The sequence below is a fragment of the Phyllobates terribilis genome, unplaced genomic scaffold, assembly GCF_046119375.1.
Source record: "Phyllobates terribilis strain yellow unplaced genomic scaffold, ASM4611937v1 Scaffold_3__8_contigs__length_932513732, whole genome shotgun sequence".
NCBI classification, from domain to species: domain Eukaryota; kingdom Metazoa; phylum Chordata; class Amphibia; order Anura; family Dendrobatidae; genus Phyllobates; species Phyllobates terribilis.
Genome location: NW_027362763.1, coordinates 318,459,262 through 318,528,501, shown reverse-complemented (window position 1 = coordinate 318,528,501; position 69,240 = coordinate 318,459,262). Strand labels below are relative to the sequence as shown.

At 44.8% G+C, this 69,240-nt stretch overlaps 2 protein-coding genes across 2 annotated transcripts; one reads left to right on the top strand and one right to left on the bottom strand.

Moving 5' to 3' along the window:
- Positions 1–10,340: 10,340 nt before the first annotated feature.
- Positions 10,341–35,924, bottom strand: LSG1 (large 60S subunit nuclear export GTPase 1). Its single transcript, XM_073675049.1, has 14 exons — positions 35,768–35,924; positions 34,322–34,448; positions 32,090–32,210; positions 31,878–31,964; positions 31,705–31,791; positions 31,387–31,447; positions 22,822–22,998; positions 20,838–21,185; positions 17,393–17,494; positions 12,614–12,757; positions 12,020–12,143; positions 11,839–11,918; positions 11,540–11,713; positions 10,341–10,726 (listed from the first exon to the last, which is right to left on the bottom strand). The coding sequence occupies exons 1-14, from the start codon at positions 35,858–35,860 to the stop codon at positions 10,547–10,549; spliced, it is 1,905 nt and encodes a 634-aa protein (XP_073531150.1). The 5' UTR covers positions 35,861–35,924; the 3' UTR covers positions 10,341–10,546.
- Positions 35,925–61,530: 25,606 nt separating this feature from the next.
- On the top strand, positions 61,531–65,971 carry FAM43A (family with sequence similarity 43 member A). Its single transcript, XM_073675048.1, has one exon. The coding sequence runs from the start codon at positions 61,725–61,727 to the stop codon at positions 62,781–62,783; it is 1,059 nt and encodes a 352-aa protein (XP_073531149.1). The 5' UTR covers positions 61,531–61,724; the 3' UTR covers positions 62,784–65,971.
- Positions 65,972–69,240: the final 3,269 nt, after the last annotated feature.

Sequence of the window (69,240 nt, the reverse complement as noted above, 5' to 3'; positions counted from 1 at the left end):
TCTACAATCTTGTAATCAGTCAGTGGGCCTGTATAAAGGGCTACAGATACTCACTGTGCTGTTTGGTGACATGGTGTGTACCACACTCAACATGGACCAAGGGAAGCAAAGAAAAGAGTTGTCTCAGGAGATTAGAAAGAAAATTATAGACAAGCATGTTAAAGGTAAAGGTTATAAGACCATCTCCAAGCAGCTTGTTGTTCCTGTGACTACAGTTGCACATATTATTCATAAATTTAAGATCCATGGGACTGTAGCCAACCTCCCTGGACATGGCCACAGGAGGAAAATTGATGGCAAATCAAAGAAACGGATAATACGAATAGTAACAAAAGAGCCCAGGAAAACTTCTAAAGAGATTAAAGGTGAACTTCAAGCTCAAGGAACATCAGTGTCAGATCGCACCAGCCATCATTGTTTGATCCAAAGTGGACTTCATGGGAGACTACCAAGGAGAACACCATTGTTGAAAAAAAATTATAAAAAAGTCAGACTGGAACTTGCCAAACTACATGTTGACAAGCCACAAAGCTTCTGGGAGAATGTCCTATGGATAGATGAGACAAAAATGGAAGTTTTTGGCAAGGCACATCAGCTCTATGTTCACAGATGGAAAAATGAAGCATATCAAGAAAAGAACACTGTCCCTACTGTGAAACATGGAGGAGGCTCTGTTATGTTCTGGGGCTGGTTTGCTGCATCTGGCACAGGGTGTCTTGAATCTGTGCAGGGTACGATGAAATCACAAGACTATCAAGGGATTCTAGAGAGAAATGTGCTGCCCAGTGTCAGAAAGATTGGTCTCAGACGCAGGTCATGGGTCTTGCAACAGGATAATGACCCAAAACATACAGCTAAAAACACCCAAGAATGGCTAAGAGGAAAACATTGGACTATTATGAAGTGGCTTTCTATGAGCCCTGACCTAAATCCTATTGAGCATCTTTGGAAAGAGCTGAAACATGTCGTCTGGAAAAGGCAATCTTCAAACACGAGACAACTGGAGCAGTTTGCTCATGAGGAGAGGGCCAAAATACCTGTCGAGAGGTGCAGAAGTCCCATTGACAGTTACAGGAATCGTTTGATTGCAGTGATTGCCTCAAAAGGTTGTTCAACAAAATATTAAGTTAATAGTACCATTGTTTCTGTCCAGGTCTATTTCATGAGTTTAATTTTTTTTTAAATTCTGTGGAAGCAGAGATGAAAAGCAATGTCTGACTTTCATTTGTTCATTTTCATAGATTTTTTATTTATTATTAATTTTATCAGATTCAAGTTATTTCTGTGACCATTGTGGGTTTTTCTTTCATTAAACGAGGGGTACCAATAATTTTGACCACGTGTATATGTTAACATGTAACTTTGGCATGCTGAGATTTTTGGTTGGGCAATAGTGTTCTAAAGTCAAAGATGCTGCATAGCCCTAGGATTAAAGGGATCCTGTCTTGTCCAGAAATATTATTTAACTGGAGATATAAGATTAATTTGCAAGCACGTAGCATATAAATCATGCCTGGCTAACTTATTGGAGCAGCAGCTATAGGGAGAAAATTAACTTCTATCCTCTCTGTGGTCAGTCGCTACCAATCATTGGGGTTGTGCAGGGAGCGGTTACAGTTACTACTCAATATACAGTGAGCACGGCTGTAATCACTCCCTATCACTTTGATTGACAGCCTACTCTTTAGCAGGCAGTACGCAGTCTGTACGCAGCCTACTCGAAGCAGGCAGTCAATCAGATTGCCATGGAGTAATTACAGCACACACTGTATAATGAGCCGTGACTGTAATTGCTCCCTCTATAGCCCAGAGACAAGAAGCTAGTGTGGGTGGCAGAATGTATATAAGTTAATTTTCTTCCTGCAGTTGCTGCTCCAGTAAGGCAGGCAGGTATGATTTTAACACTATATACTTGCAGATGAACCCTATACCTGCAGGTAAACAGCGTTTCTGGACACAACAGGTTCCCTATAAAGAGAATCTGTCATCAGGTTTATGATACCCCTATGAGGGTAGCATAAGGTGGTGGCAGAGAGTTTGTTTTAAGAAGTGTTTCACTTTCTGAGCTGCTTGCTGTGGTTTTGATAAGGATAGGGCAACACAGCAACATATTTCACACAACGTTGAAATTGCTTTGTAACTTGCCTCAGAATGGCTATCGCCCGACACATGTCACTATGCACAGACTGCTGTTTAATCTGCTGCAGCTCCCTTATTTCTTTCAATGAGTTCTGTATAACTCTGCCCAAAACATTGATTGACAGCTCTCTGTGTGCTGCCAATCAGTGGTGGTGAGCAGGGATAATCGAAACTCATCATTATTAAGGGAGACATTTCTGCAGGTTTGCTAGTCCTCTCACTGATAATCTCCTGCTGATAAAACAAAGCAAAATCCTGTTGACAGAATCACATTACATGAGTTATCCACCTCTTTAGTATTTTAAAAATGAGCCTAGTGTGTTGTAAAAATAAAAACAGAAAATACCTACCAATCTCCTGCTGCTCTCCCAGGCTGCTGCCCGGGTCCCTCGCCAACCTTTTTGCCTACTCTTCTGACTTCGATGGTATATGACCGCTGCAACCAATCACCAGCCAAAGCAGTGACACACTGATAACCTCCATAGCCACTATTTAGTTGTAGCAGTCATAAATGGGATCAGCAGATGAGAATATATATTTTTATTATTTTTGGGCTGCAGTGTATCTGTTCATAAAATAAAAAGTTAAAACCCCTTTACACGTTATGTCAATGACAATGCATTAAATATTTTATTTCCACTGATAACTGGGAAAGCAATTGGGAGTATGTGCAGCCTGCATTGTGTGAAGTGCTCTGGCAGTGTCAAGCAGCAAGAAGCTGACAGATAATAGGCTGCCATTGTGGAGAATATTCCTCAGATGGCTCCGCTGCACATATAAGCAGGACAGGACTCACTAAGTCCTTCCCCCGAGGAGCAGAATACTCAATATCTCTGTATAAAGATCTCTATTATCTCACTCGCTGTGTATGTGTAGTGACGCAGTGACAGAAATGACATTGAGTATAAAGAAGAATTAAGTATGCTGCTCCCCGGGAAAGAAACAGTGCTGAGAAGATTCACCAGCCTGTTAATTAGGGCCACTCCATGTGAGCAGCAGCTGCCTCTCCTCCCCGCCATTCTGCTCGCTGCACCTCTGCTGCTGGCCAAACCTTCATTGGGCAAACAGCTATCTCACCTGATTCTTCCATACCTAACAGCTGGAGTCAAAAAAATTTAAATTCCATGTGCCAAATCCTTCTAACGTCAGGCATTGGGGGTACAAAAAGTACAGATCTGTGCCTGGTAAGCAATGAATGGGAGGCAGTGCCCGGTGGTTGTCCTTTTGACACGTGGTCTGGATATGTCAATATTCCACTGTGCCAACACAGAAAATCTCTTAGTGCCATGTTGGCAGACACATAAATCTGTATATAGGCACTACATAGCAAATATTTAGCCTCATGTTCTTTGTGAATGTTTCAAACTGTTCTGCCGAGGATAAACATTTCACCGGGAATTTCACCTGAGCGACAAGGAGAGCTTTCAGGGTCCAGTCTCAGGGGATGTATTTGCTGCAGAAATTCCACAGCTGCAATATTCACACTAAAATATATGAAGATCACAGCTGTTTCAGCTACACAAATGCTGATCTACTGCAGACTGCAATGCAAAAGGTGAAATCCATGCAGGAATTATACTAAATCATCAATTTTGCTCAATTTACATTGCAGCTTTTCTCCACAGCTTGTGTATGAGATGACATAAAAGCACACGTGCTTCGCTGGTGCTGTAAAACACAGCAGATGGCCTATAACCTAGTCTTCATATTGTTTTCTAAATCTCACTGAATTGAAAAACTTCAGCCATTTTTATATCTGATGGTTTTGGCATGGGAGCCTATAGGTGATGTATATGGTACACATTTGGGTATGCCGAGGTTTAATGCTGAAGCTAGGACTTTGGGTGCTTTTTCTGGGATTCCCCTATGTAGGCTGAATGGGGTAAGACGAGACTAAAATATGAAATTTAGACTCCGTTCGACCTTCTTTCCGTCAGTTTCCGCCTTTTACGATGGATATTATCGCAGTCTACCAAATGGAGTCAAAATGTCATATTTTCTGCTCTTCTTATCTCTTTCAACTGAAAATCTTTGTCAGTGAAATATCTTAAAGGGAATCTGTCACCCCCTGGGACTTTTCAGGCCTCTAATATGGGCATACAGGTGATAGAAATGTAAATCTATACTTACCTGTATGGCCCATAGTAGAGGTCTACTTGCTTTGATATATCTTTTTTTAAAAAAAACAATTTTCCTAGGCTTGGCGACCGGGGGACCCCAAGAAATCCCCGCCTACCTACTTAATTTAAATATTCCCCCCTCCCCTGCACGTCACAGGGCCCTGTGACGTGCAGTCTAGGTCTGCAGAATTCCGCACATGCGCAATGCGCCTATAACTTAAGCCGTGTTTTTATTTCTCCCTGCCCTATTTTACTGCTGTGCTCTAGTGTGCAGGCGCCAGGGAGTCACTGTGACTGCCGCTTCAGATATAAAGATATATCAAATCAAGCAGACCTCTAATATGGGCCATACAGGTATGCATAGATTTACATTTCTATCACCTGTATGCCCATAGTAGAGGTCTGAAAAGTCCCAGGGGGTGACAGATTCCCTTTAAGGCCATGTCCCCACTATCAGTATTCGGTCAGTATTTTTTCTCAGGAGTGGGAGACAAAACCAGGAGTGGGGGATAAATGCAGAATTGGTGACTCGTTTCTATTAAACCTTTTCTCTGATTGTTCCTCACCTGGTTTTGGCTTTCACTCCTGAGAAAAAATACTGACCGAATACTGATAGTGGGGCCATGGCCTTATACTAATTATGGCGAATCAGATGGAAGCCCCTGTCAGAGAGCTAAATGGGCAGCAAAATGTGATGTGAATGTTGCTTTACTTAAAAGCCATCTGGTGCAGTATGGGGCTGTCATATGACTGATCTGTTTCCTTTAGTTCTATTTTTCTGTTCTTATACTACTTTGATCTACTGTAAATACACTGCTCAAAAAAATAAAGGGAGCACTTAAACAACAGAATATAACTCCAAGTAAATCAAACTTCTGTGAAATCAAACTGTTCACTTAGGAAGCAACACTGATTGACAATCAATTTCACATGCTGTTGTGCAAATGGAATAGACCAGGGTTCCCCAACTCCAGTCCTCAAGGCCCACCAACAGGTCATGTTTTCAGGATTTCCTTAGTATTACACAGGTGATAATTCCATCACCTGCACAGGTAATAGTTACATCACCTGTGCAATTCTAAGGAAATCCTGAAAACATGACCTGTTGGTGGGCCTTGAGGACTGGAGTTGGGGAACCCTGGAATAGACAATAGATGGAAATTATTGGCAATTATCAAGACACACTCAATAAAGGAGAGGTTCTGCAGGTGGGGACCATAGACCCCATCTAAGTACCAATGCTTTCTGGCCGATGTTTTGGTCACTTTTGAATGTTTGTTGTGCTTTCACACTCGTGGTAGCATGAGACGGACTCTACAACCCACAGAAGTTGCTCAGGTAGTGCAGCTCATCCAGGATGGCACATCAATGCGAGCTGTGGCAAGAAGGTTTGCTGTGTCTGTCAGCGTAGTGTCCAGAGGCTGGAGGCGCTACCAGGAGACAGGCCAGTACACCAGGAGACGTGAAGGGAGCCATAGGAGGGCAACAACCCAGCAGCAGGACCGCTACCTCCGCCTTTGTGCAAGGAGGAACAGGAGGAGCACTGCCAGAGCCCTGCAAAATGACCTCCAGCAGGCCACAAATGTGCATGTGTCTGCACAAACGGTTAGAAACAGACTCCATGAGGGTTGTATGAGGGCCCGACGTCCACAGATGGGGGTTGTACTCACAGCCCAACACCGTGCAGGACGCTTTGCATTTGCCACAGAACACCGGGATTGGCAAAGTCGCCGCTGTGCCCTGTACTCTTCACAGATGAACGCAGGTTCACACTGAGCACATGTGACAGACGTGACAGAGTCTGGAGACGCCATGGAGAGCGATCTGCTGCCTGCAACATCCTTCAGCATGACCGATTTGGCAGTGGGTCAGTAAAGGTGTGGGGTGGCATTTCTTTGGAGGGCCACACAGCCCTCCATGTGCTCGCCAGAGGTAGCCCGACTGCCATTAGGTACCGAGATGAGATCCTCAGAGCCCTTGCGAGACCATATGCTGGTGCGGTTGGCCCTGGGTTCCTCCTAATGCAGGACAATGCCAGACCTCATGTGGCTGGAGTGTGTCAGCAGTTCCTGCAAGATGAAGGCATTGAAGCTATGGACTGGCCCGCCCGTTCCCCAGACCTGAATCCGATTGAGAACCTCTGGGACATCATGTCTCGCTCCATCCACCAACGTCACGTTGCACCACAGACTGTCCAGGAGTTGGCGGATACTTTAGTCCAGGTCTGGGAGGAGATCCCACAGGAGACCATCCGCAACCTCATCAGGAGCATGCCCAGGCGTTGTAGGGAGGTTATACAGGCACGTGGAGGCCACACACAATACTGAGCCTCATTTTGACTTGTTTTAAGGACATTACATCAATGTTGGATCAGCCTGTAGTGTGTTTTTCCACTTTAATTTTGGGGGTGACTCCAAATCCAGGCCTCCATTGGTTAATAAATTTGATTTCCATTGATGATTTTTGTGTGATTTTCTTGTCAGCACATTCAACTTTGTACAGAACAAAGTATTCAATGAGAATATTCATTCATTCAGATCTAGGATGTGTTATTTCAGTGTTCCCTTTATTTTTTTGAGCAGTATATTTTCCACGTGTAAGTGTCGTCTGATGCGATGACAGAACAGATGAAGGATGCGAGTCTCAACAAACTGCCTGAAAATGGTAAAGTTCATTATTTGCATTCACCATACAGAGGTGCTATGTACCTCCTACGAACATCCGGTTACATCCTTGATTCTGCTTGTTCCAGTTGGATCCATGTTGCTGTTGTTTCTAAACTTCTGTGCAGGGAAATGCAGCGGAGCAACATTATTCAAGTGCCTTTGTAAAGACCTTTTAAAGGGATTGTATGGAACAATTTTTAAATCAGGTTTTAGTGTGAACTATATTATTTTTAATAACTTTGGACTTTTTTTCATATTACAATCTGTATTTAACAAAATAAAAATCTTGCAATTTTTACGCTGGCTAATGGGGCTATTTTATACTTCCTGGGTTTTTTTTGAGGAAGAGTTTTCAGTAGCTTTATTATAGTCAGACAGGATAAAAATAACCAGCAACACCACTATACACAGCATCCATCCATCACAATAAGTGATGTCACAACTGACCCTGCTCTCCCTTCCTTCGAAACGACCTTCAAATGGCTATGTAACCTGAGAGCAGCATGATGTAAGGACAGAGACCCTGATTCCAGCAATGTATCACTTACTGGGCTGCTTGGTATAGTTTTGATGGAACCACCGTTTTCTCTGCTGCAGATCTAGCAGATCTCTGAATGCTGAGCTCTGTATAGCCCCACCCACACCACTGATTGGCAGCTTTCTGTGTACACTGTACATTGGTGACAAGTGGTTACACAGAGCAGAAGGCCTACATGGCCCAAGGCAACAAGTCCACTTGTGGTAATCTCCTGCTGATAAAACACTGATTTATTGAAACTGCATCAAGCAGGCTAGTTAATGACACATCACTGGAATCAGTGTCTTTGCCCCTACATCATGCTGCTCTCAGATTACACAGCAAAAAAACTGCTGCAGATTCTCCGTAATACAAAAGATTGTATTTGAGTCAGTCTATTGCTGCTAATGTGCATGTACATGGTGGAGGTACGATGTGAAGGGTAAATGGCCAGAAACCTAAATTTTAGAGAATTTCTAAAGGACTTCATGAAAGTACAGGAAATACAAGTCTACAATAGCCAAAGTGGCAAGAGTGAAAATTGCAAGTTTTCTACAGAATTTCTTTTTAAAAGGGGTTTTCCCATGAACAATATTAATTTTAATCAACATTTTAATCAAGAGATCCTTAAATAAAAGTTCCACAATTAGATGTGTTTACAAAAATAAAATGTTCCTGTGCTGAGATAATCTTATAAATGTGCCCCTGCTGTGTACTGTGTAATGGCTGTGTCTCACCATGCAGGAACATGGTCTGATCATACCACAGCTGCTGGGCAGCGGATGAGGCAAGAGACTATACAGACATTACAGCAGGGGATCACAGCTGATTCTTTCTGTGAGGTAAAACATTGATTAAAAACAGGCAAGGAAATGTTTTACCTCACAGAAAGAATCAGCTGTGATCCCCTGCTGTAATGTCTGTATAGTCTCTTGCCTCATCCGCTGCCCAGCAGCTGTGGTATGATCAGACCATGTTCCTGCATGGTCAGATACAGCCATTATACAGTACACAGCAGGGGCACATTTATAAGATTATCTCAGCACAGGAACATTTTTTTTTTTTTTTTACACAGTGAGTTGTGGAACTTTATTTTTATTCCAAGCTCTATTAATTAAAATGTACTTTATTCGTGGGAAAACCCCTTTAAGTAGTTAAAAAAAACAAACTTGATTTAAAACAGCAAGTGATTTTCTGATGGCACGTTCTCTTTAAGATCAATGCACACGTAGCAAGCAGTATCTAGAATAGAAAAGAACCAGAATACAATAGAATAGAAAAGCCCCCAACAGCGTCTAATCCTGTTCTTGGCACTGGACATGGCTGAGGATTTTCTTTTGTACTATTTGTGCTTTTCTTGTATGAGAATCAAAATGCAGCTGGTAGAAAGAGGCCTGTTTGAATGAAATCCTGTTTTCACTTGTACTTGATGTGTTGCTGCCGTGATTTTGGAAACCATCCATACGAATTCTCTGCTTTCGTATGTTGCTTTTTGCCAACTGGCCTGTACCATCTGTTTAACCAGCTCCTCCATAGTGCATGGTCGGGTTAGTATGGCTTTGGCATGTTTTATCTTAGGCTCTTACCCTTAGTAATAATGTTCACAGTTTGCATTTTAGGCCTCTAATCTATTTTCTCCTTGTTGCTCAATTTTAAACAGCAAGAACAGTTTCTCTAGAATCGGGTTTCTGGCCCTTTAAATTCACAGCATCCCTCCGCTATGTACAAAAGAGAATACGATCAGGGGATCACAGTCTCTTGGGACAAACATGCAAATTGTATCTTCAGAGAGAAAGAGGACTCAAGAGACAATTTGCCTATTTAATTTCCCAGAGGAACATTTCCAATAAGTCTCCTTACGCAGGCATGTCACTCTTCACAAGGAGAAACGTTACCCCTTAGGACTTGGGATAGACAAACTCACAGCAGCAGGCACACCAAAGAGTTAATTCAAAATTGTCAGGCTTTCATTTAAACTTGCCTAAACCAGCTTTCATTGCTCCATATGCAAAGTAATCACATCAACGGTAAGAAGAAAATCATAGCGGCTTGGTGAGCAAGTAAGCATCATAATTTCCCTGAGTATCAGGGTGAAGGTCTACTGCCCATAATCAGGACTCTCACTGGCTCGGAGATGTGTGATTAAGGACTCATTCAGACGTCTGTACTTCTCGGACTGAATTTGTACTATGATAGTCAGTGGGACTATTCACTCATCCAATTTCTTTATCGGATGGATGGTCTGCACAAAATTGCTGAGACATGTCCAATATTGATCCAAGTGTTGGATCAAAATTGCCAATGCAAGTCTACGTACATATCTGTGGGAAAAAAAAAAATAGACAGCAACTGGATGCCATCTGGGTGTGGTCTATTTTTCAGACTGGTTGAAACTTTTCATCTGAGAGAAGAAGCTCGGTCCATTTATCGCATGAAAAAAAAATGGATGTCTAAACGAGCCCTAAGGCCATGAAAGCAGTATCTGTGCACCCAAACCTATTTTCCTAAGATTTTGCAACTTGGTTATTGGCTACACATTATATCTATTAATTTAGCAGATTCTGACAAACATATGGTCAGAACCCTTTATCACAAAGAACAGTATAAGGTGTTACACGTTACACATTGATGGTCAGAATCACATCAGTTACCATCCTCCAAAGACAGAAAATAAGAATAAGCTGCTGGTGGCAGATTATGTCTATGACCCATCAGATTATCGCAGGCAGAGCTGTTTATCGCACATGTCCTGGACCGAGTTACACAATGGCAAGAAACTAAAGTTCCTGGACATAAGCGGATTCTTTTCTAGCTTAAAAGTTCTTAAGTGCATTGTACAACTCTGTTCTTTATCCACATCATGACAGGTTCCTGCTTCCACCCGAGCCTGTCATTTACTCACCTCTTTCTCCTGAGACAAGACTGTCAACAATGTAGGATTCAGCCCTGGAATGACGACCATGTTTATTGCACACGCCAGCTATTGTCACAATAGGTTTGCACATCTGCTATTAAACAACAGAATATTGGAATATTAAAAATTGAATTGTGGTAATAAAAATGTACAGCGCTGTCCTAAATGTCAGCAGTCCATGATTTCACATTCATGCGTCCAAGTGCTTGTTAAGCCTGCGGACTTTCTCTTTCTTATTTCGGTTTCCATGCTTTTTCCAGGGCTTTCCTGTAAGTGTCTCTGTGCTGGTTGTAGTTAATGGTATAGGACCACCGCCAGGCTTGTATCCCATTACGGACTGCACACCTTTGGTCAGAGCACGAACATTTTCCTGTAAAAATGAAAAATACTTATGTCAATATAAAACTAAAGGGCGATAGCGTGATCTTTTAAGCAAAGCAGGACTGAAATATGCACTTGCTTTACTTTAATTACCACAATTCCAAAAATCATGATCTTTGGGTACAGCTAGATTTAAAGGGGTTGTCTTGAGTAAAGAGTTTTTACAAAATGCCTTAAATGGGCTAAGGAGAAGCATTATATTGCTCCTTCACTGCTCTCGTTCTGATGCTGGGAAGTCCCCCATCTTTCTATACCTGCTACAATGATGACGTCCCAACACACGACATGGGACTGACCAGCTATTCAGTGGCTGTAATGGGCCAACAATGTGGCCTGCGATTGTCTGTAATAGTCACATGTCCCAGAGTCATGAAGTCAACAATGCAGAAGGATGAAGCATTGTATGAAGTGAAACACCGCAGCTCTTCTCATTTAGTGGCTGCTGCCGAGTGATGCATTTCATGTTTTATTCACTTATTCAAGAAAATAAACTGCATCAATCGGCAGCAGCCAAAATAAGACACTAATTAAGGGAAGAGTCAGACAAACCTATAACTTGGAAGAGGATCACAATGTAATGCTCAGACTGGCAGGTGTCTCTCCCAACCAGAGCGTCACAGCATGTATGCAGCTGTCCCACTCGGGATGGTAGAGCCGTGGCCAGTCCGAGCATGGTGTTAAAATCTCTGAGTTATACGGCCGCCTGCTCTTCCCTAAAGGGTTAATAGAAGGGGATACCTTCTACGTGTTGTAATTCACAATTTACCAAATGTAATGTAAAATATGGATTTAAAGACTGTACCTGATGAAAAAACGTTTTGTCCACCACATTCTCAATATGTCTGACTTTCTTGCTGCCATGACCTTTCGCCTCTGCCATGGCGCCTAACCCAGTCTTCTCCCTGTACGGCGAATGACAAGGCTGAAACTCTGAAGCATCTACCCCAGGGGGAGGGTGGCAGTACAGAAGTTTACCCTAAAATGGAAAAGGCATTTCACTTACATATTCCACTTTGTTGAAAAGCACGATTTTGGATTCAGCACAACTATATATGTATGAAAGAAGGAAAAAAAAAAAAAGAAAACCCCTATAAAACGTACATTGACATAGTCTTTCAATATGTACCGCGCAGACCTTGGCTGATCAGGTTGCCCATGTGCAGTCATAAAACCTCTCATATCTGCAAAAGCAAGATGCAATCTCTGTGAAGGCATAGCACACTGTATAAATGGTCTTATTTGTGTTTATTCCTGAATTCATAGACCCATGTACATCACTTACACCCATACGCAGCTAGCAGTTCTTCTGAAGTGGGCGCACGGTGCTGATCCTCATCCTCCCGAGGCCTAATGATATTTACTCCATAAATGGCTTCTACCACGAATCGTGGAATCCGCTGCGCAATGTTAGCGAATTAAGGAATATAGAAGGGTCAAGCACTAAATACGATCCATTACATCTCAAATTGGACTAGTCAGCCGGAGAACGGCAGTAAGGGAAGATTTTCACAGTCAGGTTTTTCATTTTTGAAGCCAAAGCCAAAAAATGGATAAAAAAAAAACACTGTTAATTCATTTAAGTTGCGTGTGTCCAAACAGTGCTGGGGCATGCATCATTTGCAAGGGGATTGGTAACGAAAAGAATAGCACAATACAGAGCTGTAGGAAAAGATGCTCCAGAATTTTTTTATATGGGTTAAAAAGAAATATTCATTAAAAAGACATCTCAGGAGAGCAGACAGGTCAACTTTACAGTCATCCGAGTAATGTGGTAATATGAAATGACGAGTGTATTTACGACTGAGTGTCAGGTCATCACAGTAATCGTCTTTTGTAATATGTATTCGTCAATTTATAGCTTTTCTTAGAAGGATATGAGAGAGATTGGTGGTACATGGTCTCTCATTTGATCGATCGGTAGGATGCCGCTGCATATCATCTCAGCTTTTGTGGAAACAAATGATGGCATCACAAGGCCAGGGCAATCACAGAGGCAGAGGCCGGGCTCCACATACAGCGTCTGCAGGGGAGGAGAGAACAGGATGTAGAAATTAGAAGATGCAATATGAATACCTGAGTGATGCTTGTTCCCAATCTACACAAATAGCCATTGGCACCAAAACAACTAATCAGATAAATATTATAGTCCTCATGTGACAACCAACCATATCCAGACAGTCTAATGTGTATGGAGACCTCCCTTTTTTCCCCGTGACAGAAGATAACAGGGGAGACAATGATCCGGCCTGTTGTATTTCTACTAATAGCCAATATTTTTGTTCTCCTTGTAGACAAACTGCTGCTAGAGGAGTTTGGCAAATGCCAAGCTTAGGGTTCCTGAGAATGGGGGAGTCAGGAGAGAAACATGTCGGCTGAACGTTTTTTTCATCTGACAGCTATCTCATATGTATGGAGGCCTCTAGCCTTACAAACGTGTCCATCTTGTATATCCAGACAAGTGCTTAACACCATGGTCACTATGCACTAACCAGAGCAGTGCTTTGTAATACTGTCTAACTAGCAACTGACTAATGTAAGCACAACGCCAGGCTGCTGGCTGATGTTGCTGCATTATTTGTAGATTGCCCGTAATAAAACCTTGTGAGTTTAGACAGACATTAGACAGTCGTGCCTGGCCCTCATATGGAATAAATGGGGCAAATGGTAAACTACACTTTGTCTACTATAAAGGATAACAAATGTTTTTTTTATTTATTTTTTTACAATTTTACTGTCAGTGGCATTCCCCTGTCTTAAGGCTGGGGCTACACGGTGTCTTTAGCCATGACCTCTGGTGCGCCCAAGTTGGCTAGGTAATACAAGTGAATGAGGTTGCGTTGTGATTCCAAAAGGTACTGTGAGTACAATAAAGAAGTCACAAAAAAACCAAAATGATGAAGCTGGACTTCTTGTGACATACTTGTCGATGTTGCAGTAGACTTGGAGTCACAATGTGATCCCATTCACTTGTAATGCTGTATATTGTAGCTGTGACACCTAGTGAAATTTGGTTGTGCGACAGATGTCATTCGGAAAGTGGCCATGTAGCCATAAACTTAAGGGAATGTTCACTTTATACTAATGCTCATAGAGAAAGTTGGTTTCAATACTAGAAACAAATATACAGAAAATGAAACTTTAGACCATGTATGACCTGCTTTTCAATTGTGTTCATTCTTTTCTCAGTGACACAATAGCGTAACATTTTGCTGCTGGTGTCCTTGCGACTGGCATACTGGCAGCTCTTCGGTTACCTAGTGAATGCAGAATACAAACCATTTCCTCTATAGTCAGGTTAAGGGTTCGCTCACATCTGCGTCTATAAAGTAGCTGAGATTCTCAGCCAGAAAAGTTGAAGTGTTATGCGTTTTTTTTCTCATCTAGCTTCTGTATGCTATGCGAATGCAATCCATATGCAATGCGTTTTTAACATCAGCTTTTACATAGAGAATTACTGTGTCATTTCAAGCTAGTTTTCTAACTAATAAAACAATCTTATGTACAGATATAGATGATAGAAAGAAATAGGTCAGTGAGATATATAATCAGTACTTTGCATGTGTAGTTTTCTGTACCTGTATATAGTGAATAAAAAAAAAAATGGCACGGGGTCCACCTTATTTTTATTAACCAGCTGAGGGAAAGCAGACAGCTCAGAGCTGTTCTTAAATAGTCTGGGAAGGGGGCAATAAACATGGACCTTCCCAGGCTATTAATATCAGCTTACAGTTGTCTACTTTGCCTTTACTGGTAATTAAAAAGGGGGGGGGCCCAAAAAAAATGAAGTTGAGTCCCCCCCTATTTTTAATAAGCAGCAAAGGCTGAGCACACAGCTGCGGGCTGATGTTAATAGGCAGGGAAGGTGCCATAGATATTGGCAATAAAATGATACATTGGTTGATGAAATCCATCCTGTGGTTCTTGTGTCATCTTTACTTTCAGTTTGGAGATAATGATATGCTTGTACTTCCGGGTAGCCTGTGGGGGGGGGGGGCGCTCCGATGCTCTGCTTATGACGCGCCCCCTGGGCCGTGGGGTACCCGGTGCCGGGCCGGTAGATGCTGGGGGTTGTAGTCACTGCGGCGGTGACCAGGCCCGTGACCCAGGGCGGTCAATCCAAGGGGAATTTATATATGGGTTTTATTAAAGAGTCCGACTACGCCACCTGTGGAGTGCGGCTAAAGGGGGCCGCCGCTGCGGAACAGTCCTCTGAAGCTGGTGGTTTTGCAGCAATGATAGTATAACTCCCCACAGGAAGAGTTAGCTTCAGCACAGTGTGTGGATGATGGTGGTTGTGCTGGGCGTTGTAGTGCAGTGAAGGATGGTGCAGCAAGGAACACAGAGACAAGATAGTGCAGTCCCAGAGTCTTTACTCACAGTTGTTGCTTTCCAAGGTATAACTGCAGATCATAACTTCCCACGTCGTTCTGTGCTTACTCAGAGTGGGGTTCAGTCCACCCTCAGGTATTTCCAGAGCAATTAGCAGGACCCCTTTCTATGTGCCTTTCCCTGGCCTTTTCTCTGCACCTCACACCTAGTGACTCCAATCCAGTACCCGCGGGCCTTGGCGGGCGACGTATGTTCCGTCCCCTGGGTCCTATGTGGCTACCTTCTCGGTGAGACTGGCATGGACTTGTGGCTACAGGACTTGAAATACTGCAGCCTCTGGTTTCTAGTTAAGATGTACAATCTTTTGCTAGTTGAGGGATCCGGTACCCTGTATGCAGCCTGACCACTCCACCTCCCGGGAGATGCGGGCGTACAGGTGGCCTTCTGCACGGCCCGTACCCCTAGGGTCCCTTCTTCCGTTCCTGGAGCCTTCCTGCTCCCTCTCCTCTCTCCTTCTCCTCTCAGACTTGGGCCTCTCTGTCCAGGCCCGCCTCTGGGGCAGAGCTCATACAGAGCCTCTGCTCCTGTCACCTTCCTCCTCTGACTGGACCGAACTGAACTCTGATCTAAGATGGTGTCTCTTTTTATATCTTTCTTCTATGTGCTCCCCTTAACTACGTCCTCCATCCACACCCACTACATGGTTCCCCTTTACTAGGTTCCCCTCACTCCAGCCAGGGACAAGGGACTGTGCTCTCCCGTAGGAGCAATCTCGCCCTGTACCCCGGAAATGTGGTGTAGTGAATGCTGGTGTTAGGGTCCTGAGCTGTACTCCTTCCTTACCCGAGAGTGAGATACCACACCTCTGGGTGAGATGCAGTACCTCTGTGGCGACTGAACCCTCAGGGGCACCACACTTACATATTCATCTGTATGCTCTTATGACAAGCTCACTATGCCTTCACTAACCTGCCTTCTATTTTACCTAGCCCCGCACTACTAGATGCTTTAGGTAAAATAGGAGGCAGGTCAGTGAAGGCACAGTGAGCTGTCATAAGAGCATACAGATGAGTATGTAAGCAGAGCACCAGCCAGAGCGCCCCCCACAGGCTGCCCCGGCGCACGAGCATATCATTATCTCCAAACTGAAAGTAAAGATTACATAAGAACCACAGGACAGATTTCATCAACCAAGGTATCATTTTACTCAGTGTAATGTCGCCCACCTTACAGTGTATGTAGTTTACTGAGCACAAACCAGCTTTAAGAACAGCTCTCAGCGGTCTTCTTTCTTTACGTTGGTTAATAAAAATAAGGGGGACCCCATGCTATTTTCTTCTTTTATTTAATTATTAGCTAAATACATGTACAGTAACCTACACAAGCACTGCGCTAATTATATAGCTATATATCTATTCTGATGGTTCACGCTGTGAATTTACTGTACTTGGTTGATGAAATGTCAAGTTTCCTATAAGATAGGTGAATAAAAAAAATTGCACGGCACACTCATGGTCTATGTGCCGTACAATTTTTTTCTCACATTGACTTGTATTTACATGGCCATACACAGCATGCTGCAATTTTTTAACTCAGCACAATTCCAGGTGAGGAAAAACTCGCACATGAACACTGCCTCATTGAATAACATTATTGCAAGTGCAATGCGATTTTTTTCTCACACTGCACTCGCAGATTATATATGCAGACATGAGCGAATTCTAAGTAGTAGCCTCCGTTAGACAACCCTGCACATGTTCTGTTACTATATGGATAGGCAGCATGCATCATTAAAAAAAGGGAGCACCCACTGGGCTACCATTGTGGGGTTTTTTTCAGTGCGGCTTCAGGGAACATTATAGGTCAGAGCCTTAATAAAAACAAAAAAAACAACAAGACTTCAACAAATACAATTGGGGAGAGTTAAAATGGTCTTAAACTACAAGTCTGAAGTTGCTCTATGTGACTGTAGACTTGTGAATCCTGACATTGTGAGGATTCTCTGGCACCAGGAGCGGGTGGCCATGTGACCGCAAGTATATGATATGCATACTTCTGGCCATATTTCACATAGATGGGCAAGGCTTCGTTCAATGCAAGTGTATTGAGGGAGGCCGGAAACAGTCTGGTTGGAATGTGGCCGGGAGTATGCATATCGCATACTTACGGTCAAATGGTTGCTGTTCCCGGCACCGGCAACAGAGAATCCTCACACCACGCAGTGCGTGCACTCGGAGGATTCACAAGTCTGCAGTCACAGAGTGACTTCAGACTTGTAGTTTAAGACCAGACAACCTCTTTAAACTGAACCGTCCCTTTAAATTACCTGAAAGTGCTTTGTGTGGCCTGGAGTTGCTGAAACAGAAACTTTCTTGTTTCCTAGAATAGTGTTGATTGTTGAACTCTTGCCAACGTTGGGATAACCGACCTGCCGATAATAGGAAGACGGGAGAAAAAAAATAAAAATTTCAGATGAAGCTACTTTATTGCCCAAAACACCTCTCCATAACATGTAATGTAATACACTCAGCTGTAATATAGGGCCGAAAGTAAGCTGTATATGGACTCAGTCATGTATACAGGAGGGAAGAGAGGGCCCTGGCAGAGTTCATATTGCATAACATTTTTTAAGACCGCACAAAATTGGTTTTAGGCTTCCATCACGAGCGCTTTTTAGCTTGTAAAAAAAGCCATGATGTTGCATCTTTATTTCCACCCAATATAGGAGCCAGTGGGCGTTTTTAAATGGGAGTTTCATTTTATTATTAAAAGGGAGAGTCATAGGAACATGGCTTTAGGCCCTTGAAGCTTTCTCAACGCACAGCACGCTCTACCAATGGCCTCTTTCAAGTGTTTTCCTATAAGTGGAGAATTATTTGAGAAATAAAAAAGGAAACCGTGGTCTTGTTTTACACACAGGATTTTGATTAAAAAACAAAAACCACATTTTTCAACTTAATATAAACAAAACCTTTTATATTGATTTTTAGTGTATTTTATATTGGGGCCATTTTTAACCCCTTGCTGACACCCACCATACATGCATGATGCTAGGAGCTGAACCCTCCCCAAACCCGGCAGCTGATGGCAGTGTTATGGCTCATTCATACAGCCGTGCTCAAACGTTTATATACCCCGGCAGAATTTTTCCTTTCTTGGCCTTGTTTCAGAGAATATGAATAATAACCAAAAAACACTTTCTCCACTCATGGTTATTGGTGGGTGAAGCCATTTATTGTTAAAATACTTTGTTTTCTCTTTTTAAATTTTAATGACAACCAAAAACATCCAAATGACCCTGATCAAAAGTTCACATACCCTGGTGATTTTGGCCTGATAACATGCACAGAATGTGACACAAATGGGTTTGAATGGCTACTAAAGAGAACATCCTCACCTGTGACCTGTTTGCTTGTAATCAGTGTGTGTGTGCATAAAAGCTGAGTGAGTTTCTGGGATATAGACAGACTCTTGCAGCTTTCATCCAGCCACTGACGTTTCTGGATTGCGAGTCATGGGAAAGCAAAAGAATTGTCAACGGATCTACAGGAAAAAGGTAGTTGAACTGTATAACACAGGAAAGGGATACAAAAAAAATATCCAAGGAATTGATAATGCCGGTCTGCAGCATTCAAACTGTGATTAACAAATGGAAAATCAGGGGCTCTGTAAAAACCAAACCACGGTCAGGTAGACCAACAAAAATGTCGACCAAAACTGCCAGGAAAATTGTTCGGGATGCAAAGAAAAACCCACAAATAACATCAGCTGAAATTCAAGACTCTTTGAAAACTAGCGGTGTGGCTGTTTCAAGATGCACAATAAGGAGGCACTTGAAGAAAAATGTGCTGCATGGTCGAGTAGCCAGAAGAAAGCCATTACTGCACAAATGCCACAAAGTATCTCGCCTACAATATGCCAAACAGCACAGAGACAAGCCTCAAAACTTCTTGCACAAGGTAATTTGGAGTGATGAGACCAAAATTTAACTTTTTGGCCACAACCATAAACGTTACATTTGGAGAGAGGTCAACAAGGCCTATGATGAAAGAACACCATTCCTACTGTAAAGCACGGAGGTGGATCGCTGATGTTTTGGGGGATGTGTGAGCTACAAAAGGCACAGGAAACTTGGTGAAAGTTGAAAGAAAGATGAATGCAGCACATTATCAGCAAATACTGGAGGCACATTTGCACTCATCATCCCAGAAGACACGCATGGGACGTACTTGGACGTTCCAACATGACAACGATGTAAAAACACAAGGCCAAGTCGACCTGTCATTGGCTAAAGCAGAAAAAAGTGAAGATTCTGGAGTGGCCATCTCAGTCTCCTGACCTCAATATCATTGAGCCACTCTGGGGAGATCTCAAGCACGCAGTTCATGCTAGACAGCCCAGGAATTTACAGGAACTGGAGGCTTTTTGCCAAGAAGAATGGGCAGCTTTACCATATGAGAAATTAAAGAACTTCATCCACAACTACCACAAAAGAGTTCAAGCTGTCATTGATATTAGAGGGGGTTAATACACGGTATTAAGAACTGGGGTATGTGAACTTTTGATCAGGATCATTTGGATGTTTTTGGTTGTCATTAAGATTTAAAAAGAGAAAACACAGTAGTTTGACAATAAATGGCTTCACCCAACCAATAACCATGAGTGGAGAAAAAGGTTTTTTGTTATCATTCATATTCTCTGAAACAAGGCAGAGAAAGGAAAAATTCTGCCGGGGTATGTAAACTTTTGAGCACAACTGTACATCCGTTATTCAAGTATAGCACTCGTACCTATAATAGTCTATGGAGCTGTTCACATGTCCACGTATTATCGTGAATTGAGTGATCCACAAAACAGGCATGTCTGATTTTGACCAGAGTCACAGATCAAACTCACAAATGGAAATCTATGGGTCTGTGAAAAAAAATGTGGCATGTACACAGATGCCATCCATGAGCTGTCCGTTTTTCACTCACTATTTGATAAAAGCTGGAGAAACCTCCATCATTTTTTTTTAGCGTACAAGGGAAAAAAAAAAATAAAAAAATGATGAGACTGATGGTAAATACCTGACACACTGACCAAAGTCACTAACATCTGTATAGGGCCTATATCAGGAGCTCCTGTTAAACCCTTAAATGCTGCTGTCAATTGTATTTATGGCACATGGTTTGGGGGTGGGGAGTTTTTTCACATGCCCATTACTAACCCCCCAACTGTGAGGAGTCGATGGGTTGCTAGGGGCCAGCTGAAGACCTCTGTGCCTATCATAACAGCTCTCCTGTGAGGCCCAGTCTCTGGCTGGGTTTCATTGGAGATTGGGATTGTCAGTAGATTGTAGGTTCAAGTCTCCTAAGGGGACAAAAAAAAAATGTAGATTTTAGTTTTCCAGTACATTGCAAGAAAAAAATTAATGATGGCACTGAAAAGTACAGTTAGTCTTGCAAAAAAAACAGAAAAAAAATGCTGAAAAGGAAGGTGTGAAAGAGGCCTGAAATTGCTGAAGACATGTGCATGCCAACCCAGGTACGTTATCCAGTGTGCCAACCCAGGCGTGTTATCCAGTGTGCCACTTTTTGACTTCAGACAGTTGGAGGGTATTAAAGAATACAACCACACAGCTGCACATAGAAACAGAACAGTGTGCCAACTATCACCTGAAGCCATTTGTGTGTGTCTGGTGGACATTTGTATATATCAGGGAACTAGGGTATATGCAAGGCAAAGACAACAACAATAAAAACAAAGAGAAGAAGAAGATACCAACGCACCAGTCCTACAGTGACTTGTTCCACTTTAACCCTCTTCCCAGTGTGTATGGATTTGAAGATTTCCAGGAGTTCATCTCTCTGCACCAAGTGGCTTTCATTACTAACAACTTTTTGTTCAGTCCTTTCAGAGTCAGGCTCTGGTATAACTCTTTCCTCCTCACCATCGGCATCTTCGGAGCATGTCTGCCAACCTTCATCATCCTCACAATCTTCATACTCCTCACTTGTGTCGCTAGCCTCACATTCCCTGTCAGGAGCAGTTTCTGTTTCATCCTCATCATCCTCACTGTCTTCTTCATCTGTAGTCGTGTAGTCACTCTGTACATCAACCTCTCCATCTTTGCTTTGCTATTAGAAAAAAAAAGTGTGACACAAATAAATGAAGATACCAAGTCAGCAAATCTCATATGCAAAAGTCACTATATTCAGAGATGTAGAAACAGAGGAGTACATTACAATAAGACTATAAACCAGTATAAAACAAAAGGGTGAGGCGCTCCTATACAACGAGCGCTCAGTGCTGATGGTGCTGTCATCATAGGACTTAGACAGAACTTGCTGAGGACCTACAGGCAACTTCCTTGTTTGCGTAAGATTATCTCCCTCATTATGGTTTGTCCACTCAATTGAGAAAGTCAATTTCACAGTAACTCACCTTATGCGTGGTCCCAGAGACACGAGGAGGCAATTATATTTTAATATTAAAACACAGATAGTAAATAAACCAGTTAATAGCATACATCATTTCTTCTAACCAGGGCTGTGGAGTCGGTAAGGCAAACTTCCGACTCCTCAATTTCCATGACACCGACTCCACGACTCCGACTCCCTCTTACATGGCTCATGTTTAAGTGATAAATTTACTGTAGCACAGATTCATCTCAGCTAAAAGTCTAGACCCTTAGATCAGGAATAGGACAGACATTTATAGGACATTTCATAACTTTCCCAAATTCTTATGAAAAAATATTCCCCACAAACTGCATTGAACTACTGTACCCAATTTATTATATATTTTAGGAGTTGGAGTCTGTCCATTTTATACAGACTCCGACGCCACCAAAATTGGCTCCGACTCCATGACTCCGACTTCGCAGCCCTGCTTCTAACAACAATAGATGCACAGATAAAAATAAAAGTAGAAACACTTGATATTATACAAGTCAAAACTTTGGCCCATGGGCCAAATCTGGCCTGTTAGGGTGATTATATTTCGACCGCGAAGCCAACACAGCGTCCCCTTGCCTGGCATCACATTTTCAACTGTATCCCGATCCTGGATATAGATTCAGTTGAAAGCAATGATGGAAGATGGTCGCCGTCGGGGCCCTCCCCCATCATTCTCCCCCTGCAATTGACGTCTCTATTTCACACCCGCTGTATTTTTTTTTAATGTGGGGCCCATAATGCTGCATGGAGGACTCTGAGGGGCCCATTATTCTGTATGAAGGAATGTGTCGTTCCACTATTCTGTATTGAAGACTATGTGGGGCCCATTATACATATATACGCATCGACTATCTTCTTACATATTTATCTAGACACCTATATTTACCTCGGTCAGGAGAAAGTTATGGGCTGCATAACCCTATTGTGAATATTGATGGGTGCATCCCCCCAAGTGAATGATTCCGCTATACAGAATTTATTCCTTATCTCTAGTTTAGAAACATGCCTTTACATACAAAGCTGTATAACCTAAGAGGTTTTAGGTGAAGAATGGCTTTGATGCATAGGAAGTGATAAACTAGATTAAAGGGTTGTATGAAATCAGAGAAAATGGTCGGCTTCTCCTCCAAGCCCACAAGACTGTGTGCTGTCTGCATCTGGTATTGCAGCATAACTGGTACTGCTATCTAAAGGCTAGAACACTTGTCTTCTATGCAAAACCTAATATGGTCCTTAAATGTATTAACAAATACAACATTTTTAAAAAACTGATGAATACAGGAAACGATAAAAAAAATAAAGAAAATAAACCTACTTTGGCATCTTCAGAAAGTCTTTGCGCCTCAGCTAGTGCAGACCAGAACACGACCATAACACCCTCTTTCTCAAAGTAGGTCGCCCAGGCCTGCCGCTGGCCTTCAGTTAACAAGTCGGCCTTGTTTATTAGGATTATATTTTCTTTATGTGGATTTACTTCTTTGACATATCTCTCCTTTAAAAAAAAGAAAAAAAAAAAGAAAACATTGCCATGTTGCTAATGCAACTGTACTATTATATGTTTTATCAAATTGGATTAGTTCGGAGGTAACTAGCACCACCAAAATAGTAGGGAGTGCCCACTGCATAGTAAAGAGCCAGCAATAAGAAAGAGAAAAGAAACTAGGCTTGGACAGGCACATCCCAAAATGTAATATTTTTATTTAGTAATGCACAAAAAAAAAAAAAAAAAAAAAAAAAAAAATAGAATTAGACTTACCGGTAATTCGGTTTCTAATAATCCACCACGACAGCACACCGGAGGATGTAACTCCACCCTAATAGGGACAGGAAATATTAAGAGGTTCAAATAGCCCCGCCCACATCCTTCCTCCAGTGTTATTACAAAGGACCACAAGAGTATAGATGCTTCAAATTAATTTTTATTTGCTAAATCTCCAACGGACATTAGATCTAGTCTGTAGTGTTTGGAGAAAGTATGAATCGAGGGCCACGTAGCAACTCTGTAAATCTGTTCGATGGATGCTCTGGCTTTCTGAGCCCAGGAGACAGATATCACCCTTGTAGAATGGGCCTTGAGCCTTTCCGGAGGAGGCAGATCTTAGATTTGGTAAGCCTCCGTAATTGCACCTCTTAATCCAGTTGGCTACTGTGGATTTTGCTGCTTTCTTTCCTCTGTTTGGACCTTCTGTATGGACAAACAGAAGAAGGAAGGAAAGACAAGAACCTGTTTCCTGAAGATCGGAGAATAGTACTGCACTAACATGCAGAGTGTGGAACTCCATTTCTCTCTCGTTTTTTGGTTGTTACAAAACGATACAAGAATTATTTCCTGAGATCTGTGGAAATTCGAGACCACTTTAGGTAAAAATGAAGGGTCAAGTCGGAAAATTAGGCAATCTTCCAGGATGCTCAGGTAGGGTTCGTTGACCGAAAGGGCCTGTAGTTCACACACTCTCCAGGCTGTAGTTATTGCAACCAGGAAAGCCGTTTTCCAGGCCAGCCCGTCAAGTCTTATGGCTGATAGCTCAAAGAGTGGAAGGGTTAACCCCTTCAGGACAATGTTAAGGTCCCAGGGGGGAAATCAAGTCTGTTACTCTAGTGTGGATGTGGGTGGCTGCTGTCATAAATCTCTTCACCCACTGATGTTCAGCTAGGCTTTGATCAAAGAACGAGCTTCATGCTGCTACCTGGACCTTAAGGGTACTAGGTCTGAGGCCTTTGTCCAGACCTTCTTGTAGCACAAATTCTGGATTTCCTACATCGGCTCTATGAGGGTCTGGGTGAGTGGGCGCACACCACTTTAAGAAGGTCTTCCAGATATTATGGTAAAAGGTGTTCGTTACAGGTTTCCTGCTCTTCTGGAGAGTTTTGATGACTTTGTCTGAGAGGCCTCTTGTCTTTAATATCAGGAATTCAGAAGCCAAGCAGCCAGGTGTAGCCTCTCAGGGTCCAGATGGTGAATCGGTCTAAGGAGAAAAAGATCTCTGATGGGAGGAAGGATTAGAGGGCTCTCCACACTCAGACTGGTTAACGTACCGAACAAACTTCTTTTTGGCCAGAGAGGAGCCACTAGGAATACTCTGGTCCCTTCGGTCCTTATCTTTTACAAGGTTTTTGAAAGGATAGGTAGTGGGGGAAAGGCATATGCTAGTTTGAATTTCCATTGGTGAGCGAATGCGTCGACGCCCATGCAAGGGTCGTTTGGATCCAGGGAGAAATATTGAGGTACCTTCGCGTTCTGGTGTCCGGAGAAGAGATCTACCTCTGGATAGCCCCATATTTCGATTAACATCTGGAAGACGTCTGGGTTTAGACTCCACTCTCCTGGATGAATCTTTGTTCTGCTTAAGAAATCGGCCTGGACGTTGACTGAACCTTTGATATGAAGAGCCGACAGGGATAGAAGATGTTCTTCGGCCCAGGAAAATATTCTCGCAGAGACTGCTTTTAAGCTTTCGTTTCTTGTGCCCCCCCCTGATGACGAAGGTGGGCTACTGTAGTAATACTGTCTGAAAATATCTGTATGTGGCTTTTCTGGACCAGAGGCTCTGCTGCTCTGAGGACTTCCTCTATGGCTATTAATTCTCTGAAATTTGATGAGCGCTGGTTCACCTCCTTGAACCATATACCCTGGAATAGCTCCTGGGAGACTATGGCTCCCTATCCCTTCCCACTGGCATCCACTCTTATGGTTACTAGTAGATTCTGGATCCATGGTACTCCTCTGATTAGATTCTTCATGCTCAGCCACCAGAATAGAGAGATTTTTACCCGTGGTGGTATAGGGATTCTCCTGTTCAGAGACCGTGGAGATCTGTCCCAATTCATAAGGATGTGGGTCGATAAAGTTCTGGTATGTGCCAGAGCCCAGGCCACCATCTGGATACAGGATGTCATAGATCCGAGGACCAACATGGCATATCTCAACGATACCCATCTCCTGCTTCTTAGGACATTGATCTTTGCTTTTAGCATGACCTGTTTTTGTTTGGGTAGAAACGACATCTGGCTGTGGGAATCCAATAGTACTACTAAAAATGTTTCTGTCATGGAGGGAACCATATCCGATTTTTTGTAGTTCACTAACCAGCCGAGGGAAGATAGAATCTGAGTGGTCAACTGTATATGCTCTTGGCGCAATGGTACTGAGGGGCCCATTAATAACAGGTCGTCGAGGTACGGTACTATTGAAACATTCTGACCCCTGATATAAGCCATTACTTCTGCCATGACCTTTGTAAATATTCGTGGGGGTGATGATATCCTGAATGGGAGAACATTGAACTGGTAGTGGACTATCTGTTCCCCCTGAGCCACTGCGAATCTTAAGAACATCCTGTAAAGTGGATGTATGGGGATGTGGTAGTATGCATCCTAGAGATCGATTGTGGCCATGACATGGTCCTGTCCTATCAGAGGGACCGTCGATCCAATGGATTCCATCTAGAATCTCTGGTAGTGGATATACTGATTCAGTTGTTTTAGATCGGATTACAATCCGGTGCGAGACATGTTTTTTTTTTTTATTAGGAAGAGATTGGAATAATGTCCTCTGCTTATCTCCCCTGTAGGAACCAGGGATATCACCCCTGAGGAGGATAATAGGTCTGTTAGACAGGATATCAGGGTGGCCTGCAGACTTTGAGAAGAGAGCCACTTTAACTTTACTCTCTGTGGAGGATAGGAGGAAAATCTTATTTTTACTCCAAACTTGACTGCCCTCAAGACCCATGGGTCTGAGCAGATTTCTCTCTGAGGGAGAAAGTTCGAGATGCGGCCCTCGACTGTCCTGACGTCATGGTTTGTTCGGACGTTGATTTTGGGAGAGAAAAAGATTTTTGCCGCCTCTTCCTTTTGGGTAGCTTCACCAACCTGTTTTCCCTTTACCCCTATATTGAGGGGTCTGCTCCTGGGAAGGACAAAAGGGCCTTTTCCTTACATATCTAGGTTCTGGGAGGGCCTTCTTCTTGTCTGAAGTTTTCTCGAGAAGATCATCTAGGGCTGGCCCGAACATGTATTTCCCTTTAAAGGGGATGGAACACAATTTCATCTTTGATGCCACATCATCGCTCCAGGATTTTAACCATAGGGCTCGTCTCATGGAGTTTGATAACCCAGTTGCTCTTGCCGCCACTCTCATCGATTCTGCAGAAGCATCTGCTAAAAACCCCGTAGCTTTCTGGAGAAGCAGTAGGGATGCTAAGATGTCTTCTCTAGGGGTGCCCGAGACTAGGTGTTCCTCCAGTTGATTTAGCCAACGAGCCATTGATCGAGCTATGCCCGTAGAGACTGCGTTGGTGCTTAATAGCGCTGCCGAGGTCTCCCAGGACTTCCTGAGTAGTCCCTCCATCTTGCGTTCCAAGGGGTCCTTTAGCTGAGAGGAATCTTCAAAGGGCAATGTGGTCTTCTTTGCCACTAGTGCAATCTGGATATCCACTCTTGGGACTTCGGACCAGCATTCTGCTGTCTCGTCTACAGGAAACCTATCCTTTAACTCCGTAGGGGTATTCAACCTCTTCTCTGGAGTCTCCCATTCCTCTAGGACTAAGTCCCTAATACTCTGGTGTATAGGTAACACCAGCTTCTTCCTAGAACGCAGCCCCCCAAACATCTGATCTTGTACTGTCTGGGGAACCTTTTCTTACTCGACCTCCATAGTTCTCCTTACTGCCGTAAGGAGTTCTTCCAAGCTATCTAATGGAAAGTAATATCTTTCTCGATGAGAGTTATCAGGAGTTGGACTCAGTTCACCTTCCTCTGGAAGATCTTCTGAGATACATATCTCATCTTGAGAGTCTTCCTCCCTTCCCTCTGGCGGGCTGATCTTCCTCTTTTTGGCTGCTGGGGAAGCAGATGTAGTATCCCGACTAGGTGAGGGTGTAGGGAGAGCGTCTGAGGCTAAGGAGGATTTGATTTCTTGATGCACAATCCCCTTTATCTCTTCCATTAAGGAAGGTTGTTCCTGCCTGATAATTTTCTCCGTACAGTCCTTGAATAGGGGCTTTCTATGGGAGGACGATCGCTTTTTTGTACAGATGGGACATCTGATTGACGGTTTAGCTTTGTCTCCAGATGCAGGTTCCTTGTCCCCCTATAAGAGAGGAGAGAAGGGAAAGGGAGCTATAATCACTATTACCTGCATCTGGGGGATGGACTACCAGTGCCATACTTACTGGAACCGCACCGGCGCTGGGCTCTACAGATGCAGAGCGAGAAGACACTTCAACAGACATGGTTTTGTCCTACCTGCAGATGTCTTTCTGTCCAGGGCTCCTTTATGGGTGACTGGACCAGCGCCTCCCTCTGATGAGAGGGCTCCTCCCCCGGTGTCGAGGTGAAGACAGGTGTGATCACCGGCGGCATCGCTGCTTTTCCCCCCACTGAGCCTGCTGCGTTCCACCGCGCAACGCATAACCGCGGGAAGTGACATCATCATCCACCGCCCAGCGTCACTTCTGGTGCAGCAGCGTGCGCTCCACATCCCGGAGACCGGCATCGCCCGCATATCCAACGGGGGAGAAGAGGAGGAGGAGATGGGCTGGAAAGCTCAGAGAGACCTCCGGCAAGAACATCCGGCAGGCTTTGCCCAAAGGCGCGGACTGGAGGAGGGAGTCCTGAATCCAGAGGAGACGGGAGCAGCGCATGTGAGGAGGAGAGGTAGACCGCTCGATCCTCCGCTGCCCGGCTTGTAGTTTTCTGCCCAGTGCCTGTTGCCGGCCCAGCACACCGGGGATGACCTCTTCATCCCTGATAGGAACAGGAAATAACACTGGAGGGAGGATGTGGGAGGGGCTATTTAAACCTCTTGATATTTCCTGTCCCTATTAGGGTGGAGTTACATCCTCCGGTGTGCTGTAGTGGGGGGTTATTAGAGAAAAAAAAACAAATTATAAACATGCACAAAATCAATGTGCCACAATGAGAATAACAGTCTAAACTCAAATATCACATGAGCAGTACCAGCAATAAGAGAAGTGTGAATTAACACACTGGATAAATACCAGTAAAGGGGAGAAGAAAAGGGAGTTAAATGATGAACATTTTTTTTCCTTTTCTCCTGTGAATGACAAAGAAACAGCTACATGTATCGCCACCCTTCATCTTCCTCAGCCTGTCCAAGCATAGTTTCTTTTTCTCCTTCTTAGGCCTCATTCAGATTTTTGAATATGAGTGCCATCAGAGATTTTCACAGATAGCACTCGTGCCTGCAATAGTCAATGGAGACATTCACATGTCTTGGACAGAGAGGTCAGTGGAAAATCACGGAGACATGTCCGATTTTGATCCGAGTGTCAGATCAAAATCAGCAATGCAAGTTAATGGATCTGTGACAATATCGGACCACACTTGGATGATATCTGATTTTCTGGGGCTGTCAGAATGTAAGGTGGATAAATTTTTTCTTTCAGTTTTCTCATACGTGGAGAAATTAAAAGACACTCGTACAACACACTTTGATCAGAGTCTAATCAGAATAATCAGTCCGCTTTTCTCATACGTGGAAAAATCAGATGTCTGAATGAGCCCTTAATGTTACATCAAATTGGATTAAAGTGGCTGTTCAGGGGAAAAAAAAAAAAAAAAAGGTCATCACCTATCCGCTGGATAAGTGATAACTACTGTAGTTGATCGGCGTTGCTCCAAGAGCTAGGACCCGCACCAATTGGAAGGCACATGCTCGGACGCTGCTCTAGTCCTTTCCTAAAGAGTGCTGCACTCGGCTTTTTCCGGCAGCCCCACAGAAAATTAATGAAGTGGCGGCAAGGAATCCAACCTGTCATGACATTTTTGTAATGCGAATTGGTGCGGTCAGCAAGTTATCCTGTTTTCACTGCACAACCCCTTTAAGTACAATCATGGAAAGGCTCATAGATGCAACAGAATCTTGATGATGGAACAATAAATGGATGATTTTTCAAGCAATCCTATACACCAAATTTATGGACATACAGTACAGACCAAAAGTTTGGACACACCTTCTCATTTAAAGATTTTTCTGCATTTTCATGACTATGGAAAGTGTACATTCACACTGAAGGCATCAAAACTATGAATTAACACATGTGGAATTATATACTTAACAACAAAGTGTGAAACTACTGAAAATATGTCTTATATTCTAGGTTCTTCAAAGTAGCCACCTTTTGCTTTGATGACTGCTTTGCACACTCTTGGCATTCTCTTGATGAGCTTCAAGAGGTAGTCACCGGAAATGGTCATCCAACAATCTTGAAGGAGTTCCCAGAGATGCTTAGCACTTGTTGACCCTTTTGCTTTCACTCTGCAGTCCAGCTCACCCCAAACCATCTCGATTGGGTTCAGGTCTGGTGACTGTGGAGGCCAGGTCATCTGGCGTAGTGCCCCATCACTCTCCTTCTTGGTCAAATAGCCCTTACACAGCCTGGAGGTGTGTTTGGGGTCATTGTCCTGTTGAAAAATAAATGATGGTCCAACTAAACGCAAACCGGATGGAACAGCATGCCGCTGCAAGATGCTGTGGTAGCTATGCTGGTTCAGTATGCCTTCAATTTTGAATAAATCCCCAACAGTGTCACCAGCAAAGCACCTCCACACCATCACAGTTCCTCCTCCATGCTTCACGGTGGGAACCAGGCATGTAGAGTCCATCCGTTCACCTTTTCTGTGTCGCACAAAGACACGGTGGTTGGAACCAAAGATCTCAAACTTGGACTCATCAGACCAAAGCACAGATTTCCACTGGTCTAATGTCCATTCCTTGTGTTCTTTAGCCCAAACAAGACTCTTCTGCTTGTTGCCTGTCCTTAGCAGTGGTTTCCTAGCAGCTATTTTACCATGAAGGCCTGCTGCACAAAGTCTCCTCTTAACAGTTGTTGAAGAGATGTGTCTGCTGCTAGAACTCTGTGTGGCATTGACCTGGTCTCTAATCTGAGCTGCTGTTAACCTGCGATTTCTGAGGCTGGTGACTCGGATAAACTTATCCTCAGAAGCAGAGGTGACTCTTGGTCTTCCTTTCCTGGGGCGGTCCTCATGTGAGCCAGTTTCTTTGTAGCACTTGATGGTTTTTGCAACTGCACTTGGGGACACTTTCAAAGTTTGCCCAATTTTTCGGACTGACGGACCTTCATTTCTTAAAGTAATGATAGCCACTTGTTTTTCTTTACTTAGAATTTGTATTATGGCAAGAAAAAAGCAGCTAACAGTCTATTCAGTAGGACTACCAGCTGTGTATCCACCAGAGTTCTGCACAACACAACTGGTGGTCCCAACCCCATTTATAAGGTAAGAAATCCCACTTATTAAACCTGACAGGGCACACCTGTGAAGTGAAAACCATTTCCGGTGACTACCTCTTGAAGCTCATCAAGAGAATGCCAAGAGTGTGCAAAGCAGTCATCAAAGCAAAAGGTGGCTACTTTGAAGAACCTAGAATATAAGACATATTTTCAGTAGTTTCACACTTTGTTGTTAAGTATATAATTCCACATGTTTCATAGTTTTGATGCCTTCAGTGTGAATGTACAATTTTCAAAGTCATGAAAATACAGAAAAATCTTTAAATGAGGTGTGTCCAAACTTTTGGTCTGTACTGTATGTAACAACAACAAAAAAAAAAAAAGGTAAAGCATGTCTGAATCCAACATGCCTTAACCTTTGTAACTTTGGGGAGAAGTCTTTCTCTTTCACCACTCACATGATGATGATGATGATGATGATGATGATGATGTTAATATATCACATATTAGAAAATAGAAACAAACTGCTGAAACATATGACAAGTCCGTGAACAGAATACAAGTTAAAACCTTTACTAATATTTATTATGAGGGCTCAGTAAATGCTTATAACTAAACATAAGAGTGATGCTTTGAGGAATCCTTTTCCATGTTTTTAAACTTACCAAATCCTGGCATCTGAATAACAATGGATTTCTGCCATCCACAATCTGTACAACTAAGTCACTGAAAAAAAAAAAAGTGTGAGCCATTTACAGAACTCAATTGTATGGTTCTTAAAATGAAAATCAAGAAGTACTTGCGGCATCCTCCCAAACAAGGCACCCTATATGTGACATTGGTTATCATTACCTCTTTACATTTCCTAAAATTTTGTTTGTTGCAGAATGTAGAGACCAAATAACTACAGATAATGTACCATATATCAATTCTAAGCATATTCAGTTCCCTGCAAGTACTAATAAGTGCCCTTTATCATTTACCTCCTTTCTATGACTCTCCAGAGCTGACGCCAGAAATCTAGATTACGTTCGAATGGTGTAAGTATCAATTTCTTTTCTTCTTCAAGTCTAATAAAAAGGAAAAATAAAATCTACTTATCTATGATACATTATACAAAAGCCCAAATCACACACTGCATTAGGTAAGGATTTACTTAGCGAGCTGACGCCTCCACTCCAAAAAGTTCTCTCTCTCAGACTGCTTCAGAACCTCAGCGCTGGTATTTCTGTCCCAGTGTGGTCTGCAAGCAATGAGAAAGATATGATGATGGCGCTTCTAAGAGCCCATGATATACAAGAACATAAGAAGAAGAATTATGGAGGATACATAGCAACACAGAATGTAAACAAGACTGCATATTCTTACCTCCGGGGGATGCACAAAAACTGCTCATTTTCTTCATGAAGTTTATGGATTCTGTTAGATTCCTCTGATGTCAGCAATCCTGTCCTGGCTTCAGCCGGGACAAACTTTATATTGAGTTTCTCTACAGTAAGAAAGCAAGACAGATCTTATATAAGTAGTTGTAAATTAACTAAAAAAAAAACAAACTATTTCCTTTTTGAGTTTTCACAATTTTTTTAGAAAAGCATTTTAAAAAAAGGAGTCTGTTACCTCCAAACAATGCCAATTAAACGTTTATATAGGAGATGTAGCCCCTATAAAATTCACACCAGGCATATAGAATTTACTTACTATTTGCTGAAAAAAATACTTTTATTTAATATGCAAATGAGGATGCTTGGGTGCCCCCTTGGCGTGGCCTAAGCCTTGGTGCCCCATAACACTCTTCTATTTGCATATGAAAGCCAGTTCCTTTCCTAATGTTGATTGACAGCACTTCCTTGGTAAGCGTGAATGCTGCCTAAAATAAGTTTGTTGGCAGTGCACTCAGACAGCCGCATGCTCCAAGTCTCTGTGCGGGCGCACACCATGTAGCAGTGGGCGCACTCAGACCCCTGGTTCCTGCCCCTCTTGGGCTTCTACCTGAAGTGTAGTGAGCGAGTGGCTTCATTGAGACGTAGAGGGCAATGTGACATGTGAGCAGACAGCATGTGCTTCATGCCCCTTCTGATCACTAAAGCCGCTTAAGCGGTGGCGACAGACAGGTAAAAACCAGGAGTCGCACTGATACTTGGTAGTGCACCGCTGTACTCCTCAAGTGTCAGAGCGCAAGCACAGACAGCGTTCACTCTTCTCAATGGAGCACTGTCAATCAAGGGACTGGCTTTAGTATGCAAATAGCAGGGTTTAATGGTGCAGCAAGAGATAGGCAATCGCAAGGATACACCAAAGCGCCCTCATTTGCATAATAAATAAAACTAGATTTTTCAGCAACTATTAAGTGAAACTGTATACATCTAGTATGATTTTTAGAAGGTTTTTTTTGGCATTTGGGGTGACAGACTCCCTTTAATAGCTCTCTAAACTTCAACAAACACTTCATCCAAAAGCTAAAACCAGTATTCAGTGGCCTCCAGCACTGGCAACTTCTTACTTATTTGGCAACCCTGACCATGTGCGTCTGAGTCTTTCTTCCTCCAGGTTATCTTTACTGCTCTGCTGACAACATGATGTGATATGGAACAGGACACTCACACCAGTCCTTCCCCTGCTGCTGACTGCCACCATAAGACAAGCTCTGCTGTACAGTAGGTATTAGGAAAGGTACCAGTGGTCGTCACTAATGCTCTGTGGACCCTTGTGATGATGAATTTTATACATCTGGTTATTCTGTATTTTTAATACCAAAAATGGTGCAGACTAGAGTAACATTCATGCTGCCAAGATGAGGGCTGAGGAGTCGATTTTCGTTGAGTCGGTATAAAATGGACCGACTCCGAAAATATATAATACATTGGGTACAGTTGTTCAATGCAGGATGTGTTGTAAATTTTTTCATAAGAATTTGGGAAAGTTATGAAACGTCCTATAAATGTCTGTTCTGCTCCTGATCTAAGGATCTCGGCTTTTAGTTGAGATGAATCTATGCTGCACTTTATGTACACGCTTAGTAGTGAGGCTCCTCCTGGCAGGGCTGTGGAGTTTGGAGTCATGGAGTCGGAGGTTTGCCTTACTGACTGCACAGCCCTGGCCAAAATAGAGAAACTCCTGGCTACCCCCAGTAAACTAAGGGTACTCAATAAGCTCACACTTAATATTATCCAAGTAAAACCATTTGCAATTCATAAATACTGCGCCCTGGATTTCCCTTTTTAATTTTTATTTTGATGAATTTTACATGGCAGCTTTAAAAATAATCTGTTACTTGCTGTGATGTGACATCACATCTGTGGTGCTGCAGCTAATCATTAAGCTGAGAAGATCGTGCCATCTAAATCAGAAGAGCCGCTGAGCTCAGTGATTGGGTGCAGCGCTATTAACGTGACATTATGCTGTAGCTTGTACACAATCACTGGACAATTCGGGGAGGGGGAGTAACAGATCATTTCATTATTTTTCACACACTCATGAAGAGTTAAATGTTAAAAAAGTTGAAAGCGGAAAACTTCTTACAGCTATTATAGTCATCATGTGCACGCTATCCATATAGAACAAGAATTACATTCACAAAAAAGTGATAATTATCCTCCTTGCCTGCAGCAAACTCTGTTCCTGCCAGCTCTGCTGTAGCAAGAAAGTCATCGATAGAGCTTTGTTCTGTCACAGATTGCAGGTTCAGCCGGCCCCAGTCATAGCCATCATTGAGTTCACTGGTGTGCAGCTGCAGACAAGAATTAGAGAGCAGAAGGGTTAAAGAAGAACTAATGTTTCCTGAGTCAAACTGTTTTCTGTGAATTTTAAGAAAAGTTGGGCTTTGACATGTTTAGGTAGCGCTACAGCTCAGAGCCCAGAAAAAAAATCTTAAAAGATTCCAGGGAAAACGGACAGAATATCACGTCCAGCGCAGGGTCAGAGCGGCGAGAAGAGAGAATCCCTGGGTCATAAGAAGCTTCCTCATGACGGAGTCCAGCAGCAGCTTATTCCCCACTAACCACCCTGGTGAGAGCCACTGACAGACACCTGTGACGGCAGGGACCCCCGCAACGGCAGCTTTTCTCCATGAATGCTGGTACGAACGTTCACAAGAGTAAGGAGAAAAGCTGTCGGCCGAGTGAGCTCTGCAGTATGGGCTCCTTTTGCATCAGCGTGGTCTTTGCTGGACGATCACTCTGTTACAAAGAGACCCATCAACTTTGTAAAGCTTGTCAACATCACAAGCAGGAGAAGATGTAATAATGCCATCCCTGCTTCTATGCATGTAACAAGGTGGCATGGCATTGATCATTTACACACGCCCATACAGGACACACTCTGCTCCCCTGATAGGTGCTAGCGGCAGGTGTGTCGCCCTGCGCAGCCAGCCGCACCTGCGCGTGTCGCCCTGCGCAGCCAGCCGCACCTGCGCGTGTCGCCCTGCGCTGCCAGCCGCACCTGAGCGTGTCGCCCTGCGCTGCCAGCCGCACCTGAGCGTGTCGCCCTGCGCTGCCAGCCGCACCTGAGCGTGTCGCCCTGCGCTGCCAGCCGCACCTGAGCGTGTCGCCCTGCGCTGCCAGCCGCACCTGAGCGTGTCGCCCTGCGCTGCCAGCCGCACCTGAGCGTGTCGCCCTGCGCTGCCAGCCGCACCTGAGCGTGTCGCCCTGCGCTGCCAGCCGCACCTGAGCGTGTCGCCCTGCGCTGCCAGCCGCACCTGAGCGTGTCGCCCTGCGCTGCCAGCCGCACCTGAGCGTGTCGCCCTGCGCTGCCAGCCGCACCTGAGCGTGTCGCCCTGCGCTGCCAGCCGCACCTGAGCGTGTCGCCCTGCGCTGCCAGCCGCACCTGAGCGTGTCGCCCTGCGCTGCCAGCCGCACCTGTGTGTTGCCCTGCGCTGCCAGCCGCACCTGTGCACTGAGGTGGATGGCACTGCCCCACGTCACCCTGACAAATCCAGTGCTCCCCAGACATTGCAGTGGGCGCCCACGGCCGGAGCTGTGCTGTCTTAGAGCCCATGTCCACCAGCGTAAGCTCGGGAGGGGATAGAGATGGCGGCACCAGTGTACTCACCCACGAGTCTTTCCCTCGCAGCCCCCGCTGGCTCTGTGCTCGGTCCTTCATCAGAGCTCTCCCCAGCCCACTTGTTGCCTTCTTTTTCCCCATGACATCCACATGCGATCTACACAGGAAACTACGGAAGGAAAATGTAGTCACACAGGAACAAAAGGTGGTGCCAATGGAAACAGCCCCCCCTGTACCGACACAAAGGTTCCACATCGCTCGGGCGCACAGGGCAGTGGACGCTTACAAGTAGGGGGGGGGGGGCTGTGTCCTTATACTACAGTGAGCGCATGGCAGGACGGGGGCACCGTAGCTGGGAGTTCTGGTCTCCATCCACATTGGATGTCAGACAACTGATCTATGAGGTGTAGCTGCCATGTAAAGTCTGTATGCCATAATACACGTCCCCCCAACAGTGTGCCAGCCACAAGTACCCCAATAGGAGTGTGCCATCCACAAATACCCCCAATAGGAGTGTGCCATCCACAAATACCCCCAATAGGAGTGTGGCATCCACAAATACCCCCAATAGGAGTGTGCCATCCACAAATACCCCCAATAGGAGTGTGGCATCCACAAATACCCCCAATAGGAGTGTGCCATCCACAAATACCCCCAATAGGAGTGTGGCATCCACAAATACCCCCAATAGGAGTGTGCCATCCACAAATACCCCCAATAGGAGTGTGGCATCCACAAATACCCCCAATAGGAGTGTGCCATCCACAAATACCCCCAATAGGAGTGTGCCATCCACAAATACCCCCAATAGGAGTGTGGCATCCACAAATACCCCCAATAGGAGTGTGCCATCCACAAATTTTTTTTGAATAATGAATTGGTGAATCAGAGAGTGTTTCTTGTCTTTATTTATTTAACTCTCTCTTTTTATGTCTTTTAGGTTCCCATTTCTGGATTACTTCGGATCTTCATGTGTTTTTTTTTTTTTTAAATCTAATGTGATGCGCCAATTCTGTGGTGGCTGCGGATTGGTATTTTTAGGCTGGGAATTGCCAAATAACCATGGACCTTCCCAGCCTGCTAATATATGTCTCCAACTGTCTGCTTTACCTTGGCTGGTTATCAAAAATACGGGGGACCCCACGTCATTTATTTCTAATTATTTATTTAATAGGTTAGATAAGCCTAAAAAACACCCCTAATTGCCACATGAAAGGCACTAAAGGGTGCTAGTTTATTATATGTAGGGGGATTTGTGACATTAAATATCTACAGGTCATCTATCTATTCTACATATCTATTCTTTCTGTCTATACTAGCGATCTCTATACTGAGGGTTCTGGCTGTGAATTTATTGAACTCGGCTGATACAATGTCGGGTTTCCTTTGAGATGTGTGCGTAAATATCAGATGGCATGTGACATCCGATTTTTTTCTCGCAGTCATTGACATGCATTGGTGAGTGCGATCCGATTCTCGCATCCATACGCAGCATGCTGGATTCTTTTCCTCAGTCCAATTAGAGCTGAGGAAAAACTCACAGATCAGCATTGACTCATTTACTAACACTGGTGCAAGTGCAGTGCGATGTTTTCGCGCATTGCACACATCCAATTCATACACTCGTGTGAACGAACCCTTATATGCTTACTTCCTTACCAGTTGGATTTGCTATGGAAATTCTTGGGCAAAATCTGTTACAGAAATGATGTGGATTTACTGCACATTTCACTCGTTATAATTCAAATAAAATGTGAAATTGTCCATCCAGAAGATCCAGATGGAAAATTCACACCATACACCACACGTGTACCAGACACATGTGCAGTTTGCAAGTCATAGACACTTCCATAACAGCTACAGGCAGAAATATCTTGCAATATTGTCTTTTGCAGACCACAAAAGGAAGACAATACGTATAAATTGCAAGTTAAGCCCCCACTAGCGCTGCTGACAACTTCCACAGTTTTAGAATGTGGGTCATATAAATCATTTCAAAATGTGGGGACTGGAAAAATGGTCCATAATTCCAGGCCACAGAGTACTGCCATATTTACCAACATTTACAGTGACAACTGCCAGGAAGACCCTAAATTACCCACTTTTGTGCATTTGCACCATAAACCTCACTGCTTTCATGATCCAGGTGACTGGATTGTCCTGCCAGTCAGGGCTATAAGCAGATCTGTACTACCTTGCTATTGCTGCCGTTCATTTTGATCATTATGTATAAACTAGGGGTGCACAATCTTCGGCCCAGTGGCTACAATGGTACTACTATGTGAGACTCCATCCATCTGAGCACAGAACTGTCATGTATTTTTTATTTATTTTATATGTCAGAGAGAAAAAGAGTGGGGAGCCATGATGGATAAGAACAAGTAGTGCACTGTGTTTCCTTCTCTAGGATCCCAAAATATCAGAGGGATGGGAGCCTCCAAACCCTTGTATGGCATTCCAATAAGGCGTAGATGAGGTAAAGAGGTGGCCATGGACGCATACTGCTATCCTAAAGGGGTTATCCAAACTTATGATACTGATGTCCTATCCTTAGGATCAGTGAGGATCCAACACCCAGCACCCCTATTGATCAGCTGTTTTCAGTTTCGGCAATGGCCGGTGTGAAGACCCGGGGTCTTCCGTGGGCGTAACGCTACTCAGACAACACAGGGTGAGGGTAAAATAGAGTGGCAATACTTTATTGAACCACAAAGCGGACAATAAACACACAGAACAGTCCCAGCAAATACCCAAGATGGTACAACATTACACAGCCTCACCCTTCCTTCACTGCCCGCCTGGGATAGAACAGCTGCGACTTTGGAGACTTCCAGGGCCAACTACCTCAATCAGTGGCCCCTGATTCTGGCGAGCCCCCACAGAGAGTTTCCATGGGGCCAGGCTACCGGTGGGTCCCTCCTGGCAACTCCAAATGTCTCCATGGGTTCTAGGCGACCGGTGGGTCTCTCCTAGCAACCCCAAAACAACATATCCATGGTCTCCCTGATGGTCAAATGGAGCAGATCCGTATCTTTCCAGTCACGGCCGGTACCCTTAGGCTAGAATCATTTGGAATTCAAATCTGTGTCTCTTTGGGTAATGCCATGCAATCCATCTACTGTCCTGAAGGATGTTTCTCATTTTCCTTGTAAAGTCTTTCTCCAATATCTGTTTCAAGTCTCTCTGCTACAGAAGCACATGTCCTTTCTGCTTCTCTGGGCTCAAGTCTGACTCCTACAGAAGCATATCTCCTTTTTTAGTACACATCCACAGGTCAAGGGTTTTTGGAGAGCAGCCTCACATGGCTCAGCTATCATTGTTTGAGCTAATCAATTTACATAGTTGGTATCACAGGGGCTATTGTAAATAAACTTTCAGCTGACTTTGTTACTACGCTAATTACATATTATACTAACAACATTGTTCACCTAACCAACAGGAGACAGCAATCAGGGTTAGACAAATACTGGTCTGACCTTTAGAAATAAACATATACAAGTCAATTTAAACACAATAGTGTATTTCTCTTGGATTAACAAATCGAATCATCTGGCATATTAAGATTTTAGGCTGTATCGTCACAGCCGGATGTCAGCAGTGTACAGTCACAGTGAACATTGCTGTGTTGTTTCAGGTCCTTTCACTGCTTATATCTGGCCACCACCGGAACTGAAAACATTTCAACGGTGAAGTGCTGGGTGTCAGACTCCCACCAAACGGTGATGACCTGTCCCAATGATAGGTCAATAATATTATAAGCCTTGGTCACCCCTTTAATTATTGTTATATGGCATATTGAAGCACTTGGCAGGCCCAGCGACTCCAAAAAACTAAAATGGATACAGCTACATGCATAGTCTTTTTCTTAATACAAACAGGAGGAGAAGAAGACCTTTGTTTTCCCAATGGGATGTAAACAGAATTGGCACTTGGAAGTGGAAACTTATCACATTTATAGCATATATTTTAGATATGCCATAAATTCTCAGATAATAATAATATAATGTTATTTCCAGTGCAAATCTGTCTGTCTGCACCCGGGAACATGAGGACGAAACTCTGGAAACAGCCAAGCAGACTGCACTAAACCTGATTCTTTAACTCCCACTGAAGTTATCTCCAAAAGGATCCAGAAAAAGTGCAGCCTGGTCAGCTGTTTCCGGAGTCCTAGCCTCCCGCATTCAGCTCAGAGAGATAGATACTCCCGTCTCGGCAAGACAAGAATAACCCTTTAAGTGTAATTGTGGCCCATGGGACCGATTCAGTCTGACGGTGCGGCCTTTGGCATAGAAAAGGCTGTGCATCCCTGCTCTATACTCATGTGCATCCATAAGTGAGCTGGTTAGGTGAAGCCCAATAAGTACGTTAGGGAAGTAGGGCAGGAGGGTGGAGGAGCAGGTCAGGAAACAGATACTGGAGGCCAGAGTAAAGTGAAGTTGCAATAAAAAATTCATTTCTGTTCTTCACTTCCTACCCCAATATATTGGGCATTGACTTCCATTTCTAAGATAAGGATGATAGCACGAGGCAATGTCCTAAAATGTTGCAACTAATAAGTAACAATAATATCCAAAGTTTCGACTTTTTTTTTTAATAAAAAAGGAAGATTGTTGCATATTGGAAAGAAAGAAGCAATTTCGGGCAGGACTAAAAGAATTATCCCAACAGACAGCCTGGCAGCTGCAGACCTGTCAATGCAATTATTTAGTGTCATCCCGAAATGGATTATGAGAGGGTGTAGCTGCCGCAGCAGCAGCAGAGCACGGATCAAGCAGCAGCGATTAGTCTCTCTGCGTGAGGCCTTGAGATCTCACAGGTGGGCTGAGCTGGATTCTGCTTTTGGAAACTGTATTATGAGGGCAGACACACCAGTCATGCAGCAGCAGAGCAAAGTGCGGAGTGGACAAAGCCAGCTCTTTATCCATCTCCTTGTCTACAGCAGAAAGCAGCTCCGTTTTTCAATTCTGATGTCTTATCTAAGTGACACGAGATTGTTTTTTCATGATTGATTGTACATTTAAGCGAATAGTTTATTTAGGTCAATATGTTTTAATTTCCTAAAAAAAAATATTTAAATTTACAAATCAAATGAAAAAAAATGCAATCTAGAATAGTTCATAAGTAACATTTTCCACATGTCTAATTTATATTGGCATAATTTCATCATTTTATTATTGTTTTGGGATGTTGGGAGCCTCATAAGTCCAGCATTCATTTTTTTAAGAACTTTTTAAAAAACTTTGTTTTAGACAAAAAAAAGTGGCTTTAAAGGGAACCTGTCACCAGAAATAACGCTGTTAGCCTGCAGATATGTGGTTAATCTGCAGGTTAATATCGTTATTATACTGCCCAGCGCCTGCACGCAGCCGAATGCAGTGGGGAGAAAATGAACTTTATTCCCCCTCGCCAGCATTCGGTTTCAGTCATGGGGTCGGGGGCAATGCTGTCCTGCGGACAATAAATCTGTATGGCCCCTATTTGGACACATCTCCTGATCACACCTTCACACACTCAGCTATTACGTGTGCACCTGTCCTCTACTAATGCCTGACCTGGATGGCTCAACTGCCTTCTACACCTGTGTATTAGGGCTCTTTCACATGTCAGTGTGTCCGGTAAATGTGGTGACAGTTTTCACACATACTGGAAACACTGACAAATGTAGACCCATTCAAATGAATGGGTCTGCGCACCTGTCAATGTGATTCCATGGACCGTGTGTCCATGGGAAAATCACACTGACATATCCATTTTTTGCACACCGCATGGACCGCAAAACATCCAACACACTGATGACACACAGATGACATTCGTGTGTCATCCGTGTGACACGTATCGGCACCTGGGAATCAGCGGTACAGTTCGCGCTGTTCCCAAGCAGCGGGTGCTGGAGGAATCTGTCATCATTGCCCCCTGCTTGTGCTGTGATCAACGCCAGCAGGAGACAATGTTGAGAGTAGTATTCTGCTCCCGCTGTCTCCAAAAATTGTAAAAAATAAGAATAAAATAAAAAAATCATTATAGTCACCTGGCTTGAAGCGACCGCACACACTGAGGACCAAATATACAAGGAAAAAATATATAATCAACATGTGCATGAGAGACACAGCATCCACTTTACGGGTACTGTAAAATGCTGTGTTTTTTTTCTCCGTGGCAAAAACAGTGTGAACAAGTCCTTAGACTGTACTTATACAATGACTGACGTGATGCAGTTTCTTGAACCAAACACAAGAGTGGATGCAAAAAGAAGGAAAAAGTAGATCCCTTAAAAAATGTACCTGCATCACACAATATTGTCAGTATGAAATCAATACATCAAAGAATAAATGGCACTATAGTCAGAGGAAATTAGGGAAGAAATTGTGAAATAGTGAAAACATGCATCTCTTTAGCTGTAATCATGAATCACACCAGTAGGTGGCAGCCTACTCTAATCAGCACTACAGTCTTCCATTAAAGGGGAACAAGACTGATGATAGATGCGGTGGATCTATGGGCAGCATGTATCAGGCACTGGCTGCATGATTTCAGCCAGGTATGTTTGATCCTGAAACACTGCAGCATTTCAGAGAAAATCATACTTTAACCCCTTCATCCCCAGGCTAATTTCTGTTTCACTTTTGTTTTTTCCTCCCCCTTCTTCCAAGATCCATAACTTTTTTATTTTTCCAACCATATGGCCATATGAGGGCTTGTTTTTGCGGGACCAGTTGTACTTTTGAATGACACCATTGATTTTACCAATAGTGTACTGGAAAATGGGAAAAAAAATCCAAGTGCAGTGAAATTGCAAAAAAAGTGCAATGTTTTTAAGAGGTTTTTTTATTTACCATGTTCACTATATGGTAAAACTCACCCGGTAATATGATTCTCCAGGTCAGTATGAGTACGCAGGCACCAAATATGTATATAGGTTCTTTTTTAATTAAGTGGTGGAAAAAAATCCGAAATTTGTCTGAAAAAAAGTTTTTGCATTTGTCGTCATTTCCCGAGGCTCATGGTGTCTCCATTTTTGGGATCTGGGGCTGTGTAATGCCTTATTTTCTGTATCTTGATCTGATGTTTTATTGATGCCATCTTGGGGTAGATACAATATTTTAATCGCCCGTTATTGCATTTTATTGCAATGTTGCGGCGACCAAAAGAATGTAATTCTAAGGTTTTTATTTTTTTCTCGTTACGCCGTTTACTGATCAAATTAATTAACTTTATTTTATGATAGATCGGGCGTTTTTGAATGCAGAGATACCAAATATGGTTTTTTTTTTTATTGTTTTACTTTAAATGGGGCAGGCAAAAGGGGGATAATATGAACTTTTTTTTTTTTTTTACTCTTAAGAGACTTGAAGCTGCGATCTTCAGCACTTCGATGTATCGCAAAAATCACAATCTCCTATAAAAGCTGGCCACATGCCAGGGGTCACAGGAGGATTGTGATGACAGGCATGGTGGTCTTCTGCAGAGTCCCGCCCTGATCAGCTCTGATCTGATCAGCTGTCATGCGCCCTTAACAGCCACGGGTTGAATCGCGATCCACCCTCGGCTGTTAACATGTTAAATGCCGCTGTCAATCTCCGACAGCAGCATTTAACATGGCCGTACCAGAAGTGCGTCACAAACCCCGCCCATCGGTGCGCCTGTCACATGATTGCGGGCTGCTGATGGGTTGGCATTAGTGTTGAGCGATACCTTCCGATATCGGGAAATATCGGATCGGATTGGATCGGACCGATACCGAAAAAGTATCGGATATCGCCGATTCCGATACCGGAAACCAATGCAAGTCAATGGGACATAAATATCGGAATTAAAATAAACCCTTTCTTTCCTTGTAGGTTATTTCTACATGAAGGAAAACAACTAAGAATAATGTAGAATGTATTGGGGGAGGTGGGGGAGACAATAAAGGCATAGAGGTTTAGCCCAGTCAAATGGAATAGCAGGAATTAATATTTTTTTATTATGTTCTGAGTTACGGAAATATTAACTATGTTAAGTATTTTTATATTTTGTCAGATATTTATGTTTCACTACTTCCATGCTCTTCACCTTCTTTTTTACTTCTCCCACACTTTCTCCTTCATCATCCTCAGCATCTTTTTCATCCACTTCTTCTTCACCTTCTTCTTCTTCACCTTCTTCGTATTATTCTTTTTTTTACATTCTTCATATTCTACTTCTTCATCTTCTTCATATTCTTCTTCTTCATCATATTCTTATTTGTGACAGGCATTCCTGTAGTTGTTATCTATAAAAGGTTGGACATTACACCTTTCGTTCTGCCCGTCACAAAAGATTTACAACAGGATTTGTCCGCGTTCAGTTTGGCCTGCAGCAGCAGGTCTTTTCCAGGGGCACCACGAGGAGGAACGGACTCACCCCCATACACTGCTTAGTCATCTTCTGCTTATAATTTAGATATTATCTTTTGCTCTGATTTTTAGTCTTATGCTTAATGTTCTTCCGCTTTTTGTTCTGCAGCTTCTTGTATTTCTGCTTCTTGGTTTTCTGTCTCTTGTTTTTCTGTATCTTGGTGCTTGTCTTCTCTTCTTTGTCTTCTTGGTCAACTTCTTCAGGGTCATCTTCTTGGTCTTCTTCGGGGTGGTCTTCAGGGTCGTCGTCTTCGGGGGTCCTCGTCTTCGGGGTCCTCGTCTTCTTCGGGTTGGTCTTCTGGGTCCTCGTCTTCGGGGTCCTCGTCTTCTTCGGGGTGGTCTTCAGGGTCCTCGTCTTCTTCGGGGTGGTCTTCAGGGTCCTCGTCTTCTTCGGGGTGGTCTTCAGGGTCCTCGTCTTCAGGGTCATTGTCTTCGGGGTCCTCGTCTTCTTAGGGTTGGTCTTCAGGGTCCTCGTCTTCAGGGTCCTCGTCAGGGAGATCCAGAGTGATTACCAAGAACCATTTCAAAAAGCTTGAACTTGGAAATGTAGCAGAAGGTACAAGAAAGCTGAGGAACTACCGAGGACCAGCTGACGGTACTGGAACCCGGATGGATAGCAGAAGGTACAAGAGCCAATGGAACTACCGAGGACCAGCTGATGTTACTGGAACTCGGTTACTAAGCAGGAGGTACCTGTGCCAGAAAGCACTACCAAGGACCAGCAGACGTTGGTGGAACTTGGATACCGAGAAGGAGGCACCTAATCCAAAGGCACTGCCGAGAACCAGCTGACGGTACTGGAACCCGGATGGGTAGCAGAAGGTACAAGAGCCAATGGAACTACCGAGGACCAGCTGATGTTACTGGAACCCGGATGGGTAGCAGAAGGTACAAGAGCCAATGGAACTACCGAGGACCAGCTGATGTTACTGGAACTCGGTTACTAAGCAGGAGGTACCTGTGCCAGAAAGCACTACCAAGGACCAGCAGACGTTGGTGGAACTTGGATACCGAGAAGGAGGCACCTAATCCAAAGGCACTGCCGAGAACCAGCTGACGGTACTGGAACCCGGATGGGTAGCAGAAGGTACCCATGTAAAAAAAAAGTTCAAGGCCGCGAGCCGGCCGCAGTTACCAAAACCCACAGTCCTACAGAGGGTGCTTGTCCTATTGGCACTATGGAACCAGCCTTCATTGCCAGATCCCGCAGCCCACATAGGAGTCACCTAAACTGCAGGCACCATAGAGTCGGCTAACCCGACCGCAACACGACAGGACAACGCATTGGAGGCAAAGTGACGTTGACACTACCCGGAAACAGCTGGCGTGCTGGAACCAGGCTGGGCAGGAGGGAGTACCCGTGCCAAAGACACTGCCGAGAACCAGGTGACGGTACTGGAACCCGGATGGGTAGCAGAAGATACAAGAGCAAATGGAACTACCGAGGACCAGCTGACGGTACTGGAACCCGGATGGGTAGCAGAAGGTACAAGAGCCAATGGAACTACCGAGGACCAGCTGATGTTACTGGAACTCGGTTACTAAGCAGGAGGTACCTGTGCCAGAAAGCACTACCAAGGACCAGCAGACGTTGGTGGAACTTGGATACCGAGAAGGAGGCACCTAATCCAAAGGCACTGCCGAGAACCAGCTGACGGTACTGGAACCCGGATGGGTAGCAGAAGGTACCCATGTAAAAAAAAAGTTCAAGGCCGCGAGCCGGCCGCAGTTACCAAAACCCACAGTCCTACAGAGGGTGCTTGTCCTATTGGCACTATGGAACCAGCCTTCATTGCCAGATCCCGCAGCCCACATAGGAGTCACCTAAACTGCAGGCACCATAGAGTCGGCTAACCCGACCGCAACACGACAGGACAACGCATTGGAGGCAAAGTGACGTTGACACTACCCGGAAACAGCTGGCGTGCTGGAACCAGGCTGGGCAGGAGGGAGTACCCGTGCCAAAGACACTGCCGAGAACCAGCTGACGGTACTGGAACCCGGATGGGTAGCAGAAGGTACAAGAGCCAATGGAACTGCCGAGAACCAGCTGGCGGTGCTGGAGCCCAGGGTAAATACTAAAAACAGAAGAGCCAGAGGTGTATTTGGAGGAGGTTTTAAATCCGTACTACAGTGGATGTGGACAAAGCAGGAGAATTTGCCGGACACACAGCTGGGGATCAGCTGACGTTACTGAATCCCAATAACACTGGAGCAAGCGTTGACTGTGCAGACGGCACTTCTGAGCAGCAACTAGCGGTATTGGAGCCCAGGGTAAATACTAAAAACGGAGGAGCCAGAGGTGTAATTGGAGCAAGTTTTAAATAAGTAGCACAGTGAATATGGACAGAGCAGGAGAAATTGCCGTGAACACAGCAGGGGAACAGCTGACGTTACCGAACCCCAATAACACCGCAGCAAGTGTTGACTGTGCAGACGGCACTTCCGAGCGCCAACTGGCGGTGCTGGAGCCCAGGGATAAGAATGAAAACAGAGGAGCCAGAGGTGTAATTCGAGCAACTTTAAAATGTGTAGTACAGTGGATGTGGACAAAGCAGGAGAAATTGCCGTCCGCACAGCAGGAGAACAGCTGACGTTACTGAACCCCAATAACACGGCAGCAAGTGTTGACTGTGCAGACAGCACTTCCGAGCGCCAACTGGCGGTGTTGGAGCCCAGGGTAAATACTAAAAACGGAGGAGCCAGAGGTGTAATTGGAGCAAGTTTTAAATAAGTAGCACAGTGAATATGGACAGAGCAGGAGAAATTGCCGTGAACACAGCAGGGGAACAGCTGACGTTACCGAACCCCAATAACACCGCAGCAAGTGTTGACTGTGCAGACGGCACTTCCGAGCGCCAACTGGCGGTGCTGGAGCCCAGGGATAAGAATGAAAACAGAGGAGCCAGAGGTGTAATTCGAGCAACTTTAAAATGTGTAGTACAGTGGATGTGGACAAAGCAGGAGAAATTGCCGTCCGCACAGCAGGAGAACAGCTGACGTTACTGAACCCCAATAACACGGCAGCAAGTGTTGACTGTGCAGACAGCACTTCCGAGCGCCAACTGGCGGTGTTGGAGCCCAGGGTAAATACTAAAAACGGAGGAGCCAGAGGTGTAATTGGAGCAAGTTTTAAATAAGTAGCACAGTGAATATGGACAGAGCAGGAGAAATTGCCGTGAACACAGCAGGGGAACAGCTGACGTTACCGAACCCCAATAACACCGCAGCAAGTGTTGACTGTGCAGACGGCACTTCCGAGCGCCAACTGGCGGTGCTGGAGCCCAGGGATAAGAATGAAAACAGAGGAGCCAGAGGTGTAATTGGAGCAACTTTAAAATCTGTAGTAGTGAGAATGTGGACAGAGCAGGAGAAATTGCCGTCCGCACAGCAGGGGAACAGCTGACGTTACTGAACCCCAATAACATGGTAGCAAGTGTTGACTGTGCAGACAGCACTTCCGAGCGCCAACTGGCGGTGCTGGAGCCCAGGGATAAGAATGAAAACAGAGGAGCCAGAGGAGTAATTGGAGCAACTTTAAAATGTGTAGTACAGTGGATGTGGACAAATCAGGAGAAATTGCCGTCCGCACAGCAGGAGAACAGCTGACGTTACTGAACCCCAATAACACGGCAGCAAGTGTTGACTGTGCAGACGGCACTTCCGAGCGCCAACTGGCGGTGTTGGAGCTCAGGGATTACAGTTCAGGTGGTAGAAACATGAACAGAACAGGAGACCTGGATACTGTTGCCAACCAATTATTTATTCTGGAAGAGGACTGGCAAATTCATGAGAGATCCAGGCCTTGTTCATTTTGAGAAAAGTAAGCCGGTCAACGTTATCGGAGGATAGTCGCATGCGACGGTCTGTTAGTACACCACCTGCGGCACTAAAGACGCGTTCCGATAATACACTAGCAGCAGGGCAAGCTAGCACCTCCAGTGCATACTGACTAAGCTCTGGCCATGTATCCAGCTTACAGACCCAAAACTTGAAGGGAGAAGAGCCGTCTGGGAGTACACTAAGAGGGCAAGACATGTAGTCTGTCACCATCTGACGGAAACGTTGCCTCCTGCTGACTGGAGCTGTCTGTGATGGTGTAGACATTTGTGGCGGCGGGGACACAAAACTTTGCCACATTTCGGCCATACTGGTCTTGCCTTGTGCTGAGGCGCTGCTTCTGCTCCCTCTTTGTGCAGAGCTTCCTCCACTGCCTCGACGCACTGAGCTGCTTTGTAAAGCACTAGCAGCACTGCTCTCGGTTGGAATGGAGAACATGATGGAATGCACCAGTGCGTCTTGGTACTCCCGCATTTTACGCTCCCGGTTCAATGGTGTTATGAGGCTTTGTAAGTTGTCCCGGTAGCGAGGATCTAGGAGGGTGGACACCCAATAATCAGCCGTGTTGAGAATGTGGGCGATGCGGCGGTCGTTTCTGAGGCACTGCAGCATGAAATCAACCATGTGCTGCAGACTGCCAACTGGCCAAGAAACGCTGTCCCCTGCTTGAGGCGTGATCTCTGCCTGCTCTGCATCACCCCACCCTCGCTCTAGATACTGACTACTAGAGCATTGTGTACCTCCCTCCTCTGGACAGATGTCTTCCTCATCCATTGACTCCTCCTCATCCTCCTCACAAAGTGTCCCCTGCCTAGGCCTTTGTGAGGAACCACGTTGCGCAGACTGTAGAGAAGCAGATGGCATTTGTGACTCCTCATCCTCCACCTCTTCCAAAACCTCGTCCCTTAGTGCTTGCAGTGTTTTTTCAAGCAGGCAGATAAGGGGGATAGTCATGCTGACTAGTGCATCATCTGCACTCGCCATCCGCGTGGAATAATCGAAGGCACGCAAAACGTGGCAAATGTCCTTCATAGAGGCCCACTCAGTGGTGGTGAAGTGTGAACGGCGCGCACTGCGACTTGTTTGCGCCTGCTGCAGCTGGTACTCCATTACTGCTGCCTGCTGCTCACACAACCTCTCCAACATATGTAACGTTGAATTCCACCTGGTGGGTAGGTCACATATGATGCGATGTTCCGGAAGACATAATTGGCGCTGCAGAGCTGCAATGCGTGATCTTGCATTGCTGGAATGCCGCAAGTGAGCGCACTCTATGCGGACCTTGTGAAGCAGTGCATCAAGATCCGGATAGTCCCTCAAAAAACTCTGCACGACCAAGTTGAGCACATGTGCCAGACATGGGATGTGAGTGAGGTTGCCTAGGCCCAGAGCTGCCACCAGATTTCGGCCATTGTCACACACTACCATGCCTGGCTGGAGATTCGCTGGCACAAACCACACGTCACTCTGCTGCTTGATGGCATTCCAGAGCTCTTGCGCTGTGTGGCTTCGATTCCCCAAAGAAATTAATTTTAATACGGCCTGTTGACGTTTGGCCACGGCTGTGCTCATATCGGTCATCATAACAGGTAACCGTTCACGGGTCGATGTGGAGGTAGACCGTGACGGCTCCTGCAGCGCTGATTCAGAGGAACTGGAGTATGAGGAGGAGTCAATGTGTACAGACTGGATTCCTGCAATCCTTGGAGTTGGCAGAACACGTACAGCGCCACTCTCAAGATCTGTACCCGGCTCCACAACATTTACCCAATGGGCAGTGAGGGAAAGGTATCGTCCCTGTCCATGCTTACTGGTCCACGCATCAGTGGTCAGGTGGACCTTGCTACTGACGGCGTTTTGTAGCGCATGTTTAATTTTTCCCTCCACATGATGTTGCAGGGCAGGGACGGCTTGCCTGCTGAAATAAAAGCGGCTGGGCACGTTGTATTGTGGGACTGCCAATGCCATAAAGTTACGGAATGTGTCAGTCTCCACCAGCCTGAATGATAGCATTTCAAGGGCCAGTAGTTTAGCAATGCCAGCATTCAGAGCCTGTGCTCGGGGGTGGTTTGCCGAGTATGGGCGCCTTTTCTCCCATGCCTGTGCTAACGATGGCTGTAGACTGGCCTGGGAGTGTGAGGATGACTGGGAAAGTGGTGCTGTGGGTGGAATTACACTGTGTCTCTGTACAACAGTGCCAGAGATTCTTCCATGGCGATCCTGTGAGGAAGCCGAACCAGCTGTGTGTGAGCTGGAGGAAGAGGCTACAACACGAGCTGAAGAGGTGGTAGGTGGCGCTGTAGGTTGGCCTAGGTCTTCAGTGTGTTTGTGTAACTCCACCACGTGCTTGGTCCGCACATGTTTCCACATATTTGTGGTATTGAGGTTGCTGACACTTTTCCCTCTTTTCACCTTCTGATTACACAGCTTGCATTTGACAAAGCAAATGTCATCTGCAACTGTGTCAAAAAAGGACCAGGCACTGCAAGTCTTGGGAGCGCCCGCTTTGGATTTTGGAAGAGCCATGCTCCTAATGGGTGCCGAAGTGGAGGCTACAGGCAACCAAGTCTGCCCCCTCCCTCTCCCTCCTTTTTGGGCCGTTCGGGGAATCTCTTCCTCAGAGCTGCTCCCACCACCTTCCTGTCCCTCACGCCATGATGGGTCAAGGACCTCATCATCTACACCACCCTCTTCAAACAACTGCTTCTCCTGGGTAGTCTCGACAGCACAGTACGCACCAGAAAGTGGCACCTGAGTCTCATCATCAGATGCGTACTGAGGTGTGCTGCTGACCATAGGCACTGGCCCACCCGCCTCTTCAGATTCAGAGAGACAAAACGGTTGCGCATCACTGCATACTACCTCTTCTTCAAATTCTCGAATTCTGCTTGGCTGGCCCCCTCTTTCCAAGCCAAGAGATTCAGAGAACAGAAGTAGAGATGGCTCCTGTCCAGGGCTCTCTGACTGCCTGGGCAATTTGGCAGGTGGTGAAGAGACAGATGGGTGCTCTTCAGTGCTCAGGACCTGAGAGGATCTGGAACTAATTGAAGTCGATGCGTTAGCTGCCATCCATCCGACAACGGCTTCAATTTGGTCCTCGCGCAGCAGTGGGGTACGGCTAGCTCCTACAAAGCTGCGCATAAAGGACTGTTCCCTGGTAAAACTGGGGGATGCTGAGTCACTGGTGCCCGCAGCAGGCACAGAATCCCCACGTCCTCTCCCTGCAGGCACAGAATCCTCACGTCCTCTCCCTGCAGAAACTCCACGCCCACGACCACGACCACATGCCTTACTCCCTGCCTTCTTCATCTTGGTAGACTGATAAAGATAGGCAGAAAAGTACTAAGGGCTTAGTGTGCTTATTCCTGAACAGCTGCTAACAGGTATAAGAAACACTAATTTTATAAAGTGTGGACTAGACTTTAATATGAGCTAATGTGGCCTACACAACTGTAAAGTGGAGTGTTTGGTGAACTTTATTTAGGTTTTTTTTGTCACAAAAAGACACTGGATGTGCCTAAAGATGTAATAACGATAGTATCACAAACTTTTTGTAGCTATTACAATGTAGGAAGGTAACCTACAATGCAATAGATGAGGCTGCAAAAAATAGGCTAATACTAATCTGGCTGGGGCTGCAGGGCCCAATGCTGCAGAAAGGCTCCTCTATCTACTCCTATATAGTGTGTTTGGAATCAATTTAGCTGAATATGGATGGAACCACCACACTAATAGGAGATATCAGGAAAAATTATGAATTGGCAATAAAGGACAATGTATGAGGCAGTGACACACACTGAGTGCACTACAACCAGACGGGGTTGAAGCACACACTACAGGGTGAGCTGCACTCACACACCAGACCTTGCAGACAGCGGTGAACAGTACAGATGCAGAGCACTGTGCACTAGTGCTGCAAGACGGAAAAAAAATTCTCTATCTACTCCTATATAGTGTGTTTGGAACCAATTTAGCTGAATACAGATGGAACCACCACACTAATAGGAGATATCAGGAAAAATTATGAATTGGCAAAAAAGGACAATGTATGAGGCAGTGACACACACTGAGTGCACTACAACCAGACTTGGCTGAAGCACACACTACAGGGTGAGCTGCACTCACACACACAGACCTTGCAGATAGCGGTGAACAGCACAGGGAACTGTGCACTAGCACTGCAAGGCACAGTGATTTAGAAAGTAGCTTGGGTAAAGCAGTATAGAGCAAATAGGTAGCTAAAACTGTCCCTCAGAACAACAGCGTCCTATCCCTAACTGAATTCACAGCAGAGTGAGCTCAAAATGGCGGCGGTGGCTTTTATAGTGCATCATGACATCATTTCAGCAGCCAATCACAGCCATGCCATTAGTTAAGATGCCTACATGCCTAACAGGATGTGCCCACACTTCTTAGGATCCTCATTGGCTGAATAAAATGAAAATGTCTCATTGCATTATGGGAACTTCCGATTCCGGTATACGATATTGCAATAGTATCGGAATTAAGTATCGGAATTCCGATACCGCGAATATCGGCCGATACCCGATATTTCAGTATCGGAATGCTCAACACTAGTTGGCATGACAACCTGGGGTCTGCAGGAGACCCCTGCGGTTGTCATAGCCGATCTGCTATGAGTGCCGCTCAGCAGTCTGCGTTCATAGCAAGTGAGCATTTCTGCTGAACACATGGAGACAATTGGAGCCAGTGTAAAGTAAAAAAAAAAGTTTTTAAAAAAATGTAAAAGTTCAAATCAAACCCCTTTCCCCCCATTCAAAATAAAACAAAAAAATCAAAATACACATATTTGGTATCACCGCGTTTAGAATCGCCTGATCTATCAAAATATAAAAATAATTAATCCAATCGGTAAATGGCGTAATGAGAAAAAAAAAAATCGAAACAGAACTATGTTAACATTGCAATAAAGGGCAATCAAAAAATTGTATCTACCCCAAAATGGTATCAATAAAAACGTCAGCTCGGTGCGGAAAAAATAAGCCCTCGTCCGGCCCCAGATCCTGAAAGACAGAGACGATACGGGTCTCGGAAAATGGCAACTTTTTTTTTTTTTTTTTTAACAAACTTTGGATTTTTTTTTCACCACTTATGTAAAAAAGAACCTATACATGTTTGGTATTTGCGAACTCGCACTGACCTGGAGAATAATAATGGCAGGTCATTTTTAGCATTTAGTGAACATGGTAAAAAACAAAAAACACAACTGTGGAATTGCATTTTTTTTTGCAATTTCACCACACTTGGAATTTTTTTCCTGTTTTCCAGTACACGATATGGTAAAACTATTGTTCAAAAGTACAACTCATCCCGCAAAAAACAAGCCCTTACACGGCCGTATTGAAGGGAAAAAAAACAGTACCCACACAGAACATCAGAGTGGCATCTGATTTTTACGGATACATTTCCGTTATAAAACTAGGAATCTGTATTTGATCATCTACATTTTTTAGTGTAGATGTAGTAAAACAGATCGCACACAGACGTCACATGAATGTATAAAACAAACATAGGCATGAAAATGTGTTGGTAATGGATTGTAGTATGTATCAGTATTTACCCCTAAGCCCACGTTCACACGTTCAGTATATGGTCAGTATTTTACATCAGTATTTGTAAGCATGTTTGGACTGACCCACCAGAGAACCGGACAATCCTCTGGTGGGCCCTGGCTTCTCCTTCAGGAGACTTCATAGTGCAAACCTTGCAGCTGCTATGGGGCTCTTGAGAGGAAGAGAAAGATGTGCCCTCATAATCAAATCCTCTGGTGGGCACAATGTTCTTCAGTCTGACACTCTTTGTAAGCCAAAACCAGGAGTGGGTCAAGAATACAGAAGTGGTGACGTTTTTCTATTATACTTTTCATCTGACTGTTCCACTCCTGGTTTTACAATTCAGTCTGAAGAGTTGACAAAATGATCAGAGCAGCTCCCACTGGTAAGGCTGGTGCATATTGTTAGACATATTAGGTCTCATGCATGCTTAGAGTATATGGTCAGTATTTTACCTCTCTGTTTATAAGCCAAAATCAGGAGTGGAACAATCAGAGGAAAAGTATAAGGCTATGTGCCCACGATGCAGAAATGCAGCATATTTTTTCCGCATCTCCCTGGCAGGAAAAACGCATGCGGATTTTACATGCGTTTTTCCTGCCAGGTAGAAGCGTTTGTCAAGCGTTTTTGCATGCATTTCTGCATGCGGGTTATCAAGCGCTTTTCCAAGCGATTTTAGCATCACTTGGAAAAGTGCTTGACAACTTGGTCACACTATATAAATCCATGCAACCGGCATGGATTTATAGTAGTGTGACCAAGTAATAGTTAAAAAAAAAAGAATAAGAATGGTGAAAAATAAAAAATAAAGATTATAATTACCTTCCGATGGCCCCTGGTCTCCTTCTCCGCTCCGTCCGGTGTCTCGCGGTGGTGTGAAGGACCTGTGATGACGTGTCGCGTGACCTGTCACATGACTCAATGACGTCATGTCAGGTCTTCACACCACCGCAAGCCGCCCAACACACCGCACGCCTCGCTATGGAGGCCGGGGGCCATCGGAAGGTAAGTATAATCTTTATTTTTTATTTTAAATTTTTTTTTTACAGGTTCTATGGTACTCGGGTCTGGAGGAGAGTCTCCTCTTCTCCAAACATGGGTACCATCCGCACATTGAATCGCTTCATATCCGCATGTGCACATGTAGTGATACGGATATAAAGCGTTTCAATGCAAGTCATTGGTGGCAATTACGCAGCGTGTCTGCAAAATTAATGGACGTGCTGCATATTTTTCCACAATGATAATTCGCAGCGGAAATATCCGCAGCATGTGCACAGCACATGCGGATTATCATTGGGGACCATGGGGCACGTATTACCAAGCATTTTTTAAGCGTTTTCGCAGCAGAAATTCCGCGGCAAAAAAAACGCTTAAAAAACGCATAGTGGACACGCAGCCTAATAGAAACACGTCACCACTTCTGTATTTATCACCCACTCCGGGTTTTGGCTTACAAATACAGATGTAAAATACTGACCAAATACTGAATATGTGAACATGGCCTTAGACTCTGTTGATTAGCGTTACTCCTTGGTTGGCTTACTTTTTGCTATTTCTAGTTCTGAAATTTTGGCAGACGATGATGCATTTTAAGCCATGCTCTTTCTACTAACCTCACCTTATCCCCTAGTGCACTTTTTGCTTTGTTTTTGCATTGTGTTGTTTTTTTTTATTGGACCGAGGTCGCCTACAGCAACACCATTGGAGCACACATTATGCAGTCAGCCATGACCCACCATCATCATCAAGCACACAGCTGTCTCACTCATATGCACGGCACCGCCATGGCTTGATTGAGACATACAGTGGTGCGAGCCCTCCACCCCTCTGGGCCTGGTCCTCCGCTTGTGACTATATTGTTATGTCCCTGATTGGAGGTCTTAAAGGCTTCTCCCTCACATATTATAATTGTATATCCTGCCTAATTTACAGTTGTGGGATCATCAATGTCCTAATATCAGTGTTGTACAATTGTTTACCTGCTGCTAAGGGAAGAGCAATCTTTACATTTCTTTATGTGACAATAATTCTGACATGGCTGTGGATGTCCATTACATGTAGTTTGTCTTGTTTCTTCCCCCCCCAAAAAACAACCCATGCAGGTCTAGTCTTGTTGTAGTCCCACATAGTGCCAACAGGTGGCAGTCTCCCATAATATATTGTTAACATTTTACATTGGTGTCAATTTGTGGAAAATGTAGAGTGAAGAACTTTAGGGGAAAAAAAGCCTTTATTTAGACAGCTCCAACATATTCCTCAGCACTTTACAGCATGGAGGATATGTGTGCAAATAAAATGAAATGTTAACGAGTGACAAGTAGTAATTAAAACAAGAAGCATCAGCTCAGAATCTAAGGCCGCCATTACAGTATTCTGCTTAGTATAGGCCAAGGTGGTACAGCAACTCCATAGGGGCACACGGTATGCAGTCAGCCAGGCCATCATTTACAGGATAAAACCAGACATGTAACAGTCCCAGAGAAACAGTATAAGGCCACGTTCACACGTTCAGTATTTGGTCAGTATTTTACCTCAGTATTTGTAAGCCAAAACCAGGAGTGGGTGATAAATACAGAAGTGGGGACGTGTTTCTACTATACTTTTCCTCTGATTGTTCCTCTCCTGATTTTGGCTTACATATACTGAGGTAAAATACTGACCAAATACTGAACGTGTGAATGTGGCCTAATGGTAAGATGTGCAACTCCTCCATGTTTTGGACCCGCTTTTGGTTTTAGCTTCTAAATAATGATGCAGAATACCAACCAAAATGCTGCCAAGTCAAAGGGCTAAAGCGGCACGAGCGAGCCACCTGGCCAGTATCTATGCGGACACAGACATAAGGCACATTATTGGGTCCAGCTGCAGCACAGAGGTATACATTCAGGTATACATACAAGGATACATTCAGGTGCACGTGATCTTGTGGACGGCAGCTGTCAATGGTCAGAAGCCTTACAGAAAGCCTCTGTGCGGCCTCAGCCTGTGCCTGAGGTACAAGTCTGAGGCTGAGGTGGAATTAGAAGTAAACCTTTATGGCACAACACTTGGGGGTTACGTAGAAATTAGGGAGGCCCAAACATATCTGCCCCATATGAAAAGATTATTACAATGACCTGTGATAACTGGGACCCTGTTGGAAATTTTGCAAGTTACACCACTGCAGTTGGCCGCTACAAGCATAATGCTTAGCTAGTTACATAGGTTGAATAAAGACTCAGGTCCATCAAGTTCAACCTTCCTCCCCCAATTATACATTTTGTCACTAAATTATCTATAACCCACAATGGTATGTGTATGGAGGAAATCATCCAGCACTTTTATAAAATCTGTTATAGTAGATTCAGTCTCTTAACCCCTTTCTAGCCTTTGCTGTATTAGTACGGAACAGGCTAGCTGAACCGGGCACATGTCAGCTGATAAATACAGCTAACGTTCTCGCAACAGCCGTGGGTGGAATCGCGATCCACCCGCAGCTGTTAAATAGTTACATGCCGCTGTCAATCTCTGACAGCGGCATTTAACTCGCACTTCCGGGAAGCGCATCGTTAGCCCCGCCTATCGGTGACCCCATCACGTGATCGCGGGTCACCAATGGGTTGGCATGACAACCCGGGGTCTGCAGCAGACCCCTGTGGTTGTCATGTCCTGATTGCTATGAGCACTGCCCAGTGGTCAGCGCTCATAGCAAGTGAGCGTTTCTGCTGCATACAGGGTATCTGCTCGTCCCCTGTATGCAGTAGAAGCAATCAGACAACTGCAGCTTCTAGTCTCCCATGGAGACTATAGAAGCATGCAAAAAGTAAAAAAAAAATGTTTTTAAAAATATTAAAAAAATAAAAAATATATAAAAGTTTAAATCTCCCCCCTTTCGCCCCATTAAAAATAAAATAATAATAAAAAACCCACATACACATATTTGGTATCGCCGCGTTCAGAATCACCCGATCTATCAAAATAAAAAAATAATTAATCTGATCGGCAAACGGCGTAACGAGAAAAAAATTCTAAACGCCAGAATTATGTTTTTTTGGTCGCCGCAACATTGAAATAAAATGCAATAACGGGCAATCAAAACATCAGATCTACCCCAAAATGGTATCAATAAAAACGTCAGCCCGGTGCGCAAAAAATAAGCCCTCATCCGACTCCAGATCCCAAAAAATGGAAATGCTACGGGTCTCGGAAAATGGTACCATTTTTTTTTTTTTTTTTTTTTTTAGCAAATTTTGGATTTTTTTTTCACCACTTAAATAAAAAAGAACCTGTACATGTTAGGTCAGTTTTAGCATTCAGTGAATGTGGTAAAAAAAAACAACTGTGGAATTGCATTTTTTTTGCAATTTCACCACACTTGGAATTTTTTTCCCATTTTCCAGTACACTATATGGTAAAACCAGAGATGGCATTCAAAAGTACAACTTGTCCCGCAAAAAATAAGCCCTCACATGGCCATATTGAACAAAAAAATAAAATTGTTATGGCTCTGGGAACAAGGAGAGCAAAAAACGAAAATGCAAAATCTCAAGGTTGTTAAAGGATTAAAGTGGCAAGGAGTACAGTGATGGTGTCGTGGGAATGGGCCACTCATTGGGGTAGTAACTCACTACCCAGCCATAATTATGTGCCTGGCACAGACTTGTATTACGTCCATGGTGCCTCCTGCCTCCCTGAGCAGTGATGGACCCCAGGCTCGGCCACTTGCTCCGGCAGGTGACAGGCTTTTTAGGACTTGTAGCCGGTCAGTGGTGTGAAGCACTCTAGACGTCAGCAGGGAAATGAGTCACTCCATAGCGCTGCTTGCTCCGGGAGGAGAAGAGACATCATGCAGGCTGCCCCGGGGCAGGTGGTGCATGGGGTGACGTCACAGCGCTGCTGCTCCTGATGCCGACAGCGGGGAGCAGGAAGAACACCACTTGTTCAGGGAGAGGGGCGAGGTTTGTTTTTTGTATCAATGGGGCATAGGAGGACTGCTGTCATGGTGTCTGATATCTGTGGAGTTACATATACACTACATTATCTGCAGAGCGTTATTACTGTCCTTATTTGGTGTTACATAGGACTGCAGGTGACATATCCTGCATTATCGGTATGCAGAGTTATCACTGTGTTACCTAGGACTGCAGGTGACTTATCCTACATTATCTGTATGCAGGGTTATCACTGTGTTACCTAGGACAGCAGGTTACAAATCCTACATTATCTGTACTCTCAGTTATCACTGTGTTACCTAGGACTGCAGGTGACATATGCTACATTATCTGTACTCTCAGTTATCACTTATCTGCAGTATTACATAGGACTGCAGGATACATCTACTACATTATCTGTACGCAGAGCATTATCACTGTGTTACCTCTAGCATTTCATAGGACTGTAGGTGTCACATACTATATTGTCTGTATGTAGAGCATTATCACTGTTATCAGTGATGTTACATAGGACTGCGGGTGACATATCCTATATTATCTGTGCTCTCAGTTATCACTCTGTTATCTATAGTGTTACACAGGACTGCAGGGAACATCTCCTATGTTATCTGTACTCAGTTATCACTATCATAGGCGGATTATAATGAGGGCAATCCGGGCTACCGCCCGGAGCCTCGGGTCTCCAGGGAGCCCGGGGCTCCACGGGGGCTATGGCCGGATTGCCCTCATTATATGTGTGGCCGCGCGGCACATACCGGTAGCAGTGGCGGGGGCCCGGACCACTCCCCCAGCAGCGGCCACCGCTACTTCTTCTTCGGCCGGGCCAGCACTGCAGCACTTAACTTCCTTGTGTGCTGGCCCGGCCGCGTCACTGCTAGGAGACACGGCCCTGTGCGCGGCCGTGTCTCCTAGCTGTGACGTCACGCCGTGCGCGCCCGGCCTGCACTGCTACTTACCACCGGAGAGAAGCAGGAGCCGGGGGATGGTGAGTGTGTGTGTGTGTGTGTGTGTGAGAGAGTGTGTATGTATGTATAGGCAGATATCATTGTGTGATGTCTGTTTATATGTATTTTTGAGTTTCAAATGTGTTTATGCGTGTATGTATATGTTTGTGTGCCTGAGTGCGTGCGGCCTCCTGCTGAGTATAGATGGCGCCGTGCGGCCTCCTGCTGTCTCTGGAGGGGGGACCGTGCGGCCTCCCGCTGTGTCTAGATGGCTCCGTGCGGCCTCCCGCTGTGTCTAGATGGCTCCGTGCGGCCTCCCGCTGTGTTAGATGGCTCCGTGCGGCCTCCCGCTGTGTCTAGATGGCTCTGTGCGGCCTCCCGCTGTGTCTAGATGGCTCTGTGCGGCCTCTCGCTGTATCTAGATGGCTCCGTGCGGCCTCCCGCTGTGTCTAGATGGCTCCGTGCGGCCTCCCGCTGTGTCTAGATGGCTCCGTGCGGCCTCCCGCTGTGTCTAGATGGCTCCGTGTGCTCAATATTGAGTCATACAATTAATGTAAGGCTATGTGCCCACGATGCAGAAATGCTCCGGATTTTTTTTGAGAGTTTCTGCATCTCCCTGGCAGAAAAAACGCATGCGGATTGTACATGCGGATTGTACATGCGTTTTTCCTGCCAGGGACATGCGGATGTGAAGCGTTCTTCACATGCATTTCCGCATGCGGGTTGACAAGCGCTTTCCAAGCGATTTTAGCATCACTTGGAAAGTGCTTGACCACTTAGTCACACTATATAAATCCATGCAACCGCCTTCTGATGGCCTGCCGACGTCAGCGGTCGCGTGACCCGTCACGTGACTAAATGACGTCATGGCAGGTCGTTTTTAGACCATCGCGAGCTGCCTGCAAGCCAGGACGCATCGGATAAAGACACCGGGGGCCATCAGAAGGTAAGTATAATATTTATTTAATTCTTTTTTTTTACAGGTTCTATGGTACCCGGGTCCGGAGGAGAGTCTCCTCTTCTCCAAACCCGGGTACCATCCGCACATTGAAACGCATGGATTCTGCATGTACAGATGCAGTGATGCGGATTACATGCGTTCCAATGCAAGTCAATGGCGGCGAAAACGCCGCGCTTCCGCAAAATAATTGTTAGTGCTGCGGATTTTTCCGCAATGATAATCCGCATCGGAAATTTCCGCAGCATGTGCACAGCACATGCGGATTATCATTGGGGAACATGGCAGACCTTCTACCAAGCGTTTTTTAAGCGTTTCTGCAGTGGAATTGCCGCTGCGGAAACGCTTAAAAAACGCGTAGTGGGCACACAGCCTAAAAAAATTATAATTAATATTGTGCCAAATTAATTTCACGTGAACTATCACATGATCTATCACAGGGGATCATGTGACATGTCACGTGATACATCAGGTGTGTGTGTGTGGGGTGGGGGGCCCGTGCCTTCTAAACTGCCCGGGGCCCTTGCTACTCTTAATCCACCCCTGATCACTATGTACTAGCAATGGTGTTACATAGGACTGCAGATGACAGGGTTTGGCCACGTCCCCACTATCAGTATTTGGTCAGTATTCGGTCAGTATTTTTTCTCAGGAGTGGGAGCCAAAACCAGGTGAGGAACAATCAGAGAAAAGGTTTAATAGAAACGAGTCACCAATTCTGCATTTATCACCCACTCCTGAGAAAAAATACTTACAAAATACTGATAGTGGGGCCGTGGCCGTTATGTGAGAAGCGGCGTGTAAATGGGCGTGGTCTTCATACAAATGTTACCCCTACATCTCCATATAGGTAGTTCTGAGGAGCGGCACATATGGGCTGCTGTAGGGATGTTTTGATGGGCCGGTTTTCTAGGTGGTGACCCCATAGCGCAGCATGTATGATACTTGGAAGCCCTGACATATACAATCCACAGTCCACCTCTGCTCCTGTAGGAAGCAGTGTCAGCACACAGGCTGCCCCCTGGAGCTGTCCCTTCAGCAATGTGCTAGCATAGTGTGACATGACAGTGAGCAGCCATCACAGCCTCCTCTCCTGCTGCCGGTAACAGGAGGCTCTCCCAGCCTGCTTTGGTGTGGAATGAGTTAAAGGGGCGGCCCATTCTCTGCGCGTCTCCCCTGCTCTCAGAGCGGATGGTTCGTTCCAGGCTATATGTAGCGCTGCTCTGCCCTGGAGGGCTGCAATGGGACTGCTGATCACTGGCAGCCGGTGAGCAGAGGAGACGGGTCCGTGCCATGACAGGCAGCAGCCGCCCCCAGTTCCCTGCACCATGAGCTGAGGGCGAGTGCCAGTCTCCTCTCCAGCCTCCATCCACTGTGCGAGATGCTGCCCTGGAAAAAGAACAAGTTCGATCTGATCGAGGAGGACAGCAAGCAGACCAAGCAGAAGGGCTATGCGGTGAGCCTGAACTACAGCGCCCTCACCTCCTTCGCCAAGTCCTGCCCGGAGGGGGCACTCACCAGGGTGGGCAGCATGTTCAAGTCCAAGAGGAAGAAGATCAAGATCACCGGGGAGGACCCCACCTACACCGTGCTGTACCTGGGCAATGCCACCACCCTGCAGTCCAAGGGAGACGGCTGCACCGACCTGGCTGTGTGCAAGATCTGGAGCAAGAGCGAGATGGGCAAGCACGGCACCAAGATGAAGCTGACGGTCAGCTCGCAGGGCATCCGCATGGTGCATGTGGAGGACAAAGCCAAGCGGCCCGGGCACCTGTACCTGCTGCACCGGGTCACCTACTGCGTGGCGGACCCGCGGCTGCCCAAGATCTTCGCCTGGATCTACCGGCACGAGATGAAGCACAAGGCAGTGATGCTGCGCTGCCATGCGGTGCTGGTGTCCAAGCCGGAGAAAGCCAAAGCCATGGCACTACTGCTGTACCAGACGTCTGCCAACGCCCTGGCAGAGTTCAAGAGGCTGAAGAGGAGGGAGGACGCCCGGCACCAGCAGCAGCAGCTGATCGGGGAGCAGAACATCCCCCTGGTCCCGCTGCGAAAGCTGTTAAACGGCCAGTGCTGCTACAAGCCCCCGGTGGAGCGGAGCCGCAGCGCCCCCAAGCTGGGCTCCATCACCGAGGACCTGCAGGGGGAGGAGGAGGAGGAGCGGGCCATGAGCTTCGAGTGTGAGGACGTGCTGGACACCGGCGGCGGCGGGGACGGAGGGGGCGACGGGCAGGCGGGGAAGCAGGAGCTGTCTCAGCTCATCAGTGACCTGGGGGAGATGAGCCTGGGCAATGACCTGCAGACCCTGCGGGCGGACCTGCGGGTCACCAGGCTGCTGTCCGGGGAGAGCACGGGCAGCGAGTCCTCCATCGAGAGCAACCAGGACAATGGACCCAGCAGCAATGGCTATGAGGAATGCAGAGAGCCGGAGACGGTGTGAGGAAGGGTGGGGGGGCTGCACCTCCATGACTGCAGTACACACCGGTGCAGGCAGCTCTCCCTAGCCACAAGGGACCCTCTTACTACCACATGGCATTAATGGGGTTAACATGTTCTGCTACATTGCCTCTGTCACCAAATTCTTAGCTTTTGGCATTAAGGGGTTAACATGCTCTTCTGTATTCCACTGTCTCTGAATACTTGTGTCTATGGCACTTCTGGGGTTAATGGAGATGGCACTGATTGGCGGTATATATCATACCGCGCTATGGGCGCAGTGTCTGACTTGTGGTTTACGGCATTAATGTATATCGCCCTGACGTGCGGTCTATGATGTCATACCATGATATAGCCTTTGTGGCAGTGGTGGGGTTAATGTACATTGGCTGATATGCGGTGTATGACGTCATATTCCTCCGTGGTGCCCTGTTAATAGTCGGCCGGGTGTACAGGGCAGGTCGGCTAGCCTCCTATATATCGATCTCGTGACCAGTGCCACAGGTTCCTGCTGATGCCCGGGGTCACTTACTTTTCCAAGTCTTGGATATGCGCCATTTACTTTGAAGTGAGAGTTGCCTTAGTGTTAGATAGAAACCTATCTGAAAAATTGAATGGCAGCCTGTAAAGGGTTAACTCCCAACAAATATTATTTAGACAACACTTTATTTGCATTTTCTTTATTCTGCTGTGTGAGGTGGAGTGTGACTTGTGTATGAACCACCTTGTGGCCTGGGGGGGGCGCTCTTACACTGCCATGGTGCTAGCACCCTACGTCCATGTCAGTATTACCTGTAGCATCTCTGGTCTGCGGGGAGATAGTGGACGCTCTAATGCTCTCTGGCTTGGGCTCTGTTCACATATCCGTCCAGCCACTCTGCTTTTAGGGACAGACAAGGAATAAGTGATCAGTCCCATCATCTATGCAAAAGGAAGGAGAGGGGCCCCACTGATTATTTTGGTGTCCATGGTTTTTTAGATTGGGGTGGGGTCCTGCATAGCGGACACAGACTTACTACCCCATAATAATCACTGGGGCCCCTCTGCTTCCATTTGTGCATAACTGATGGGACGGATCACTTACTCTAGTGTCTGACCGGACATGTGAACTCCGCCTTAGGATTACTTTTCCATCATCCCGCTCTCTTTTATGTGGAGTCCCACCATCTCTCCCAGGAGTGTATTGCTGGTCCTTTGTGTGGCCAACCGCCCCTCTGCCCCCTGTAATATTGAACAGTGTTCACATAGATGACTCCTTTGAACTATGTAGGCAATGAATGTCTTTTTATGGAAAAAAAGGTTGTTGTAAAGAAACCAAACAAAAAAAAAAACAACCCCGAGTCTCCATATTTATGAACGCAGTAAAGAAACCGCATCACACCAGTCCAGAGGTTACGTCTTCAGTGAATGTGACCGAGTTGCAAAACCACTTCCAACCTGTGGCCAGATGCGGTGTGTTTTCTTTAAGAAAACAGCCATGTAGTGTGTTTTTTAAACCCTGGACATCCCTGCCCCTTTAAGAATAACTACCTACAGGCTAATCTGAGCCATAATGGTGGTCCTGTTCTTGTCCCAAGTCTAGAACATCTGGCAGTGATTGGTCCAGGATTCCTGGATCCACACAACATTGTGCTGCTAATCAAACACTAAGGGCAGATATATCAAACTGTAAAAGAAAAACTGCCGTTTCCCATGGCAGCCAATCACAGCACAACTTTAATTTTACTAGTGCAGTTTCAGAAATGAAAGTGGAGTTCTGATTGGCTGGCATGGGCAAGAAAGCGAGAAAAGTGAGGCCTCATGTCTGTAGTATTTATTATAAGGGTGTCACTATTTCTCTATCCAGACTGAACTGAAACTAAAAGACCCTAAAGTATATAAAGTGTCAGTTCTGTGTCTCTTTAATATGTCGTCCAGATAATTTTCCGGATTCCAGCACTTTCCAGTCTCGGCAGCTGCTGACCCTCAGGATGGGGTTTCTTGGCTCCTGAACGTTCAGTGCTGGAACGTCTAGTGGGTTACACATATAACAAGTCTGTACTATTTAATATATTTTCTTCAGTGTCTCTTTCTACTTCCTGATTTCATCTGTCCTTGGCTCGGGCAATGTTTGCACATTAAATTACATTGGGGTGAGGCGCAGTCAGGTGAAAAACTGCCGACCAGCTCTAGATGCACCAATCCATTGCAAGCTGAAAGGCAATGCCCGTCTCCGCAGCTGCATGCCCTCCTCACTCAGGCCAACCATGTAGGATTATTCTTAGCCCTGGCATCTAAGTGTCATCAGTATTACATTCATCCCAATATGTCGGTTGGCAGCACACAATAGACCACTTTTGTACAATGCCCGAAATGTGCCACCCCTGCTGTTTTTTCTGAGGGCGTACCTCCTGTTAGACTATAGGTTAGTTAAAAAGAATATAATAAGCCATTATTATTCTCCGCTATACCAAAAAGCTGCATTTCTAATCATATTGGCAATTCTCTCATAGATGTAGTCAAGCTGAATTTGTCATGACTGCCGTGCTCAATGTCAGTGCTTGCGCGTGTTTAGCAGTCTTTGCTCTGCTACATCTGTGTGACTTCTGCTTTCTTTCTCCACCTGTGCAGTTTCCATCACATCTCACAATAGGTGACATCTATTGAGCTGATCTGTAGACGAGCAGTTAAATAACTGGGCACAATATGAATGTTTACTGCGGGCACTCGCCAGGCTATTGCATTCTTTGACCTCTTTTTTCTTCTCTCCCTGGTTCCTACACGTCACACTCCTCTGCCAAATAGGGTATTTTGTTTTCCTCATACCTCAGACAGCCACCTGCCAAAACTCCACAATGAAGAGAATTGGAGAATTGGTACACTTGTATGTTTACACGCTTGTTTTATTTTTTTTTTAAACAGCCCACTGGGAAACTTCCTTTTGTCATTACATTCCATGATGGTTTTTGTAATACTTGCACTGTTGTGAAGTCCATTTCCAGTGTTTCATTGATGTAAATACGTATATATTTTGTACATAAAGGTCACAGAATTCTAAGTGTTATCTTTGCTGTGCAAAAGAAAAATATGATGTTGTTCACTTGTACATAATTTGTGTATATAGTTATTTTTCTTTATTTTTTAAAGGACATCACTGTTACGATGTTTGTTTGCACACCTGAAAAAAGTAATAAAAGAAAATAATTTAAGACACTTGGAGGCATTTTTTTTTCTTTAATTTATTGCATACCTGAAATTATGTAGTCCCACTCAGCAGTTAGGAGAGCTGACACCTGAATGGTGTTCATACATCTTAGATTATGGTGAAATCAGCATAAGGCCATGGTCCCACTATCAGTATTTGATCAGTATTTTTTCTCAGGAGTGGGAGCCAAAACCAGGAGTGGGTGATAAATGCAGAATTGGTGACTTGTTTCTATTATACCTTTTCTCTGATTGTTCCTCATCTGGTTTTGGCTCCCAATCCTGAGAAAAAATACTGACCGAATACTGATAGTGGGGCCAGGGCCTAAAAGATTTAATAATAAAATTCTTCCAAAATGGTGTATGAAATGCTTCACTATTTTGTCATGTAAAATGAAGGCTACCGTGGCAGAAACCCAAAGGGCCCCATTACAGTTAGTGGAGACCTTTTGGCACCTCCTGGTTTCCTTCATGTGAGGGTTTGAAGGACTGCTTATATTTTTATATTTCTGTTCTTATAAAGGAACAGAAATGTGGAAATAACAAGCGAAGATGTAAATGAGGTTTTGTTTGTTAGGTAATGGTTATTCCTTGTATCCTTCCCATACATATACACACTCAGCCGAGAAAACTTGCAGATTTTCAATGGGGAAAGTGGACTAAGCTGCTGCCAGACACCTCTGCCAGTGGATTGTTTCTTCTAAAAACAAAAGGCTCTGGCACAGAAATGTATCCTGTCGGATCCTTATTCCTTTTCCCCAATATCATGGGATAGGATGACACTATACATATTAAAAAATTGGCTGAAAGCAACAGGTTTGGTCAACAATAATGTATATTGGAGAATTAAAACACAACTCCAGCGTTTTTGTTCATTTTCCCGCTGGAGTGCGGTTCCCTACCCCTAGTATTATACTTACCAGCTGCTGTCTTCATCTATTATCAGTGGAGCTGCAGTCCACTTCTGCAGTTGGTGACCTACTGGATTGCTGAATTTGTAAAAAACAAAAAAACGCTGGAGTGGTGCTTATAAGTGTGGATTAGGAAACAATCTTTGTATGTGAGGACCTTTAGGTTCCAATAGGAAAAAAAAATGACACCCCAAGCATCAGTGTTCCTATTCACCAAAATACTGTAGTAAAATGCACACCCTAGAAAATACATGGCACTTTGCTACAGTGTGTAATGTGACAAAGGGTACGTGCAAATCGTCAAAGTTAAAGGGATTGACTTGTCATCAGATGTAGATGATCAATCATACAAATAAATCATCAACATCCCATCTGTTGAGAGTCAGACAACTGCCCCCCTAACGATCAGATGTTAATGGCTCTGGCGACTGGATGTAAACTTTGAGCGGAGCTGTACTGTTCAATGTGTAGCAGCCTCTGCTGGGTACTGCAGATCAATGACTGAGGTCTAAATGCAGAAATGCATTTTATATGTTCAGTGTCCCTTTAAATGACAATTTCAGAAATGCAACTTCATTTTTCCTAATTGATCACCTAACTGCAGAAGTATTCCAAAAATAACCCGCAGCACTGTGGTACTTTACAGGTTTCTCTGTGGACCTGTGTATAGGCACAGGCTGTAGGCCACTTTCAGGCAAGTGTAATATGGGTGCTATTTATTGCCTTTTTTATGGACCTCCTGTGGTTCTTTATCTATAGATAAAACACTATAGATGTCCACGGTGCTCTGTAGTGTTCACACATGTAGGTCTGGAAGACTAGGAGTATCATCCTAAAGTCTAAAAATAGTCTTGTAAAAGTCCATAGGGAAGATCTGTGGAAAGCCGTCTAAGGCTGTGTGCTTACGATGATTTTTTGATGCTGTGTATTTTCGCTGTGTCAAAAACGCAGCGTGTTACAGTTCCAGCAATGTGAATGGGAGTAATAGGATCTCATTCCCACGGTGCTTCTTTTTACTCAGTGTAAACTGACCTGCGGTGTATGTTTCAAATCCGCAACATGCAAATTTCAGCTGCGCGTACGCTGAGTTTTACGTGCAGATTTTCCCCATAGACTGCATTAGATGCGTAAGATCCGCTGCAGAAAAGCGTCAAAAACACATGTAATCCGCACATGACTAATATCAATAAAGTTTTGTCAAACCCAATACCAGGAGGTATGAAAAGCTAAGCAGCTTTATTTAAAACTTGACATAACGAGACAAAAAACGCACTAAAAATGCAATGAAAAAACACAAGTAATTTACATAATAGGTGCAGAAATTCTGCCACATCAAAAACTCACCAAAAGCTCAACAAGAAACTTTTGTTACCCATAGCAACCAATCACAGCGCAGCTTTCATTTTTGTAAAAGCCGAATGTGAAATGAAACGTGAGCAGTTACTGGCTACTATGAGCCACAAAGACAGTTTTTCTTTTTCACAGTTTCATTAATTTCCATTTGTGAAACAGAAACTGAAAGTCAGTGCACCATCGGTTTTGCATGATACTAATAGAAAACTGATCTTCTACATAGCTGGCATTTACATTCAGGGCTGTCATACCAGAACTTCAGCCCTGCCAGTGCTTTCGCCTGCCATTTTGTTCATCACACATGTAGCAAACAAGCTTCCCAGGTTTTATTCATATAAATGAAATTCCTATCTATTTCAGTCACATAATTGTAAGTGGGAACATATTCACATGAAAGCAAGCCTGAAGAGATTTACGTTACAGAAACAACTCCTTTTTCATGGATAAAACAAAAATAAATGTTAAAATGTCCCCCAAAGGTTTTCTGTGCTCTTGAGGGAGGGGGGCAGTATGTGAAATAAATGAAAAGCAGGAAAGTAAATTACAAGGAAAGAAGCCACTACCAGTCTGAATGGCTGTTTCTAGCCCTGCCCACAACATGTTACTTAAAATAATTGTTACGGAAAAGGGAACACAGTTTAAAATGTATTTTTAGGCCGGTTTCACACGTCCGTGTATTTCCGGTACTGGAAATATCCATGTCCCATGTGTCCGTGTGTGGCAACCATGTGACACAATCAGGAGCACACATACCGGCGCCTGGGAATCAGTGTACAGTTAGCGCTGTTCCCAAGCACCGGGTGCTGAACGCTGCCCTCATCATTGTTCCTTGCTCATGCTGTGATCAGCATGAGCAAGAGACAATGTTGGGAGTAGTAGTGTCTCCTCCCGCAGTTTTTCTGTGTAAAAATAAAAAAATAAGAATAAAATAATAAAATCCCTATACCCACCTCTCCGGAGATGTCCCCTGCTGTAATCCTCTGACTGCTGATGCCCAGGAGCCGGGGAGAATGA

Bases quoted from the DNA above. Each gene is read 5' to 3' on its own strand.
- FAM43A (XM_073675048.1), top strand. From the start codon at position 61,725: ATGCTGCCCTGGAAAAAGAACAAGTTCGATCTGATCGAGGAGGACAGC.
- LSG1 (XM_073675049.1), bottom strand. From the start codon at position 35,860: ATGGGGAAAAAGAAGGCAACAAGTGGGCTGGGGAGAGCTCTGATGAAG. The intron at 22,999-31,386 runs GTAAGTTTAAAA...TTTTTTTTAAAG, and splicing joins TATTCAGATGCCAGGATTTG to GAGAGATATGTCAAAGAAGT. The intron at 17,495-20,837 runs GTGCGTTGGTAT...TATTATCGGCAG, and splicing joins AACAAGTCACTGTAGGACTG to GTCGGTTATCCCAACGTTGG.